The sequence below is a fragment of the Takifugu flavidus genome, chromosome 18, assembly GCF_003711565.1.
Source record: "Takifugu flavidus isolate HTHZ2018 chromosome 18, ASM371156v2, whole genome shotgun sequence".
Taxonomy (NCBI): Eukaryota; Metazoa; Chordata; class Actinopteri; order Tetraodontiformes; family Tetraodontidae; genus Takifugu; species Takifugu flavidus.
This window is the reverse complement of record NC_079537.1, coordinates 9,875,824-9,937,259: the sequence shown is the minus strand read 5'-3', so window position 1 is coordinate 9,937,259 and position 61,436 is coordinate 9,875,824. Positions and strand designations below refer to the sequence as shown.

Below are 61,436 nucleotides of genomic sequence, written 5' to 3'. Positions count from 1 at the left end.
CCACGGGGGGCTGTAGCCTAGGCAGAGGGGCCCAGACTTCCCCCTCTCCACACACTTCATCCAGCACTTCTGGGGCATCCTGAGGAGTTCCCAGTCCAGCTGAGAGACGTACTCGCTCCAGCATGTCCTTCCCTGGAGCCTCCTCCCAACAGGGCTCTACACTAAGCCCCTCCCTGATGACCCTACCCTTAAGGGGTAGGATAGAACCACAGGGAGCACCCCCTCATAGAGGCTTTGACAATCCAGGAGAGTTAAGCTATAGCAAGGAGAAACACAAAGAAAGAAACTTTAACCTTCAACGTCTACAGCCTTGGTCATGGAATCAGTCGACAGCTTCCACTTTCATGTCACAGATCTACTCAAGTACTTGTGCCACAGTAAGCTGCGTTCACAACCCGCCCCTCGTCACTCTCATACCCTGCAATTCCATGTCCCAGGCTTTTATTATAGTGGGTGTTAGATGATGGCACAAGAGCCATAATGGGGACGTGGGAAGTGCCCGCAAGGCAAAAATGAGTTACCAATCTGCTGAAAACGGGGATGGATCTCAGCCTCCAGTCGTCCACGCCTGTCGTAGAACAGCTGCACATCTTTACGTTCATCCGTGGGGGGAAATCATGTCAGTTCTCCACCATTTTCGATAGTTACCCTCAAACATCTTTTAGGTCAGTAACAGTGTGATTCCCCACAAGAGGAATATCGAGCGTTGGGGGTTTATTTTCCCCGCTTCTGTATGTTCCTAATGGCCTTTCATTATGAAAACATCAGCCCTTTGAACATCATGTCAGGCGACGTGCTGCGTCACATATTAAGCTCCGTCTCGTCTCTCTCTGGCTGGCAAACGACGTGATGCATCTTCACGTAATTATATTCCCATTTCCAGTTCGAATGAGGCTTTGCGATTGTTCTTTTTCTTCAGATGAGGTGTCAGCGTGCAAGACTTGCTGTCATTTGTTCCAGCGTCACAGCTTGGCCGACACACTGTCGTCGCTCATCTGGATATTTCATCACTTGCGCGTGCAGATTAAGTGGGGCTGTAAGTCTATTACAGCAAATTACTTCAATATTGCTTGAACCTGTGCCTCGGAACAGGGAATATTTCATCACCGCCGACCTATAGACGCGCAGATTATCTTGTGTTTTGTAACGTTCGCAGGTGCTTTTGTCGTCCCACAGGAAAGATCATTGTTCTGGCAGATCCTAGTTACTTCACTGACATGTAGCCGTTGTGATGGAACCACCTGATCAAAGCGCCGCGCCGTTATCTGAAATTAATCAGCACCCCTCGAGGCGGTTCGTAATTGAGTATTCGAGGCGCGCGTGCTACAGAAACGTAATGAACTTCATTAGATCTAAACCGGGATGTGACCCTGCCACAATAGCGCCGCCGTTATTGAATTTCATGCACGTTCCTGTGATTGAAACGCCGGACAGTTTTAAAAATTCAGCTCGCCGCTGCACCCGGGATTTTTAATGAGCCAGGTACAATTACGCCCTCCTGTTTAAACAATTCAGTGTATTGTTTCTCAGAAGGTTCTGCAAACGTTTCGAGGTGTGTGTGGATGAAGGCGGGAGGGGCCAGTGTTAGCAGAAATAGGCTGTGGATGAGTTTTTCGCCGCTGATTTTGGGCTGCGATTGAGAGTAAAATGCTTTCCCAAATGTCACTGATGTGTTAAATTGTATGGAGAGTGCCGAGTTTGGTGTGATTAATAAAAGGAAAGCGGCGCCACACGCTGCGTCTAAACTAGTTGGATGCACTTTTGAAGGAAGTTTGCAGAGCTCCACGTGAGGCCCTGGTGCTTTTCCATTCGCACCACTTCCCGTTCTCATCGCTCGTCTCGGTGACTTTCAAACATTCATTATAAGCTCCCACCAGAAGACAGTCAAATCCAGAAAAAGACACTGAGAACCAGGTCAGGAATCCAAACAATAGTTATCTGAACAGACAAGACATGAGGAGCCGGCTGGACGCTTTTAGCTGAGATGGTGCAGCCCAGGAGGACAGAAGGAGTGAGTTTAATGCACCAGGAGGAGGGGGGGGGGGGACCATTAGACACAGGTGAGACACATGAGGGTGACGAGACAGACAGAGGCAGGGAGCACAGGGCAGACAAATCTAGACTGATCTGACAAAAAACAGAAAACACTGCATGGAAGACCTGCATGAGGGAATTATGGTGCCCCTGGGACTATTTCAAACGGAAAAACCTTGCAGGACAACCTTATAAGCCCCAGGGTAAAATCGGGCATTTTAAGTCAGTCAAAAACAGCCCGATTATCTGTGTGCTCCGCTTTACAATGAACACAGGTCCTGGTGTTTGCTAGTACAACCTTCACAACACCTGTTGTTCCAGAAACTATCGATCGGCGTTCATAGAGGAGGTTTGTAGCTTCTCCACAGCTATTGCGGCTAAAACATCATCCTGGGGTTTCAGGAACTCCTCTGGGGAAGAAAAATGCTCCGTTCTTGTTTGATCCACCTCAGATTCACCCTCCTATTGTTGCTTCATTTACATCTCATTTCAACAACCACCCCCCCCCCCCCCCCCCCCCCCCCCCCACCCCTGGTGGCAGTGGAAGAGGAGCCATCGCTCCTCACCCTCTGAAGTACTTCCTGGATGTACCTGAGGAGACTCAGATCCTTCAACATCTGCAGGAAACTCCTCTGGATGTTCTACCAGTCTGTGGTCGCCAGCATCCTGTCCTACGCTGTGGTGTGCTGGGGGGGGAGTGCGACAAAAGCGGACCTCTCCAGGCTGGAGAAGCTGATCAGGCGGGCCAGCTCGGTGGTGGGGATGAAGCTGAAACCTCTGGCGACAGTGGCAGAGAGGAGAACTATTGACAAGCTGCGGAGCATCATGGACAATGACCGCCACCCTCTGCACACTGTCATCCACAGCCAGAGAAGCCTGATCAGCCAGAGGCTGCGCCTCCCCAAGTACAGGACCAACAGACTGGGGAACTCATTCATCCCCCGAGCCATCAGGCTGTTCAACTCCTCACAGGGGGGGAGGAGGGCCAACAGGAGAACTGGAACATTTTTATAGTTTTATATTTATATTCATATTCTATTTTTAATTTATTCTATTTTTGTTCTTATTTTATTATATTTTTATTATCTTTAATAGGTTTAATGGGGTGTAATGGTGGTGGGAAATTTTGTACAGTGCTGTACGTTTCTTTGGAGATGCTAATTTCCCTGATGGACACCCCCTACAGGGATCAATAAAGTACTCTTGAATCTTGAATCTTGAAGGTGACCCTCTGACCTTCTGCCTGACCTTCGGCTTTCACACATCTGCCCCTCATCGCCTGCACCAGCATCAACGTTTCCCGTTTTGGAGTTTTCCGTTGTGTCCTCAGTCCCTTTGCCGCATTCAAAGCGTTGCATCCCTTCAGAGCATGACTGTTACTATGGCAACTGCAGCAACAAAAATAAATACCCATTGGCGGACTTCGATTTGAGTCAAATTCACAAATTTATGAATAAGCGTCCAGACAAGTGAGTGAGTAAATCCTCTCGATCTGCGCCGCAGCATTTATTTGTAACTGTGCAGATAAGGAAAAGGAGTTGGGGGGGGGGGGGGGGGGGGGGTGATCTCAGGTTACATTTCCAATGCACTTAGGAAAATCCACAGGAAGTTGGCAGTTTGAAAACATCCTCTGGGTCTGTTTCAATGGAATAACGCAGACCCCCCCCCCCCCCACCCCTGGTGGCAGTGGAAGAGGAGCCATCGCTCCTCACCCTCTGAAGTACTTCCTGGATGTACCTGAGGAGACTCAGATCCTTCAACATCTGCAGGAAACTCCTCTGGATGTTCTACCAGTCTGTGGTCGCCAGCATCCTGTCCTACGCTGTGGTGTGCTGGGGGGGGAGTGCGACAAAAGCGGACCTCTCCAGGCTGGAGAAGCTGATCAGGCGGGCCAGCTCGGTGGTGGGGATGAAGCTGAAACCTCTGGCGACAGTGGCAGAGAGGAGAACTACTGACAAGCTGCGGAGCATCATGGACAATGTCCGCCACCCTCTGCACAGTCATCCACAGCCAGAGAAGCCTGATCAGCCAGAGGCTGCGCCTCCCCAAGTACAGGACCAACAGACTGGGGAACTCATTCATCCCCCGAGCCATCAGGCTGTTTAACTCCTCACAGGGGGGGAGGAGGGCCAACAGGAGAACTGGAACATTTTTATAGTTTTATATTTATATTCATATTCTATTTTTAATTTATTCTATTTTATTTCTTATTTTATTATATTTTTATTATCTTTAATAGGTTTAATGGGGTTTCTTTGGAGATGCTAATTTCCCTGATGGACACCCCCTAAAGGGATCAATAAAGTACTCTTGAATCTTGAATCTTGAAGGTGACCCTCTGACCTTCTGCCTGACCTTCGGCTTTCACACATCTGCCCCTCATCGCCTGCACCAGCATCAACGTTTCCCGTTTTGGAGTTTTCCGTTGTGTCCTCAGTCCCTTTGCCGCATTCAAAGCGTTGCATCCCTTCAGAGCATGACTGTTACTATGGCAACTGCAGCAACAAAAATAAATACCCATTGGCGGACTTCGATTTGAGTCAAATTCACAAATTTATGAATAAGCGTCCAGACAAGTGAGTGAGTAAATCCTCTCGATCTGCGCCGCAGCATTTATTTGTAACTGTGCAGATAAGGAAAAGGAGTTGGGGGGGGTGATCTCAGGTTACATTTCCAATGCACTTAGGAAAATCCACAGGAAGTTGGCAGTTTGAAAACATCCTCTGGGTCTGTTTCAATGGAATAACGCAGACCCCCCCCCCCCCCCCCCCCCCCCACCACGGAACCCTACCTGCAGCTCCCCCTCTGACAGGATTCCTGGCCTGTCCAGCTTTGTGGAACTGAAGCCAAATCAAGATCAATCAGTCCTCTCAGGCCCAGCATGCCGCTAGCGCTGCTCTGCCCCTCTTTGGGACGCTTGTTTTCCTGCTTTAACCTGACGTTTGAGCCGCTGCTCTATCTGCAGCAGAATGACCTGAGTCGCATCAGTCAGTCGGTCAGTGGGATTAACCTGGATTTGATCTGACATAAAGGTCTTATTCAAGGAAAATGCAATAAAAACAGCATCTCCGCCTTCACTGTGGTAAAACGGTTACTTTAAAAGTGGACTACAACCAATCTGTCTGTGGAATCAGTGGAAAACAGCAAATGAAGAAATGCTCTCCGGGCACTCGCCTGTCCCAGCATGCCTTTGGTGAGGGGGGAGGCGGGAGTCACCTGTCTGATGAGACTCTACAACACACATTAGAGCGCTTCTCCTGCCTCGTATGAAACGTACGAAAACACAAGGAAAAACAAACGGCGTGACACGCGTAGCCGTGGCTGAACTGGAGTTCTTCTGGTGGACAGAATCCAGATCGTCCACCCAAACTCGTTGGGGAGCTCCGATTGGGACTCTAACTGATTAAATATTTCATGCACAGGAGCAATAATGTGCTGTGTGAACCAAAAGAAAAAAAAACCCCACAAAACAAAGCTTACTTTGACATCACAGTGCATGCTAACAGACCAATCCCCGGTCTGGTGCATCTCATTCCCTATTCAGCTCTGGTGTGGGTATTAGGCTGAAGAGATTCTGTCCAAATTTATTGTCTTCACTCGTTAGAATTCAAAGCCAGCCTCGGTTGTGCTGGGAAACGTTTGCTTTTGTCCCGTAATAAATGAGATAGCTGCTGAAGATAACATGCAAACCAATTAGCCTCCTGTCTAACGGTTCCTTGGACCAGAGGAGGTGATAGTTCAACAGCCCTGCTCATGGCTCCTTATTAGCAGGAAAACACAGGAAGGCTGAGGCTCATCAAAATCATATTACTTTCTGCAATTTCTTCTGTTGTCGTTTGAATGCTTTTGCATTATTAGCTACATCTCCAATGTCGTGTCCTTGCCCGCTGTGCATTTTATGCCTGATGTGGAGTCCTTGATGGAGGCACTTTTGAATATTTACTTATGTTGTAGGTAAGAAAGAAGGTTTATTTTTCCCCTTCCTGGGGTCACTTTTCCATGCTTTAAAGCCATTTTCCCAAATGCGGCGCTCTCGTATCTGTCTGTAAACAACGGTCTGACGTGGGATTAAACCCGTCCCAGATCTCTGAGCCCTCTGTTGAGCGCGATGCGATGAAGACCCTGACTTCCATTTGATCACCGAATCACTGAAAATGTGAATTTCAATCCCAAACAACTGAGCATCTTATCAGATACGAGCTGTAAGTCGTCTTTTGAGTTCCGTGCAGATGTTCTATTCATGTTCATAAAGCTCCTTCCCTTCCTGGTGTCACCGTATTTGGTGCCGTCACACTGAGACTGAGGCTGTGAGTCAGGAAGAGAGCAAGATAAACAGGTCGCGGAGATTATGCTGGAATAGAAACCGTCGAGCTTCTTCCTTTCTAAAATGTGAAATACAAGAAAATAATGAAATAATGAAAAGTGTAACCTTTTCACCAAATTCCTTGGACACCTTGTTTCTTTCTTTTAGCTTTTCGAGCTATTTAAATGACTGAATTCTGAGGCTAATTTAGATCTCTGGAGTCAGATATTGCAGCATGTTAGAGGTGATGGTGATGGTGGTGATGGGGAGGAAAGATCCCAGACTGAGACGGTTAACAACAGCGTTCAGCTAATTGTGTTTACCAACACAGAAGGTGGCATAGAGCCTAACGTTGACGGCGGGTCTGCATCAAGTGTCTATCACTGACATGAAATATTGGGGGGGGGGTTATGCATCTCCTGAAGTGTGTCCTCATGAGGGCAATCAGTGGCAGCTTCTGGAGACTCTGTGATTGGTGGACAGATTACAGGGCTATCGTATGCATTAGAGCCTCTCCAAAGAAATAACAAGTGGCCCGGCAATCACAAACGCATCGGCCATGAAAGGGGGGAAGTAAAAAGAAAAAAAGGGCCCCCTGATTGCAGCATTTACAGAGATCACGCTGGCAACTATGTGGAATTCTCAGCCAGCACAAAAAGAAAGTTAAAGAATCAAATTGGATGGCATCAAAACATGTAAGAAGCTGGCTTTGTTTCATCATAAATTATTTATTACTGGCTAGAAAAGGATTTTATAGTCAAACTTTAAATAAAGGCCTGTCTCTATCACTAATATCGATACACAGCAGATGCTGGAGCTTTTCTGCATTTGTTTCTTCACACACGTTTCTCCTAGTAAAGTACACGCGAGCAAAGAAGGAATCAAATGAATCTTATCAGGAGTGTGTGCATATAGCCAAAAAAACAAGCCCAGCTTTTGGCTTTAATTCCTGCTCGCACAGGCTGTTGGATAAGCTCAGCGCCGCGTCGCCTCCAAGTTCCCACTTGGCCCGTAGAGGTTTGGATGAATGTGTTCAGTCACAACAAATATGATCGCATATGCACGTTGATTTACTTTGTCAGCATTTATCACCACACCTTCAGGTGGACGCTCCCCTGCTCAGGCTTTACAGCCCGATGCTTCAGCGCGAGCGTGTATTTTTTAATTACAACCACGACACATCGCGACGACAGATTGGAAGGACATAAAGGAAATGTAGAACACGCCTCCCCCCCACGGCGATGTTGAAGCGACACGTTCTTGATGTTCCAGTAAATTAGTAAATAGTCCCACCTCTTAATGAATGAATATAGCTGGTGGGCGTGGCCACTGGCGCGGAGGGGCGTGGTCAGCAGCCTGGCAGTAATAGCAGCCGATGTATGTTTTCTTTAATGTCTGCATGCTTGACTATGCTTCATGTATGGATCCTCTGTTCTGCAGGTCTGACCTTTACATAGCAACATCATAAAGTATTTAAACACTAGTCCACCACAAGCTGTGGGCGTAGACAAAGCTGGAAATGAGCGGTAAGCACCTTTATTCATGCGGCGGATGGGCACATAATTGAAGTCTATAAAGCTTTCATCTTCTTCCAGAATCCAACCATTGATTTTTTTTTTTTTTTTGTTGTTGTGTGTAACTCAGCCGTCTCTCATTTGTAGTCCACTATGATCAGAGGAGTCTTTGTTTTTGAGGATGGGGGGAAGTGAAGGGAACCAAAGATGTAGGGTAGAAAGAAGAAGGCTCATTATCTCTGGGAACAAAAGTTCTGGGAACAAAAGTCACATGACCTCTGTGGGCACACGTCTTTTATTTTCTAGTGTGAGGAGACTCTTTGATTTGCTTTGGCTTTCATATCATAATGAGCCTTTTCGGTCTCCCCGCTCCAACATGGAGTGTACTCAGCACTTCTTCTTCTACTCCTCCTTGTCAGAGCTGTTGACAGGTGGTCTCTGTGACCTGCCTGCTCGCGCTGTTCATTTGAAGGATTATTCATTCGCTTGTTCTGCTCGACGATCTCTGCCGCTTCTGCGCCCGCTATTAATGAGCCAGCCCGGGCTCTGCTTGGCTCTTTGGAATCATCCATCCACATAAATCTCCTGTAACACGAGTGAAGAGTTTCAACCAATCGGCTGCAGGGTGCTGCCAGATCACAGGCTTCAGCACCTACTGGCAAATCCATGAAATATTGAGCCGGAATACGTTTCTTTCAGAACAACCCGGAATAATGGGCGTGGAAATTGGTGCTAATTTGAAAGATTAACACTAATTTTTCCTATTCAATGCTGGAAGTTCCCTCATCGGCATCATTGGCCATCACTCCTACTGGATTCTGACGGTTCTACTCAACCACGCTGCAAATGATCATCAGAGCGGCTCCGTCTGTCAATAATTCTAAATTCCCTTTGTGTAATCTCAGTGCAGATCAGAGTTTAGAGTCCATAGTAGCGACTCTGCTCTTCACGGCCGATCACCCACATCCAATTAGAAGTGGACTTGGACAGGAGCTCTGGACCCTCTGATGGTTCCTCTCAAACACTCGCTGACAGCTGATTAATGCGCTCTGTAAAGTCTTTCCTGACTTTTAACTGCAGTTTAATTTTTCAGGTCGTCTTTTCATCATTCATCTGGTCTTGTTGGCTGTTCAGAGAAGAAAACCCCAAACGACATAAACCGGCTTAGTTGTTTTTTTGGGGGGGAGTTAGCTTGTAAAATATTTGTTTGGGCATTGGTGAAAACCCCTGTGCACGGTCCACTGTAATCTAGAATTCAGTCTGCTGAGCTTGAAATTATTTACTCGACATGAATAATAGCAGACATTATAAACATTGAGCAGTGTGAACTCCCAGAAGCTGCTTTTTGTGTCTTTTATAAATGAACCCTGCAAATAAGCTCCAAACCAATGGTCAGTGGTCAGCGTGGGTGCTGAACGAGGCCTTGCTCTGTCATTTACTGATTCATGAGTCAGGATCTTCCCTAAAACCTGGGACGTCTCAGTGGAAAACTGTCCAGTCTAGCAGACATGCAGCAGCCTCACATCACCTTCTTTTCACTCGTTCACAAATGCCCTCAAAAGAAAGAGAAATTGTTATAAATGTGCATGTGGTTGGAGTTTTGACCATGATAAACTTGCGTCTAAATGCAAAGAAATCATAAGGACGCTAAACAAAAAGCTTGTTTTCTTGATGGATGAAACCTGGAAGAGGAGCTGCCAGCTATTGCCTTCTTCGAAGGGTTTTCCGAGAGACAAAAGTCAGGATATGGAGTGCATGATGAATAAATTTACATACTCAACGTTTAGAATGGCAGGCGGCTAAAAGACTGCAGGGAGGGATCTTTCACACAACCTGTCTTTTTTCATCATCTTTAAAACGATCAATCTGTTTTCACAGAACAGCTCATTCCTTCTCCAACATATCAAAGGCGAATTTTCTTTTCTTGTTTTTCTTTGAACAAAATATTTAATCATCTACAAATTAAAACCCCTTTTCAGCCTTGGATGTCGGGCCAGGAGTGTGTGCGGCATCGGTAGATGAAGCGAGGGACTGAAGGTGAGTCTGGACATATTTTCTGCTGTATTTTTGAACCATTGTTGTTCACTGATGTGAATAATAACAACAAATCATAGTCGGCGGCTTCGGCTCCAGGCAGGGAAAATTCCAATGCAGCAAAGGCTCCAGCATAAACGCAGTATTGACGGCGACACTGAGTCAAACACAGGAAAGCAATATAGTAATTGCTTTGTGAAGTTCATTACATTTTAGGAAAATAAATAAAGCTAACAGGCTGCACCGAGTCTAATGATTGTTATTTTATACTTGGAGGATTCCAGGGGTTTGTTTGAAATGTGCAACACAAAGTCCGATCGATTATGTAAAATTAACAGACTCTTCGACTTTTGAATCAGACCGAGGGCAGCGCATGTTCCAGGAATTTTGATCGGTAGACCTTAAACACCTCACCTCATCGTGCTTTAAATGCAGTCTGCACAGGTCCTCTGGTTTGTTTACCCGCTTCCATTAATCAGCGGGCCCTGTGTCTGCTCACTGCCCATATGATGCCTCCAGAAAGCAGAAAAAGTGAAGGGGAGACCCACAGAATCGTCAATAGTTTCATTTGGATTCTGAGACTTATTCAGAGTTGGGAGGAAAAACAAACATTTGAACATTGTTCACGTGAACTAAAGGTCTCCTGTGGAGGTCATGTCAAATGTTAATATGTGGAAATCACCAAACAGACGGTGTCCTACTTCAAATTTGCAGAATCTCTTCATCATGTCACGAGCATTTCTTTCAGTATTCGCTGAAAAGAACGAGCAAGCTAACAACTGACTAGTTCACAGAGGTTTGTGTGGGACGTAACAAGATGTTTACTGCGAATAAACAACAGCCAGAGAAAGATGCTGAACTGTAGGTGCACCCTTAACTTTATTTCACAGTACTTTGTCTGAAAGCAGATAACATATTATTAAGAAATAAATTAGTTGAAATAAAAAAACACACATTTTTGTGCTCTTGTTTGTTTTGCACTTTGAACAACTGTTGATCCTTCTAAAGGTTTCATCAACACATTAAACTCTTATTAGTCACAGAAGTGCTACAATATGCAGTATAAAACCATCTCGCTAAACAGCTAAATGAACTAGAATCCTGATAGCTCTCAGAAGAAATGCTTATTTCTTATATATATATACAGTATATATATATATATAAGAACCGCAATTGGAACAGTATCAACAGTGAAATCAAAGAAAAAGGAAATTTACAGTTGTACACAGAGATCCCAAAATCTTAAGGCGGTTGAAATATTAAGTCAGATAACCAAGTGCTTACATAACACGTCAGGCTCATGAATGCTTCATTTCACATTAATGAATCATTACAGTGTCATGACACACTTACAGGAAATGGATGCTGTTTTTTGACACAGAAATATTAAAAATGGGCTAATCGGTGCCTGCAGTTATACCTAAATATCAATTTTGTGGAAAGAAAGAAAGAAAGAAAGAAAGAAAGAAAGAAAGAAAGAAAGAAAGAAAGAAAGAAAGATTCCCTCAGGTCCTCACCTCAACACACACCACTTTGCATGTGCGTCTACCATCTTTCTTGTTTTTTTATTCAGAGATACTAAAATAGTCATTATTAATTTGCTCTCAAGGGGTTCATGTTTTTGGAGTTTGAGAAAAATTCCATCAACCAAAAATGATGTTTTTGAAAAAAAAAAAAACCCAAAATCCCTGTGTTACTGAGAAAAAAAAATCATAAAATACTGAAGTTCCCAAAAGTAGACCACCAGTCATCCGGAGATATCAGGTTGATACTTCTGTGAGACTACCCGCAAAACCAAAACTGGAAGGAATTTTAGTCGTATAGAAGGTGCAAAAAAGGCCAAATTTAGTAAAACATGTTTTCAAATCACTTTTACGTAGCCATCAACAATCACAATATAACACATCGGTGTCGTAAATACTTAAAACAGGTTGAAACGCACATTTATTGCTTATTCATCAATTTGTAATGAATCACCATAAGCCCGTCAAAGAAGTTATATAAAAATTTTTTAGGAAAGAAAAGTGTAATTACCGAAGAAAAAAAACAAAAACTCCAAAACAACCGAAAGGTCCTGATACAAATTCACAGCCATTAAGTCTGAGGATTCAGTTTCACATTCTCAAATTTTACTCTAGCGTGTTGATATCATCTGGTAGCTAATTTCCATAAATATAGATATAAAAATGCAACAGCGTAGCAAATAAAAACCAACGGAAACCTCTCAGGAAGCAACGGGAATTCCCACCTGGGTTACACACTACACGCCTGCACTGATCAGGTCACGTGATGCAGTATAATACACACCAAGGAATACTGAAGCAACTGAAAAGAAAACAGTCATCAATAGCATGAAATAAACCTTTTTTTACATAAAAGCTGCCATAGACAGACCAGAACAGGTATCTGTTACATTCATCCATCGGGCTCCTCTCTAGGGAAGAACAACTGTCTCCGTCGCCACAACACATCTTAACCCGAATGTGAATATTTCTGCCACTCAAAACAAAAACACAAGAAAAGAAAACACGGAAAGTCACTGCGACATGTTCGTACAGTTTCCAGACAACGCAGAAATATTGTAAACATTTCAGTATTTTCTACTTTGGTACTAAAGTTACAAATGAGAGTCGATGAAACTGATGCCAGAAACCTAAAATACAGCAACCTTCCTGCAATGAGTCCAGGGAATACTGCATTGAGTGATCAAGGAGCGGGATATCAAAACTGAATCCCTCTGTGTTTTCGTAAATGCATTTAAACGTTTTGAAAAAGAGAAAAGGAGCAAACATCCGGCGGCTGAGGAGCTCAGCCAGGTTGAAAGTGGCGCCGGTCTTGTCCCTCGGCAACAGGTCGTACTGGATAAACAGCATGCTGTTTAAGAAAACCTGATTCATCCACTAACACTTTTCAATTGACACAGCAGACGTCGCAAATATAGAAACTCATATCTGTACATAGAGTTGTTGAATCAAATATATTCAGGAGGGGAAGAAAACAAAATGAATCCGCTTCGGAGGAAGGGTTCAGGTAGATCCTCAAACATTTTTCAGTAGACATAACTTCATAGTAGTAGTTTCATAGTACACAACAGCAAATCCACTGTTACAGGACTTGGCCATGCGATACCCAAAAACCTATAATCCGGTGTAACATATATATTATTAATTTGCAGTATATTTTCTCGTCAACACTCAAAGTTTTCCGGATGAATGTTTCACAGAATATGATGAATTGAATGTATATCTATCCCATCACAGTCAAAACAGGAGATGCACATGAGTAGCTGATTAGCCTATAGTATGGAAGTATCCGTTTCTTCAGCTGTCCGAGGAGGTGTGTCATTTCTGCGAGTGTGTGTGGTCCGTTTTAAAAACGCTTAAGGAGGTTATGATTTATGCTGGGCTGAAACACCTTTCCAGTAGTCTAAAATGTCGTGCAGATCCTCGTCCTTCGCAAACTGGACCTTCTTCCGCAGCGCGTGGCCGGCAGCCATGTACTCGTCGTCTTTGTGCCGCTTCCGGTGCAGTTTGAATCGCCCCCAGATGCTCTGTGGCGGTTTGCAGTAGTACTCGGGGCTGGAGGAGTAGCTCAGATTTTGATACTGGGAAGGCAGTTGGGAGTACGCTAAGTCTCTGGAACGGGAATGGGTGAGAGGCTCTAACAAGGATGACTTGTGGCCATCAGGTCCTTCAAGCTCCTCAATCTGAGCGTCGGGATACGAGTGTCGATGGTCGCTGTACTGGCGGATCTTGTCCGCCTCAGCCCTCAGGATGGCTGCAGTGGGCGTTACAGTGACGATGGTCTCTCCTGTTGGGGAGGTTTTCTCTATGTACTTGGATTCAGAGCGGTAAGGCCTGGGGCTTCGCATTGGACCTCCTGTGGCAGTGCTGGGCCTCTTTGGCGAGACGTCAGACGAGCGATGCCTCTGCAGAGAGTGGTGGTAGCTGTCCTGATATGCGGGGGACAGAAGGCCAGGTTTACCTTGTGGGTGCTCTGATATCAGCACCAGCTGAGGCTCTGCGGTGGACACCGCTCCAGATTTCATGCCCTGAAAAGAGGTGGATTCAGACTTCAGCGCATCTATGCAGTTGTTAATAATCTGATTTACTTTATCCACCTCTTTTGCTATGGTGGAAATCTCGGCCACCGACCCCTGGCTATTCCCCGCCATTCCCATTTCGCACTCCCTGCGGTCGTGGTGGTCCATGCTCCGCACCTCCATGTAGTTCCCTTTCATCATTTTAGGAGTGTCACCTATCTCTTGAAATTTGTACTGCTCCATCTCGGCAGCAGGTGGTAGGTACGGCATGCGTGCCATGCTGTCCCCAGCCAACAACTGCTTCTGTGACATGCGAGAAATATTCCCCCCTTCCAGTTCCTGTCCGTATTTCAGCTCCATTATGTTCTTCTTTAAGCTACCTGACTTTTTGTGCTTTTCATCTTGCTGCCGCTTTCTCCGCAAACAATAGTAGACAACTCCGAGGAAGATGACCATGCTGAAGAGGCAGCCTAAAATGGTCATGATGTAGTGGGTAGCAGTTGCATTGTTTACGCTTCTTTCCTTCCCATTCCGGGTGCCGGTGGTGATTGTCAGACAAGTGTGATTATGGCGAAGGGAGTTGCGTATGGAAGCCACACAGTACGTGTAGTTAGTGTGGGGATTGAGATTTTTCAGCTCAATGTCATCCTTTATTTTGTTCAGGTTTTGAATGTCCGTGAAAAAGCTGTTGTTGTACAGAACCAGGATGTACATCTTCTTGAAGGGATACGGAATCTGAACTGTAATAGTAGCGCCTGTATTTGTAACCTGTTTCAGCTTCAAGACAGGGTTTACCTCCACGTCGTTATATGTTGTACTGATGATGATCTCCTCCGGCTCTGTCCCCGAGGGACAATCCTCCAGACCGCACAGTGTTGAGTCTGGCGGGGGCGTGATGGACTCAGTGGGGATTGGCGTGTACGGTGTGACGTAGTCATCAGTACACACGGTGGTGAGCATATAAAGAGCATTTTTGTATGTTGGGTTGTTTGGATTCTGGCTGAGTAAACTATAACCAGAGACACCAGATGGGGAGTCGCACACCATCCGCTCGTTTGTTCTGTTGGGGAAGACCGACAGCCATTTGACAAATCCAAGTAGCTCGCAGGAGCAGTTAAAAGGATTGGTGTACAGCTCGCAGGTGGTCAGTTTGGCCAAACTGGTGAATGTGGACCCATCTAACTGCTGGATTCGGTTCATGGAGAGGTCAATGTTCTCAATGTTGGGGCATTCCCAAAAGGCATTAGGTGTCACAGTCTCAATCAAATTTGCCTGGAGGTAGAGGTACTGCAGCTTTCCCAAACCCCTGAGGATGCCTTCGGTCAAGTTTCTCAACTTGTTGAAGCCCATTTGAAGGACTTGTAGGTTAAACTGAGCAGAAAAGGCCCCGTCCTCGATGTAGGAGATTTCATTCTTCGTCAGGTTTAGGTAGGTTAAGTTGGCAAAGCGGCTAAGGGCAGAATAGTGAATACTTTTGATTTTGTTTTCATTCAGACGAAGGTCCACAATGGTGCTGTTGATATGCTGAGGGATGGCCTCGTAAGGTGGTTGGTTTTGGCTACAGATTGCAAGCCATACAAAGCCCTTTTCACCCTCGATTAACCAGCAGTCTGCACTCACTCTGCCAATCTGAGTCAAATAAACAATGGCTACTGACCAAAACAAGGCACTCATCACCGTGCCTGTGCTGCAGGCCATCGGTGCTTCTCTGAGAGTCATGTGCAGGGCCAAAAGGAGAAAAAGACAAAGGAAGGACTGGATTCTTCAGCTTCCTGTTGGAAAGTCAGCTGGATGTTTCAGGCTCAGAAGCAGAAGCCTTTTACTTCATTATCATGATCATGGACGGATGGTATTGTCCACATGTACCAATTAGAAAATAAAGGTTCTTCCTTTAACGTTCATTTGGGTTCAACAGGCTTCAGGTGATTCTTAAGAGAGTTCACCACTTTGGGCTGACTTGTGCTTTTCTTCTTAAAGGTTACCATCATTAAAGATTCTCATCTTATTGTGTCTGCCAGTGTCTTCCGCTCTGCTGCTCTCGGGCCGTTAAAGAATAATCTGCAATATAAACACAAGAACACACGTTTGACATTAATTACATTTAATCAGGACGGGAAATCATTGCATGCTGTTATAGATTATGTAAAGTCCAATCCTAATGGCAACTGCATGCCCCCCTTTAATTATCTGCGTGCAGTTTAGAAGGTGTTTGCAGTCCATGTAGCAGGGTGCAATTTATGGAAACTGTTGACCAATTACCACTTGACAGGCTGGGAAAAGCAAGGTCCCTGTTTTCACACTGTTAACCTGAGAACTGTCAGAGGCAGCTGAGAAAGGCCAGTGTTAAGAAGCAGCGTTAAATCAATTATCCAACACCACACGATTTTCCTTTTCATGCATAAATTAAACATCGTTGGAGGCTTGGGAATAGAGGAAACTTGCGCGTTGAGTGCGGATGCTGGATCTTCCCAAATTAAATTAGGGCGGTGAAGCAAGCTGGTTGTGTAAAAATGGGAGTAGGTAAAAAAAAATCTTGGAAATCTTTTTACATTTCCTTTTTTTCCTGCTATAACTCTGGTTTTATGGTTATATTTGCTCTTGCTTCTTAGCACTCTCACGCTCTTCCGACCCAAGTTGACACAAAACACAGGGGTTAATTTTATATTCAAGAGGTGTCCTAATCCTCCGATGCTGCTGGCGCCTCAGGCCCTCACCCCCTGCGTTCTTGGCACACAGTGGGATCCACATATCAGGTGCTTGCACGTACCTTCCATAATTCATGCCGTGTGTTTGATTCAACATGCACTAAGCAAAGCTACCTGCTGCAGTAGGAACATAATACTTTTTTTTGTTCTTGTTTTGGATCAGCCTCTTTGTCAGCTTTTTTTGATTTTAGTCAGAAAAAAGACGTGTTATTTCATAGTAATTGTCATCAAATCCCATACAAATATGATTACATTTAGAAGGAACTCTTAATTGAAAACCAACCACTGCCAAAACCACATTTAAGAAGAAAAATTACTTGATGTTAAAATTCCAAATGCTAACCTTTTGAGTATCTTGATATATATATGAGTCACCCAAATATGACTATAAGATTAATTTTCAGATTTAAAAAGCTCCATGAAAATGTTAGTTATGTTCTGCACGTTTCTCAGCTCTTTCAATTCCCGAATTAGCGCCCCTAGTGGCCACATGTGTTTTGTACCATGTGCAGGTGCAATGTAATCTGCATCAACTGCTCCTTCAATATGCTGATGACCTGGCAGCTGCATAACCAATACTTAAAGCCTGATTTCAGACAACCTTCAAGGAGTGGCCTACAGTTTGAAAACAGCCCTAAGCAACACTGTCTGGATAAACTTAAACAGATAACCATAAAAATGAGCAAAACAAAGTACTGCATCTAAAATGAGCTGGGCAACGTTGACACTTTAACGTCCCATTTGCTTAAGAGTTAATGAGCTGATGTGTTTTTCAAAAGTTAAATATGGATTTAAAGTGAAGGAATTTTACACGTCACAGTGGGTGGGTTTAATGCGCAACCTCCGTTAAAACTACATAACAAATGACTTATTATTACAGCCTTAATTATAGTTATTAATTATTTTTTCAGGAGTCAGACAGGATGAAAAAAAACATCCTGTTGGCTCCAGTCCAGGTATGCAGTCGTATTTGATATGCAAGAACAGTTCTTTATTCCACACACAGCAAATGTGTTTGTAGGTTTGCTTCAACAAATCTGAACATCCTGTTTTTCTGTCAAAAATCTGGGGAAATGTTTCTACTATACACCCTATATCTATCACAATGTCCTGAAAATTGGTGTTTTTCTTCTTAACGTTCTCCACTTGTTCCAGACACAAGGAAAAAAAGTGCTGTCTTTTATGGGAGAGTCGCATGAGGTGAGAAAGCACTTTCGCCTGCTTGAGAGAAAATGGTTTTACTCAACGGGGATAATCACTGCTCAAATAACTAGAATAAATGTGGCAGGTGCATGCCAGAAGGGATATTCTTCAAATGGAAGCCCCACCTGCCACCAGGGTAGTAAAGGCTCTCCATGCTTTTGTGAAATTTTGAATTACGTATCACGTCTTATAAAAATGGTTTATCTGCAAATGAATCCTCTTAAAAGGCATCACATCACTTCTAAAGACTGACTACTGGGCTTTTCAAAACAGATCCCCATTGGAAAACAGTTCAAAATAACCCAAAAATACTTAGCTTTGGTGCACCCGCATCATCAGCAACATCAGGCAGCAATATTAACAACTTATTTTGAAGGGAAAAGTTGAATTTTTTGCCGATTCTCCCAGAAATGATGCAATTGTCCATCGTCTAATAAAGGCATCGGTCTGCTGCTGCAGTGTGAAGCAGTAAATGTTCAGGTGGAGGCAGCAACAGAATGCCAAAGGCTGCCATTCCGGGCCCATCTTTCATGAAAAGAGCAACGCAACGAAACATCGGGGAAAACTCGCTGAAAGGAAGAAGCTACCGAGTCAAATGTTCCGTGAAATAAATATGGAAAACACAGCTCTGTGAAATATCTGACAAGGCTTTGGATCTCTCAAGGGGGAAAAAAATGTTGTTTTGTTATTATTCCCCAGTCTCTGACCTTTACCTCAGATATTGCCTGGCAGAGCCGGGGCTCATTTGACCCCAACTCCACAGTGTGACTCTGGAGCTGATCCTTTAGTGGCTAAATGCAGCTTTAACTTAATGCTGGGGCGTCTCTTGATTTTCAGAATGCAGCGGCTATATTGAGTTTCATTAGTGACTCCGGTGAGCTGATTTGCTGTCACATCACAGGAAACTCTGCATAAATTACAGGCGGCCTCGTTGCCGTTCTGCCGGTAAACTCAGATACAGCCTCATTCCAACTTTGATAAGTGACACATTCTTCAAAAACACAATGCACATTTTGCATTCAAACGCAGCGTTAGGTGTCCCGAAATAATCTCACGCCAACAAAAACAGAGCCCGCGGTGCTTAGTTGTCCTGGAATAAACAAAGCAATCGTCTACATGAAAAATGATTTTACTGTCTGCTGTTTGTATGCGAACCACATCGCACCGAACATGCGGATCTTAAGAGGGAGCCGTAGGCGAAAGTGTGTTTCCTCATGGACGCTTGTGCGTGTTTCTTCATGAACGCTTTGGTCTATTTGCCACCCCAGACCCACTTTCCATAATGACAGCAATCTGTGTGGTCCAGTGCTAGCCCTGAGTGCAGCAGGCCAGAACACCCAAGGCATCAGAGCCGAGTATATTCCCCTATCAGGCTCACGCAGCCATTCCACACTCTCTTTCCCATTTAGGTTTTATGCACTGGGTAATGAAGGCTTCTTTCTTTCCTGTTCTGTGGATAACCTATTGAAACCCTGCTGTTGAAGAATGATTCAAAAACAGTCTGTACATTTCTCTTCCACTTGCTCGAGGGCCTCTTCATAATCGTACTGATGCTCAGTGGATGCTTGGTTCGGTTTTCCTCAGAAACCCGCCAGCAAACAAAGCTGGAAAATGACTTTCTTTTGAGGCCACTTTCAATGTGAGGATCCTTGAGCGTTGCCCTGGTCCGACAAGGACTTGTGATACTGAAGTTGGCCTGAACTTTACCAAAGTCTCTTTTTGAATCAACATTCATTTTTTTAAAAAAGAAGCTTGTTTTCATATGATAGTTTGATTGGTAGAGGGGCCGTTTCCATAGCTTGACTGGTAATAAACCACAGCACAGCGAGGACATGTGGTTTCCTCACAGGACAACCTCCAAACTACCGCCGTCGTCGTGTGGTTTGCTTTGAATCGCTTTGTGTGTTGGTGTGTTTCCAAACAAGATGCAGAAGTGGCTCTGGAGGGCTGTTCTGGCCCCCTCGAGAGCCTTCCGTGCTTCGAGGCAGACGCCACAATGCCGCGCAGAGGTTAGAAAGTTTCTCAAAGAATCTCCCTCCATACAAACAATCACACGCTGTATAGGAACCAAAGTCATCCTCTCTATTCCTGGCTATCGCTGCCTCTCAGGCCCTCGTTGACACAGTGTCAGTGTGCATACTAAAACGGTATTTTCCTGCTCTATCTCTAAGTGTCTACAAAAGCAGAATGTCAAAGCATCTCTTTTTGTTCTTTCTGCCTGTGCTTCCTATCTTGTGCTTTGTAACATCGAAGGTGCCTCAATCTCTGAAGACTCTCCTCATCCATACCAACGACTGGCCTTTATTTGAGGCCATTGAAAATGCATGCACTTCCTGCTGGGAAGAAAGGGGGGAAAAGCAAAGATGGGAAAGCAGATGTGGCAAATCAATTGAGTTGAAATGGAACTACCTCTCCGTGGGGAAAGCAAACAGTGTGCTTATTGAGTCGCTGAATTGCTTTAGACGAGAGAGGGGAGAGGAGGACACATGTGCTTTAAATCAGGGATATTCAACTCATACATTAATTACTTGGGGAATGCGGCCAGTAAGGAATCGACAGTTCTGTTTTGCTGAAAGCTCTGCGGCAGTTTTTACAAACTTGGCGATATACTTGCTGGATTCGTTGCATCATTCGCATACAGCAGATGGGTTTTTATTTTGCACAACCTAATGTCTCTTATAAGTGGGGAGTATTGTGTTCCACCTCCGTGTACTGAATTCATTTGTTTTCTGGGCAAAGTCTATTATTCTCATTTGACAATCGAACTTGCTTGCTCAGATAAATTGGGGCCCGAGGAAGATTACAGCATCCTCCTGCAGCTGAAATAAAGTGATAACATACTACAGTTACAGCACTCATTGTATCATGTGAATATTAATTAATACACAGCGCGTATGTACGATTTTGAACCATTTGAAAATTACCTTCAAATAACAATAACCTGATCATCTTGATATCAGTTAGCACTGGTGCCTGCTAATTAGCTGTGAATTAGCAGCGGAATGATGAAGTGTTGCTAAAGTGTGAGATGATGCCAATTAGTTCTGATGATCCATTAGTGTTGAAACCAAATGACAGATTCGTTTTAGGTAATTAGGGGGCAAAGGTTGGGAGAGATGCACACAAACAGCCAAATTAGAGGCTGTTTTGCTGGCCTATTGGAAAGTTACTGTCCACGAAGCACACTGGCTACTTGTTATTCCCCTCATGGGTCAGGCTTGATAAAACTTTAAATGACTCACTGCCCTGCCACCTCTTGTAGATTCCCAATATCTTACTCTATTGTTCTACCATATATCAAGTGTCCTTCGGTAGACTCGACCAAGTATGCTTCCAGCTTAAGATGACTGCAAAACAACAACAACGTAAAAAAAAATCTCATTACAAAAGCTGTAGTTTAGTTGACAGAGAATCACACAGCACCGATGAAAACAGGTGATCCCCTGCAGGACAATTAAAGCAGCCCTGAAACAAAAACGTTCCTCCCCCTCCTCCTCAACTTTCCATACTGGGTTCTGCAGCGGCCCTCTGTCCCAAAACCAGAAGGGCTCAGCTCTGCGTGATGCATACTAACCAGAGAAGTGGACTACAGAGAGCATTTATCAAGTGGACAGGAGAAAAGTGGAGTTTAATTTAATCCTCTACATTCGGGGGGTTAAGACATCATTTGGCATAACACCTGAAGGTGTAAATGCAATTTTCCAGGCCATCGACTGACCATCATCACGCCACGTTGTATTAGCCTCCCCGCTGAAATATCTCACAGCAGCATCTCTTCAGGCGTAAACTTGCAGCTACTCGACGGCGTCTAAGAGGAAGTTTATAAAGATTCGCAATTACGGTGATCTGCGAGCACGGCTGAGAAAATAGAACTACAATAGAAATAGAAATAGAAAATTGACGAGTTTATGCTGACAAATGGTCTCAGCCTTGGTCAGGTACCCTCTGCTACCTGAGCCAAGGGTACTTCATCAACTGACCTTCACGTAGTGACTCCAGCTAATTTGCTTATGACAGGTGAGCCTGCTTCTCCCTTCTGATGGACACGCCGGGCCACCTTTGGCCTTCCCTCCCCAGTGTTGATACTGGGACTAATCCTGTCAACAGCCACATGACATAGGACGAGTGCATTATCACTTTGAGATTAGAGGGCGGTGAAACAAGATTAACTCTCTTGTCCGTCTCCTGAAGAGGCAGGTTGGTTTTCCAGGTAGTTATACAATTTCTTGTTAAGGCCTCGACCAACCTGGAGACTGTGGCCTCGTTCCCCCGGGAGAACATGTGAAATATGCACGTTTTAATGAACCCACGACAAACATTGAAGATTTCTGCCCTGTGGAATGTCAATGCAAGGCAACTAGGCAGGGAGGGAGAGGGAGTTCAGACGTTGATGGCAGACAGCAGCCGAGTGGGGAGGTGAGGGAGTGAGCAGCGAATGTTAATCTGGATGGCTTTTTGTTGGAGATACAGCAGGCTGTTGATGTGGAATGGAGGATGTAACTATAAAATGAATTGGATGCCTGAAGAAGTGAGGCTCCGGCTCGCTCGTGACTTTCCACGGTCGGCCTGTTTTGTTTATTTGTTTGCCGCAGACAGAAATAGAAAGCACGAAAGAAAATGACCTGAGAATAAAGAAGCCCGTCTTTCACCCAACAGGCCTCCGTTTCCACGCCGTTGTGTAATCGCCAATCCTTTTTTTTCAGGATACGTTTCCCCTCCGCCTTCATCCATTTGCATCTTCTCCACTCTCAAATGACAAAATTGTTGCGCCGTTGTGTAAGAACCCCGCGGAACTTTCACTGTGACTGTCAGGGTGTCAGCAACATTGGCCTTTTGTTTCATAATGCCTTTGAGTTTCTGCTGGAATATAGGCTGCCTTCTGCATTCTATTTTTAGAGTGGTTGAGTCACATATACTCAAAATCATGACTCATTTCAAACATTAGAAAAATACTTGTTTTGACTCTTTATCCGCGGCAGCTCAACAGCTTGTTTGGTTGGAGGAACTTAGAGCCAATACAGATTACACACATAATCAGGTTATCAGAACTCTATGGTGGCATTCGCTGTTACTCCAAAAGATTTATTGACTCCCCCCATTTAACCAGGAGGCCAGTAACATGAGAGGAAGTAGTAACCACGGATTTTATCGTCGCGTGAAGGGGCACGTGGGCGTGTGGCTGGAGTGAAAGGAGTATCCTCACCATAATCACCTTGCGTGCCGTCCCGAACCTTTGTCTTTTTCACCGATCCCAAAAGAAGCATTGAGGAAAGGAAATCAATGGACAAAAGCAAAGAAAGGTCTGACTGTTGCGGTTCTGATCAACGAATCTCTGAAGGAATGACAGGAAGCATAGGGGTGGTAAATGGAAGCAATAATGCAGCGACGGCGGACAAATCAAACTGTCTCTGGCTTGAAAGGAAAGTTATTGTGTCTGACAGGAGACATGCTCAGGATGCAGCGGGCAACTGGGGTTTGACTATGGCAGGAGCAGAAGGTCTACAGGTGCAAGACAGAAACCCGGGAGAGTCTGACTGGAAGGAGACCTGAACATGAGGTGACAGGGAGACCGCAGGGAGGACCTCCATCCCAGCCAGGCTGCAGGATGCAACACATAGCGTGCTTTAAACTGCAGTGGACATCAGGGCAGACAAAGGAACATAAAGACTTTGAAAATGTCCACATTTCCATTTTTATTGATGTCCATTCCAGTCTAACACACACGGGAGAGAACTTTGCTAATCTTTAACCAAAAAGGGAAAAACAAGGCAAATAGAAATAGTTCCGTTTACAAATGGCTTGTTTTTGTGCTCATTGCGGAAGAGATGCTGTACAACAACGTCGTACATATGCCGCTGAGCACTTGTAGAAAATAGAGCAATAAATCAATAAATGTCATCTGAGTCATAACCCCCCTAATTAGATGAGGCGGGGGTGATTTTCAAACAAGGTGGAAAGGTCAAACGACAACATTTGTTACAGAGTGAACACACGCGATCCGGTTAGTAATTGTACATGAAAACAAATAGATCCTTATGTCAAGTCTCATCGAGAGGAACACACAATCACCCACAAACGCGCACCATAAACAGAAAAAACGGAATTTTTGGCAAATCCGCCATTGTGCTGTTGGAAAATAGCAACCTAAAAGGAAGAAAACCCTCTTAACTCACACACAGAAGGCTTTCATTCATAAAAGTTGCGTGTTGTTGTCGATTTAATAATTTAATTGAATTATCTATCTTGTCGTTTCACAGTGGAGACAGCCTCTGTCGGTGATGTGGATAAATGCAGACACTCTTATTGACTAATGCGCTCAGCTTGATCCGTGATTTATTACATCTTCCAGTACGTTAGTAGAATAAATGAAGGCTTTGTTGTCAGGGCTGTGGCACCATCCTGACACGTTCCCGCCCAAGTTGGACAGCCAGAAACAAATCGAGGATCCATCTCGGATGCAATTTCCAGCTTTGGTGCTGGTTTTTTTTTGGAGGGAGAGAGGCACCAAAGAAGTAACAAAAAAAATGGACCGCTTTTCACAAGAGTAAACATAAAGGCGGATGGCTTAAAACCCCCAGGGTCTTTAAATGTGAGCAGCCTGTGGTTTTTAATCCACCTCTGTAGACGTTAAACCAAAGCCTCAATTATCTCCACTTTCCTCACACAAGAACACACGTGAATCCTTATTATCCGTTTTAAACAAGCTTCTCCATTAGCCTCAGCCATTCATTGTTTTATTGCACCCGTGCGATTGTAATGTCAACCGCAGCCTCCGTCTCCTGTTGTCGGACTGGCTGAGTGGCAGGTAATAAGAGGGAAGAATTGAGGTGTCACACTTTGTGAAAAATGTCCTGATGGGATAGAAAGATGCTGAGCACTTTATCGGCCGCGTTGAGGCGAAATCATTAAGGAGTCTCTAATGAATGGCTGACAGCTCTCAGTCAGGAATGTATAACTGCGGTTTGGCTGTCGTTCATTTACTCCATGAGTTCCGTACTTATTGGGAAGTCGTATGGTGAGATGTTCAGCTTTTCACCTTTCCTAAAAATTTTGGGTCAATTCAGAGACGATGAGGGAGACCACCAAGATAAAAGACTGAAGAGATTTGGCAGCTGAAAGCCTCATTATGGGTTAGTGATGAAGAGAAAATGTGCGTTATGAGGAAAATCACTTGTTTAGGGGCGTATCTGGGATGACACCTGTGTGATTTCCACATTTAGAAACAGTCCCATCATTGTGAGGTTTTCACCAGGGTCCAGGGGCTGGAAGAGCAGGAATACAGACTTGAGCTCCAGAAATGTGTTTCTTCCAGAGGCTGGCAGGGCTCAAAGATGGGGTGGGATGTTTCAGGCATGTCCACCTGGGAGGGGACCCCTGGACAGACCTAAATTATAGCTCTCAGCTGGTCCAGGAACACTGGGCTTCACCTGGGAAGGTCAGGTGGAAGGGGCTGGGTGGGGAAGCGTCTGGACCCCCCTGCTGAGGAGGCTACCTCCACAACCCAAACCCAGCTAAGCAGTTGGATAATGACGACAACAACGGCTCGATCTTACCAAATACCTCATTAAAGTACTCTCTAAAATACACTTGAAATGAGTGCTGCAGATACCGGCACATTTACATACTCAAAGATGTTGAGTTAAGGTTCATTATATAGATTTATATAGAAATCTATATATATGATAGCAGAGTTCTCAGCGAGTCAGTGGAGTGAGGTTCAGCAGGTTTGGACCAATAAAAGGTTGGAACAGGCTCAATTTTGGGGAAATGCGGCATCGCCAAACCACTGAGGAGTTAAGCACGTCTTCGGTTCTGGCAACTGTGTATTTAAAACATATCTTTTTTGAATGTACCCATATCAGGCTGCTTATGCAGCAAGCATCGTGACCAAAATAAGCGCTCGACACCCTGGCTGTCGAGCTTCGTCTTCTCTCTGCATTGCACCAATAAGGTGGCAAAATATTCATAACCATTTGCATCATTACTGAAGTGCATTGATCATTTGGACAGCAGCACACATTGCAGCCAACATGCAGCCTGCAGCCAGCGTGAGGGTCTCACTGCCAATGTGGCACTGATACCTTCAGTAATCTGCGAGGAAGGGCTAAATTCCTGTGATGAGGAGGGAGGCCAGTAATTGTTAACCATATGGATGGTTTACTATCACTTTATGTGACCAATTGAAGGCTCTCTTGGGATCAATGCCTCTCACAGGCTAATCCACGAGGCTCTTTACGGTAATCCATTCAAATAACTCTCCTCTAGTGCCATCAATTAGGAACTGGCATACAGAGCCGCAGCCAAGGCTAAAGCTAACGCTAAAAGGCAGGACTGGCTGTCAGGAGCCAAAGGATGAAGAAGTGAGTGAATAATTTACTGCCCTGTTTTGTAGATCTGATCATTTTTATTTTTGTGTTGTGGGACAGAAGCTCAGGTCGGCTCAGCCGTTACCTCGGGGCTTGTTTTGCAAGTTGCTGCCCAGCGTCGCCCCCTCGTGCGCCCAGCAGTGCATCATCACCAACGGCAGGCTATAAGATTCTCTGTGACTGTCACAGCCCTTTGACCATCTCTCTGTTTCTTTTTCTCTTCCAGCCATGTCTTTGAACATCTAACTTAATTTTCTTTTTGTTCCTCCCTTTTTCCCCCCACCTCTTTGCAGTGGGACCCCTCTGTGATGCCACTACTAACGGCGCCCCGCTCTCGTCATACCCTCTGACAGCCGGACCTGAAACTTTACCGAGCTTAATTCTCTTTGATGGCGTTTTTGTGAGAGAAACTTGCCCCGCGATGGAGGTAGCTTTGTGAGCTCGCCGCGACTTTCCCTTCATACAAATCACAGAGAAGCCTGTGAAATGATTTATCTCCACTGGGAAGCTACGGGAAACATGGGTTCCCTTAAAGAATATTGCTCTGGACAGTCTCTTTAAAAATAAAGTAATTAAACTGGGATTTTTCTGGTCCCCTTTCAGCTCTGGACTCACTGGCTTGTCACTTTAGCCTCACTAGCAGAAGCACTTCAATTTTAATGACAGCGCCTAAACCTGAGCTGCACCATCCTTTCATAAGATGCCAAAATCTGATTTAGAATAACAATGAATGGGATAACCGTACAATGGTTTGCCGTGCTGGTTGTGCAGCGCGGTGCTGTAATATCGACATTATGTTTCTGGACACCAGGAAAACCTTGGCGGCGTTTAAAAGGCAGCATGAATGAAAGTAAAAGCCCGATCCAGCACATGTGTCCAACGGAGATTTGAGGCTTGGAGTCCATCCAGACATATATACACACACGCCTGGCAGGAAATAATCCCTCAGATCACATGCACTATTTGTTTCTTAATAAAAAATACTCAGAGAGCCGAAACAGACGAATCATTATGCAGGAAAAACAAAGGCCCAAAGCAAATTAGGATCGCACACCGAAAGCTACGAGAACCGCAGTTTGCTTTCTGTAGCGTTGATCTTGAAGCGCAGGTTTGATGCCGCTCTTATTAAGTGTTCCTCACGTGGGACTCATCATGAGCCACTGATGCGTGCTCTTAAACAAGTTTTCTGCAGGATGGTGGTCTTTATCTGCACCCCTGTGTTTCCCCCGCTCTCCTTTTCAGCTTTGCATCTTCTTCTTCTGGTCGGAGGACACTCGCTCCTGCTCCAACCAAATGGCTCCACGGCTGAGGCGCGTTAGGAGGAAACGTTCTTACTCAAACCAAATTGAATTTCAGATTTCCTTTTTAACCCCTCGCGATCGGACGAGGTTGACGGCGACGACGAGGAATCTTTGTCAACTTTAAAGCACCTGTCTGAAGTGCCCCCCCCCCCCCCCCCCGTGGCAACAAGAACTTTAAGTGCACGTATTCTACAGCAATCATGCCATCAGTCACAAAGGTGGACGACATGGAATCATGATCCAGCCATCAGGTGAAAAGCAAGGAAGAGAAAAGTGTTATTTTCAGCTCTGCTGCCGCGGTCCTGTGTTTGACGGAGCCTTCGAGCGTCCCCCATCTGTCCTGTTTTCCATGACAGAGCAGCTGAGCAGCAAGTCTAGTCTCTTTGTACCAACGCAAAAGTATTATTACTACAATAAACATTGACTTATGGCAAGTAAATGTATGAAAAGGCAGCAGGAAGCCTGCCAGTGTCGTGTATACCCTCCATGCAGCTGACATGTCCTTTGAGTGTCTTCTCTTTGGCTCTGTACCTGTCTTGTATATTGACTAGAAGATTAGCAATGGATTCTCTCTGATCCTCTTAAGGGGCTTTTGCTCATGCAGACCTACAGTTGACTCAGTTGCATGCAGCTGCACTAAATAGCTCCACTTACCGCTGTAATCTAGGTTGCAGCTCTCGGTGGGAGAGACCATGCCTGGTGTCCTTCAGGTGAGCAGATCCTCAGTGATTTCCCATCTTGACCTCTGCGGAGAAGAAAAGGATACTATCGATTATCCATTCGTCCATTTTTCGGTAAAATCCGAAGAGGATAATGAGGTTGATATCTGCTATTTGCAGAGTTTGTAATGAATAGCAGAATATTCAGAGGAAAACCTTCTTTTGCTAATCCATGCTCCAAAATGAATTCACGGCCATCCCCCCTACCCCTCCTCGAATGGGACCCACTTCATTAACCTTATCTAAGTAGCGGGAGGTAATGAAATTCCCTGTTTCTGGTCGTGCAAAAGTTAGTTTTCCTAATTAATCAAACACCACCCCCGTTATTGTAACGACTCCCTGAAAATGAGAGGAGAATGAGCTGCGCACACCAGCAGCAGAAACCTGCGCGCTCACGCTTTCATGCATTTTTATTAAAAGCCAACATAAAGGGGAGGCTAGACTTTGAAATAAATTGAAATTGGTGTTTTGGAGGTTTTTTTTATTTATGTTCCCTACAAGAATTTCCATCCTAATCTTTTTTCCCATTCTTCATCCCTGCTTTTGTGATTGTTTACTGTGTCTCTTTATCAGTGCAGTGATGCACGGAGGCAATTTCCCTACCTACATACATATTAATATCCACACAAGACAAGCTCCAGATTAGGGAGCAATCGCTATTCATATTGCTCCGCATGCTTTAATGAAACAATTAAGTGTGTTCTCATCCCTTGTGATTCAGAATGTATGACATGCGGTATCAGATGGAACACAGGCAGAACTCAATCCCCAGCAATCAGTAATAGAATCGGCAAAATGGCTGATTTTCTGTAAATGAGAGGACAATAGATAAGGCGATCCAATTAGCTGCTGAAGCCACATTCTGCCGTATGGGCTGACCAATGTTGCCTTTCGCCGAAAGATTACCAAAACAAAGCAAATCAAAAATCAAAAATGAGGGAACCAAGACTAAAGGGGAGATTTCAGTGATATTCTTTTAATTACTTGTCATAATGAGTCCATTTAGCTCGTCAATGACCCATTTTATGGCATTGATCAGCCATAAGAAGCTCGCTGTCCTTGGCAGAGTCAGTCCTGCAGCTGGTCCCTGCACACACACACACACACACACACCACACACACACACACACGCACACACACACACACACACACACACACACACACACACACGTCCCTGCATTTCCATCTTTGTGGGCACTTTCATAGACATAACACATTACCCAGATAACTATCCTAACCCTAACTACCCAAACCTTAACCTAAACCCTTTAACCTCACGTCCCTCAAATTGGTGGGACAAGCCAAAGTGACCCCACTTTGCTAAAATGTCCCCACTTTGCCAGTAGAATGTAAACTTAAATACGCACACTAGCGGCTAATGTGGTGTTCAGCACTGTTGTGTTGGATCATTAAGTTTGGCATGTTACACTGGCTGCCCACCTTTAATTCACCCCACAGTAGCTTTGCTGGTAACTCCAGTTTAGTGTTATAAGCGTTCCCAGTAGGGCCTAAATCTGAATATGGATCGAGAAGAGCGTGTTAGAAGAAACACACCCGGGAAGCCCTCAAAATTCGGCAGCGCGTCACACACTCGAGATGCTAATTATATGGGGGGAAACGGGAGGATATTCTAATGTGTGTATCAAAGGACTCTGCGAGTATTATGCTGCTCTTTCTGATGGAGTAATTGATAGAGTCCATTCTCTTATGTTTCACGAGCTCATCACCGGCGTGTCCTCTTGTGGAATTGGGAGGTGCTGAGGGTGAATATCAACGAGCAGCAAATTCCATCTCTGGATGATATTGTCGGTGATATATGGAGAAGTGACGGAGCCTCCATCGCTCACGGCCTCGGCTCGCTGCCATCTCGCAGCCTTTGTATTGCTTTTCACAAGAGATGACGTTTGTGGGGGAGGGGGGGTCACGGTGCAGGGGTGGGGAGCTGAGGAGAATCACACCTCGTGTGGATCATATCAAAAGGCGCTGGAACTTCTCCAACATCTCCAGGATGCCGACTCAGAGCCGATCGGACTGGATCCGACCGACTGATCCGCTGCTGTGCACATGAATACGAAGCCCAAAATAGCTTTCAGTGGTCCATTTCAGGGTGACATCTTCTTTCCCGTGCCATCGTCCGTCAGGAGGGCTCGGTTTTGCTGCCGTCAGTAAGATGACCCAGAAATCAGAATTCAGAAATTGCATGGAAATTTCTGCAGACGAACCGTCTCGTGCTGACAGGAATAATCAGGCGCAGAACTTGAGTCGCTTATTTGTATTAACCCTCAGCATTTGGCTTTCACAGGACGACAGGAACTGTTACATCCATCTGCTGACACGCTCGTCTGGAGCTGCCAATCAAAGAGCCCCTCGCTCCGCGGCAGCCGGGTTGGAGGAGTGCTTGTGGAAACAGAAGTAATCACGCCGTCGTGCTGCACGGACGCCGCCGCCGAACGCAGGCTCCTCTACGTGGCCGGAGGAGAGAGCGTGGAGCGGGAGTGTGAGCTGACCAACTCCATGAATTGTGATGAATGGCGTTGAAGTGCAGGCGATCACAGGAGCCAGGTCAGAAAGGTGGTATCAGCGACATGATTGGCTGAGAGTTACATCAGAGCTGGAAGGAGGCGGAGGGACATTTTCCCATCATACATGCAGCCTGTTGAACCCCCAAACAGCACGCCCTCGCACACAAACAAGCCTGTGTACACGCGCGCGGCAAACTTTGAAATTGCCTTTCTAAAAATAGACGCGCCGCAATACTTACTGTACCCTCAACTGCGGCAAACGCCGTCGAGACTTAAACTAAATAAATAAAAGGCATCTCAAGACCGAGAGGTTTCCATGATGGTGGCGAGCCGGCTTCCAGGGAGCTGCGCCTTCGCTCATTCAATATTAAAGGAGCATAGCATGCTTTCTAGAGCACGTGTAATGGTGCTGTAATGACTCCACGGAAAAATAGAATACGCAAAAAAGTTTTCTACAAAGGGTGTGTGAGCGCGCGTGTTGATTTGGGAGAAATAAAGGAACTGCATTAATGCTTTGGCAAAACTCCCGGTATTATTATTTTCATAACAAATAGTCATTAACATAAAGCTCTGCGCTGAAGGGCTTGTTTGCAGCAGCATTCTCACTCCGCCATCCCAAAAAAAAAGACACCAGCACAAAAGTTGGCGATTACATTGTCTCCCCCTTTTATGCAGAAATCAAATTAGAGTAACTTTCCCCCCTCATGCCCCCAATCGTGTCCCCTTTGGATGACCAGAGCAGCCCAAAGTGGATTTCTTATCTAGCGTACAACTGAATTCAGCTTTAAATATTTATTAACTCTTTTTGTTCGGGCTGGAATCTGGGAGATCTTCATTTGAATGGTAGCAGATAAAGTAGCAATATTAGCAGCAGAGTGAAGTGAATGTGTGCGAGAACAATCCTGGGGAGGAACACAACCACACACTTGGCAGCATCGGACCGTAGCGGCTGCTGCTACGTGAGACAAAGTAGGCAGACAACAGGCGCGCTCTTGGACCGGCTCTCCTCGGCGGTGCCAGCGACAGGATCCCATCTTAGCACCTAACCTTCTGGAGAGTCCAACTTTGAGATTTTTTTCATGCAATATTTAACTTCGCCGCGCCGTAGTAACGACCCCTGAGCGCCGAGACGCCGCCGCAGTCAACATTCTCCTAAGCTGTGTGTGTCTTCGCCTCCGGTTCGCTGCCTCCTTTCAGGATCTTCTTATTTAATCTGGCCAAACACTTTGAAAGCCGCAGAGGTGGCGTTTTATTAACATGTAAATCTTGGGCATTTAACCTCTGCCCTGCCGCAGACCTACGCCGTTCGACACTCAATTTCAGAGGTGCCTTCTTGAGCTTTTGTACACACACACGACGGCTGCCGGGGCAGCGGGACACAAATCCTGAGCTGGTTTGGGTTTGGAATCATTTCTTATTCTTTGCTTTAATGCTGCATGTTTTTTTCCCCTCTGTTTTCCCGTGGTTATTCTTCAGGGGCATCTACTGAGGCACCGTAACGACGTTCAGTCACGGTGGCGGTCAGATCTCCTGAGTGACACGTGCAGCGATTTGCTATTATATTAAATAAGTGGGGTAGAATGATGACGACAAGTAAAACACGGGCTTTACTTCGCTGCTTTATTTAACAGGTCGTCTGCCAGGAGGAACCAGATGAAAGAGGGCTTTTGTGGGCTGCGCGGGAGAACAAGCGTTGAAAACATTAGTGCGTGCTGGCTCTTTTCAGGAACAGAATAGATTCATGCTTGATTGTGCGCTTTCATTGTGGAGATGAATCGAGTCATGTAGAGTACACTTGGCGCATTATTCATGCTGGAATTATAGTGTATGCCTATATTTGACTGGGAATGTACACTATATTTTAAAATGTTGATTCAAGTTCAGCTCAACTAGGATATTATGGATGCAAGAGCTGAGAAGAACCTCTTGAGAACCTCCCATCCCTCTACAACAACAATGCTGATCTAAATTTATTTCTTGGGTGGATTTGCAGTTGCATCCATCCAGATAAGCGGTGGATATGTGTTTGAGGAGACAACAACGGGCATTCTTAAAGCTACTGTACACGCTGAAGATGATCTTCACGGCACCCTCAGCCTAGATCATCAGAAGAATTCAGAGAATTCTGTCAAGGATTCTCCAGAGGAACAGAGGAATCCGTCTCCTAACAGATCAAAACGGGTCTGCCATCAGTGTCATTAGCAAGTTCAAACTGTGATGCGGAGGACGCCCATGCTGCCTCCCAACGTTCGCTCGGGGCTTTTAAGACTGAGTCGAATGTAAACAGACCACATCTCTTTAAAAAAGGGACAAAAGTGCACTGTAAATGACGGCATCCGAGGCGAGTCGGACCCCTGTGAGAGGGCCGCTGAGACGTTTCACCATTGCGCTGTAAAGGTTTATTAGAGTGGAGCCTGTGACCGGCTCAGATTGAAATTTCCAATATGCAGAACCATTCACTGCCTGCAGTATGTCAAAGATTTACTCGGTGATCCATATCGGGGACGTGAAAAATGACACAGGTTATTTCCTCCCCCCGCGCTTGGTGCACACGGTGGGGAGAGGGAGAACGCCAGACCCACGGGACCGCACAGAACACATGTTAACATTGAAACCGGGGAGGCCAGGGCAGCATTCAGAGTGCACTCACACCAAGAATGCACTCGCGCAGTTTACTGGAGCATGTCCCAGTCGCATCCGTGCACGAGCGGGACAGAGATACCGTACACATTTTCTTCAATATTTAAAGCAAGTGGGCAGCGCAGCACTAATGCACACTTGTCCCTTTATAGATTCAACACTGATAGATGCAAAAATCTATTTGGCCCTGCAGCCACATTCGCTTTAACCTCTCATTAATCCACTCATGAATATGGAACCGTTTGGCTCTTTTCGACGCCACTGTGAATGGCGAAACTTTGGCCGTCCCCGGCGAGCCTCTCTCTCCAGGTGAGAGCACTTTATCCCCCCAGCTTACCTCCGCAGCCACGACACACAATAAATCACAGTGTGATGCTCTGCAGCCTCTTGGACCCCAATGTTCGTGGCCGAGGATGACTTGTCATGACTCAGCAAAGTCAGGACAGGGGGGGGGGTCCCGCTTTCTGTTTGTACAACTCCAGGAAGAATATGTAAAACACAGGTTAAAATTAATTGAGACAAAGAGGCACAATTCCCCCTTTGAAACAGGAAGGTAGATTAATGATGAATGAGCTGGAAAATGCTCCATCCGTGCTTTGGAAAAGAAAAAGATCGGGTGAAAGACGATGATTTTATTAAGCATAAATGCACTTTAGACTAATACAGAAAGGAGAACAACCTGTGCACTGCAGCTATTTTCCCTGCTTACTCACTCAGCACTTCTAGAAGGGAGAGGGTAACGAGCCATGGACATTATTCAGTGTCTTCATATTGATGGTTGGTGCCAGAGCTGATTCATTAACGTGTTTGCATGGAGCTGCTAATGCACTCTAGAGCCTGATGAAGCTACGACGTGGGCCCAGGAGCCTTTGAATTGTGATTTCTGCACCATAGTGAAGAACGGCCGATTGTTTTCCTAGCGCGGCTGGCCTTTTTCCGAGAGGGTTTTTCCGAACATGACTGGGTTTCTTCGCCGAATTCCGACGCGAAACACGAACACGGGCGTGTTTACGTTTGGAAATGTTCAAGCTGTTTAAAGTCATCCTGCTGGAGTGTTTAAAAGTGTAATCTGGTGAAGTCCATGTCCCACCATCTGCCAGGCCTGAGCCTTTTCATGCTGGATATAGCCAAAGTGTTTCTTTGTCCCAAGAAACTGATCCATAATGTTTATATTTAATAAAATAAGACTCAGCATCTTTGAAATTGCTCCATTAAGTGATCCTAACTTGCTGCGACGGTTAAATCTCTCATTCAAAAGCTCATTTTGTATGCAGTAGCTGAGCGAATATCTCAGCTCTGATGAATTGTGATGAGGCCAGATATGGTGGCGCCGAGCACCATCCGAAAGTTTAAACGTCCCCGCATTGTAGCCAAAATGAGGCCGGAGTCGCTCCCGGCTGTGCGGAACCTTCCCATGATGGCTGCACAACTTCACATCAGCCCTCCTCCACCTTGGAAGCACCTCTCAAAGCGAACCTCCGAGGCTGCATGAATGGTGCCGGGGCTGATTACGGCTGCACGGCTGCATTAGCAAAGTATGATAACAAATGAAACATTCTCCTGAACAGCCCATTAGTAAACCTTATCTTCTCAGAGCCTCCTAGTCGGAAAAGTCTCTCTTCTTCTGAGCTCCTCACTAATCTCCCATGCCTCATTTTCACTTTTCCCCTCATTTATGTACATTCCTAACACCCTAAACCTCAGCGGGACAGTGCAATAGTCCACTTACACTGCATCAACCAGCCTCCGACATTAAGGAAAGTCAAATTCCGACATTAAGGAAAGTCAAATATAATGTCCGTATTTCTCAGTTAAACCCACACTGTATATTTGACACACTTTACTGCTCCTTAAAAGTGAACATTACTCTTATAGTAGCCATAAAATCAGCATAGACTAAATACTGTCTGGGATTATTAAAAAAGAAAAGAAAAATCAGCTGATGCGTAGATCCTGAAGTGGAACGCCTCAAAATAGATGTTGCCTTCCTTTCCTCTCCCGTTCCCTTTCTTTTTAAAGTAACGGTTGTACGGTGACGTAGAATTTCTAGCTTATTTTGCCTTTTAAAAAACAAAAAAAACCCAAACAGCTGCACTTGAAGTCACGCTAAAAGGTATTTGTCTTGGCTCCTGGGGAATCCAAATGTTTCCCGCTGCATTATTTATGAAACCCGAAAGTGGAGGCAGAGATTGTGTTCACCTAAGTGTGATTTGCTGTACGCCGCTCGCGCCCCTTTGCCATATGTCATTCTACCTGGCTGCACCCCAGCCACCTAAAAGCCCAGGCGCGTACATCATCGTCCTACTGAGAGCAGATGTTCGCCATTTTTCTCGCATCCATTTTATATGTGGTAACAAAAGCTCCTGATGGCTGCGTCCGCGTCCCGGAAAAAGGAACCCGCGACCTTATGTCAGCAAGAAAATCTGGGCAAAAATTCCCCAAGCATGGCCGGATGGTGAAAACGCTCCTGAGCGACCTCGATCTTAAAGCGTAAGCAGATTCGGCGTCGGGATGGGAGGGATTAGCAAATGTTTACTTTAGGTACCAAACGGAGACCCATCATAACAACTTTAATGTTGTTTTCATGTAATTTTCATTCTGCTCGGCTCAGCACAAGCCGTGCGCTCTGTTTCTGAACTACCCAAAGTGCTGGGCTCAACAAAACACACACACACACGTGCGTGTGTGCGGCGTGTGTGGAGCCCTCCCTCTTCACGTGGCGAGGGTTAAAACGGGAGAGCCGCGGCGGGATGGCCTCAGAGGTAATTACGTTTCTGTTGTTTCTGTGTCTGCGTCGGGGCGGGGACGTGCACTAATTGCACTTTGCATCAAGGATTACGTAGCGGCTCCTCGTGGGAAAGGCGGGACTCATTTAACGTGCGGGCGCCATTTAAGTTTCATGCTCAGAGGTAAATGACAGGACGGCCCATTAAATGAGCGGCGCTTGCCGTTTGTGCGCGTCATCACTCCGCCTCACTCTTAAAAAGTCTGGCCAATCTATGCGGCTGTACTTAATGGATACCTCAGAACATTAATTTGCCAGTCTAGAGCTATAAAAGCGAGCGCGCTGCACAGTTCTACAAATGGCCCGGCTCCCTAATGACTGTCAATTTGCTGGCTTTATTTATCATTGGCGCAATCAGTAAATAAACCTGAAATTTATCTACCGAGTTCAATATGAGCACTAATTCATCCAGTTGCAGCTTTAAATGGCGTCAACACACAAGCCTGCTGTGGATCTACGGGCTGGTTCACTTTATCAATACATTATTGATTCATAGTGATGAATCAGCAGTATGACTAACAGATGGCGTGCTTATTTCTTCAAGACAAAGCGTGGTGTGTAATATTAAACGCATATCTCACGTTGCTACAATGTCAGCAGCATCTTGCAGGCATCGCCGTGAGTGTCCCGTTTTCCGCATTTGTAGCTTTTCCATCCGTCTTTGCGAAGCCGCGCTGGTCTTCGGCGAGTCGCGCCTCTCGTCTGTCTGCCGAGCGAGGACCAAAGTGAAGCCGGCACTTGTGACGTGAGGGGCTAACGGATCGACACACCTTTCGGAGCGCAAACGGCTCATTTCGCGCGTTTACGTCGGCCTCCCGTTAACGTGGTCAACGCGGTAACTTGTGGGAAGAACTGCGTCACTGCCTGTCTTGTCCTTTGCATGGGCCCATCTGGCTGCCAAGAGGTGAGGCAGCAAACATCGACTCCATCCTTTCCCGTCCACGGATACGCATCCGTCACTGAAATCTATCAAAGGACGCACACACACTCCAGGGTGGTGATGGGCTCTAGCCTCAGTCCTCAGGACGGGAGGACAGATGGCTTCTGATGGCGGCCATTTTCCTCATCGCGGTCTCCGACTTGCCCAACGTCAAGTGTCCGTAGGTACGAGCAGGCTAACGTTATCTGCCATATTCTCGCTGCACACACCGTATAAATGCCGTGTCACGATCTGCTTCCCGCTCCCGTGGAAACGGCGGAACAGGAAAAACCTTAACGCATTGTCAAGATGCAGAAACAAACTTGACAAGATGGAGACAACTGTTTTCCTTTGGAGACTCCGGCTCGCTGCTTCTTACAGACTATTAAACATTCTCTCAGTCGGTGGTGGTCAGCGCTCCGGCTCAGTGCGGTGGGAATCCTCGGAGGCAGAGGGGATAAACAAACTGTGAGAGCCAACGTCTGTGTTGTAGGACTGAGGCTAGACAGCCCGAAGGCAGCAGCGCTGCAGAGATGGAGGCCTTAAACTCCATCTTCAGCAGCTCCCGTTGAGCTTTCAGGGAGCTCCATCCGCCTCTGGCTGCAGACCTCAGCGTGCTGCTGGAGCATCTCTGGGCTCTCGGCAACCGCTCCGACCACGACTTTAAACGCACTTTGGTTGATAAAGTTCTGCCTCTGCTGCTGCCGCCAAGATGGAGATTATGAAGACATAAAACAAAGATTGTTCTCTGCTTTGTTGTGGATTTTGTCTCTAATCCTCAACACGAGGCTGTAAGGCAAAGCGAAGCAGATCTGCCACAGAACTTTGGTGTTTGGCTCCTTTGAGGGTACAAATTCTTTTTGATAAAAACCAAAAAGCTGCAAAATCCCAAGATCCATGTTTTCAGGTAGGGTCAGGAATGGAAAGATCGATAGGATTGAAAGCAGGAAACTTTTCCCGGCTCTGTTTTTGTGCTACATGCTAAAGCCGCTCGATGAAATGAGTAATTAACCGGAGATGACAAGAGGATAAAGATTCAGAAAAAAATGCTCTGAAGAGTAGAGACGTTTCACCGAACACGTCAGTGATGGTTGCCGACGTTTCCTGCTGCTATGCTTCGCTCTCCCTGAGATCTGCGGAGCTGCGGCCTCGAGTATGTTGTTATGTTGGGCTCTTTAGCCTGGAGGATTTGCAACTGTGCCATAAAATCCTCTCTGAACACATGGCTGGTACGCCTGGCTCGCCGAGGGAGTCTGGGCACACTCGATCAGCGATAGCGGCATGGAAACGGTGTCAACCTCGGGGTGGGATGTGCCCAAGGCTGAGTCGACTGTCGGGCGATAGCGCCGCAGCTCCCCGTCCTTGAGCTCCCTTCACAACGTCCACAAACATGTTCTGTGGGTGGCGGGTAATAAATCAGGGGAGCGCTGACTAGCGCACGCGAGGCTAGCCGCGGCTCGGCGTGCACGCGACCCCGGGGAGGCAAAGGTGTGCTTTGAATGGTCTCGAAACAATTTACGCCCGCTAATTTCTCATTTCCGAGGGGCCCAATGAAAGCTTGCGTCCACATCATTGTACACAAATAGCAATAATGGAGACAATGATCATCCGCAAATGAATCCAATTAGGAGGCTGTTATTCTCACGCCTCATCAGGCTCTGTGGCGTCACAGGCACAATTATTCAGCCGGATAAAAGCCAATAAAATGTTGCTGACGGCGCCATAGCTCCCTATTAAACACACATCTCGCACAGGTAAATATGAGCAGATGACAGCTGCCCAGGAAAGTGCGGCGGGCGGGGATAATTCAGGGCGCTGTGGCGAAGTGGAGGGGGATTAGCTGCCGGATTAGGAACTGTAAGTACAATAACAAAATGCCATGGCGAGGGCACAATTACTACTGCCGCGTTGCAGCGAACACGATAAGGACTCCCATTATGAAGGCATCCACTCTCATCTTTTATTTCATTTATTACTGCGGATCAGGACGTGGTAACAAAACATACAGACCTGGGATCAGCGGTTGCGTTTTGGTTTTTAGTGTGTTTTTAATGCTCCTGGGTTCTCATTTCCAACATGCATTTGTTAGGCTCTAGCCGATTTTTTTTTTTTTTTTTTTAAATTGCCTTCTTTGCACCTGAAAATTGCATTAAGAGTTTAGGAGGATCACCGCAAAGTCACAGAGTTTTTTTTTTCTTTCCTCCTGCTGAAAAACCCATCACTATTTGTAATTGAAATCCCCGAGGAAAAAAAAAAAAAAAAGGCAGAAAATATATCTTCCCAGTATCTACTTAACCCAACATATTGAAAAGTCTGCACAGCATTTAGAGTGTAATCAGGCCTCTGACGGAATTACATTAGATTCCAGACTCGGAGCCACGAGACTCTCATCAACGGAACATCAGACGTGAAGCTGTGCAAATTATAGCAGCCACGGTCTAAGGACCCTCCCCGCCCCCCGATGAAGCAGATGGCTGAGAGAACGTGACAACGTTACCTACATCTGTTTTCGAGGTAAAACCTCCTCGCAGACGCAGCCCTGCTCTGCTGCGTGGAAGCGAGGAGAAGCCTCCAAACTGTGCCTCCGCTGGTCAATTAGCTTCAAGTTGTAATCAAAAAGCAGTCCATTAATACGACAACCCGCTCGACTCTGGTGCCGCAGTCACGTTTTCATGAGACCAGAGGTCAGGGAAAGCTATTATTCTAACATGAATAATTAATAATAATAACAGTGTAGTCAGGTCAAAGCTCTGAAGGGCTGAGGTTTCAAATGTCACCGGGCGTGTAAATATTATTGAAGTCAGAGAATTTTACAGCTATCAGCAGCTCACAAGGAGGAAGTTTAATGTAGACGTCGTGTCCCGCCAATGGTTGTCACTATATGTGGCTGTTGAGGACACATTTAAGTAAAAATACCCCCGAAAAAAGTGATTTGTGGAGCCATTGAATAGCTAAGTAATGGGATCATTACTGGGGAGTCAGTTCATATTTAAATTAGGCTTGTCAGAAGAAAACATTCATTTTGATTAATTAATCGCAGTCGTCCCCCCACTCAAAAAAAAATCTCCTCGAAATAAATACTGATTAATTATGGTCTGCGGTGATTGAGGGGAAACAATCATTCTGGTGGTAATGGAGAAGTGACACAACAGTGGGTGGGAAAAAACTCACCGCTAAGGTCACTCAGACGCGACCATCCATCACCGGTTCCTCAGTTTTAGCCCAGCAAAGACGTTACAACCATCAGTGCAGTTATTAGCTGAAATCTAGCTAAACATGGTGTTTCCATCGTATGCTAGCAAAACACCCTTTATTAGCTTCATTTATTCATGAAAAAATGGACAGCTTCAAAGTTAGAAATGACGTCAAATGTGTTTTTTCTTTGCGGATATTTAGCAACGTGACTAGCAACTCTGCACTCTTAACCATTTGGGGGAAACGGTTTATTCAAATGCATGTTTTCATTTTCACCAGCTAATTGAGCTGACTGCTTTACTTCTGCTTGGATAAGAGCAGAAACGGGACATTCTCTTCGGAAATATGCCGTCAGCGAGGTGTGGAACGAGCGAGCGAGCGACGAGGCTGAATGAAAGCAGGCGGATAGCTTAGCAATGGAGGTGAGCGGGAGCCAGATGAAAAACAAGAGCTGAAAACAAAGGTGAGCGAGTCCGCGGAATGGGGAGTCGATGGGGAGGAGTGAACAGATGAGGACAGTGGGTGCTGCATGCTCTGCATGCATGTCTCTCCGGAGGATAATACGGCCCGGGCGTTTGAACGCACACCTCGCATCGCTCCCAACAGGTGGGTCAATAAGGGGCATCTCGCACAGGCAGGCAGGAGCTTATCTTAATTCTGAGAGAGAATATCCAGGATCCTATCCCCACTCAGGCCCCGTAATCAATGCTGACAGGTAATTCAGAGAAGTCCACGAGGGAGCTTACAGCCACCCAGAGCCGCGGAGCGCCCGTGTGGCCCTGCTACACCCAATCAAAGCGCCTGACAGCTGTAATATTTAGCATGTTTTTGCGACGCAACGCGGTCCTGATGGTGACGAATGGATTCGAAAGGGAGGTGTGAAGTTGACAGAGTTGAGCTCCGGAGTGGTTGCTGAGCTTATACATCAGAGTTCGCAGGAGAGGCCGGAGTTATTAGAGAAGAACCCAGACAAAATCGACAGGATCTCACGTCGAAAGGCTTCTTTTTGGGACCTTTCTCAGGGATAAAGAAGTCTTTGTGTCGGGTCACAGCCCCTCTGTTCCACCTCTTGGATCATCAGGACTGATTAATCGAGAATATTGTTTTTTCTCTGTCTTTAATGAAGCGCAGCGGTTGGCCCGTTCTGACCCGCAGTTCTGGCTAAACTGCCTCCCGCGCTGTGTTTTACTGAGTCACTCGCTCGCTCCGTCAAACTGTCTGAGTCAATACCAGCGATATGAGAGGGCGAGTGGAACTCCAGCTACAGCACTTAAACCCGTCGCCGGGGCTTCAGACACTATAGGTGGGATCGGCGAGCCAACTCCAAAGGACATAAAACCAAAATAACGCGTGTCTGAGGGATGGCAGAGCCGTCCAGGACCAGCTGAGCCCTCCAGACAGGTGCTGGCATCTCTCAAGCTTTCTGAAAGCACTCGCTCTGTTCCTTTCCAGCTGTCGGCTCACGGAAACGCAGGTTCTGGTGGAAAAACAAGCGGAATGTGTGTGAAGAATGAAGTCACACGTACGTGCTGGATAAATATTGAGCGCTGCTCTGCAGTATTAAAACGACTGAGCTGAGATTGTGGAAACGGGCCATGAAATATTCATTCTCTAATGCTTTCCTGCTCACAAAATGGACACATCTCGCAGGACGAGGCTGCGGCCCGGGCTTTGGTTCCGTGAACTGGTTCACTTCGGCACTGGAGAGGTTTTATGGAGCACGTGCGGCGCTCAAAGCGCCCCACTGGTGACCGCTCCTGGTGCTACGTTTCAAGCTTAACTGGCCACAGACAACAGCAACACGCTGGCGGTCCATCCGTGACCGACCCAAAGTCCCTCTCCTGTTGCCTGTCGGAGCTTTAGAGCCGCGGCCAAGCGGAAGCCGGCCCGTATCTCTCAGATCTGGCTGTGTTCGGATTGAAACCCGGAAAAGCTTTGACACTTTGGGCTCGGTTGCATTTATTTTCCCACAACTGAAACGTCCTGTCGACAGTCCTGTCGTCCCTTTGAACGCTCCCTCAATGAAACATTCATGCCTGATTTTTTTTTTGTAATTTTTATTTAATCATTCCCATCAAGCGCACATCCCGGGGTCTGGAAGGGATTGATACAGTTTTCATCTGTTGGCACAAGCTGCAACTTTCTCCTCAACTTTCAGACAAAGAGATAAACAAAGAGCGGCGCCATTGTGGCTGCCGTTAACGTGCTTCTAATTTAGGGAGCTATGATTGTATCTGGGTAACGGGTGCAGGAATCGGTGTCTCCCCCGCCGTGCCTCGGCCATCAGATTAGAACAACCAAAGGGGAACATTGAAAAGCCCTTAAACAGTGAGAATAAATGAGGGAGCTAGCATTTTTAATTAAAGCTGCTGGGCCTGGCGCGCAGCAGCAGCAGCAGGCGTTTGCCTTTAACTGTGTAAATCACATTAGACAGAAAAGGATGCGTTTAGTCAAGCCCGAGCCTCCATTAACCGGCCGTGCAACCAGCCGCTCTGCACTCCTACGCAGATATATCCGCTCCGTCTGATGTGGATTTCCACGCTGGTCAAGACGCATTAAACCTTTAGATCTGGCTCACTTCACACGACTCTGGCGAGAAAAAAAAAAAAAAAAAAGCCTAATTGAAATGTGTCCCTCTTGTATGTGCTGTGTTAAATTAATCAGATTTCCACTGCGTGGAACTTCCTGTCGAGAAAACGAGCCTATAGATTTTTAATAGATTCATTTATGTAGGTGGCAGATTAAAGAGGATTCTTCTCATATGCTGGGATAAAAGACAGAACGATGATATCGTGAGGGGGATGATTCTGAGCAGGTGTAACTCTTGGACATCCTCCCTGGAGGTGGGACTCCGATGGGAGTGTAGCCTGCGCGGGCTCATGGGCACTTCGGGCCACCGGTCAAAACCGGTCCTGCCATAAACTGCACAGCAGGAAAGAAAGTTTTCATACAAAAACTACTTCTGAACAGTCTGAAGGTGCTGAAGGACGTGAGCGGGGAACGCCTCCTTTAATGGAACAGCAAAGGTTGGCGTCCCTGATCGTTTGTGGACAACATGAGCAGATTTCCAGCTGCGTCCGACCGCACGAGCTCTGCAGCCAGGTGAGCAGAGAGCCGGATAAATCCCAGCCCTTATTTCAGCTTTACTTCCTGTCTCGACACCACGAGGCTTCAGTATTTATCACTTCTCCCAGCAGCAGCAGCAGCTCGGGAAGGCAATCTCCACAATTTCTACTTTGTGGGGGGAAAAACGGTTTGAACGGCACAAAATGGAGTCTAGAAGTCTCCAAAAAGTTTGTTGATTTACAGTTGAAGCGAGACCCTCAGCTGCCCGACAGTCATAAATGTTGGGATGTCCGTCAAGCCCCAAAGATTTATTCTCGCCATAATTATCGATGTCTTGAGAGGCTTCGGTGTGGGTCCGTTTGCCCGGTGGGTGAAGTTTGCTCCTGACTCGCAGATGCACTTTGTTTCAGAGAGACACAAAGCTCAGAGTTAACCAATGAAGAGTTCATCATCACACATCAAAGCTCCGTCCAGGAGCATCAATGGCTGTGCTGGCGTTGCACATAATCTTCATATTTATTTGAGGAACACTTCACAAGGCTGACAATCTGGCACCCAGATCCTTTTTTCTCACGGCGCTCTGGTGTCACAGCGGGCGACCGCCAGGCTGAGATGATTCGGCCTGAAAGCCGGCGCTGTTTAATGAGCAGCGCAGGGCGCGAGTTCAGAGACGACAGGTGGGGCGACAGATTAATGCTCTGCAGCCGGGGACGGACCACGTTCCAGCCGTCTGGGTGATGGTCACTAAAAAATAAAGGGTGTTTGCGTCGAGGTTTACGTGGCGGCTGCTGCTCAGACGCATCGGTTCAGGTGAAGTGGCGGAAATTCAGGTAAATATCGGTGTTCCCCTGTTTGCTGCTGTAAGCAGCCAGAATGCTGCCAAGAAAAGTCCAGCAAACTGATCTGAGTCATGATCCGCAGCCCTCTGGAAGCTTGGCGCAGCCCTCCGCTCGCTCTGAACATTACTTTTCGGCTGATGTGGCTGGCTCCGTTTCTTTGTGCAATTGATTGTATCCCGAAAGGACACTTCTCTCTCTCTCTCTCTCTCTGACTCTCTCTCGCCCTTCTAACAACTGCATTGTTTAGTCACTCACAAAGATCCAGAATTGACTCAGAAGGACTGTTCACAAACACCGTGTGGATTCATTAATTCATCACGGCGGCCTCTTCGGCCCCCTTCGTGCAGGTCATCGTGTGAAGCACTTACAGTTCAGCGTGGCGTGCACGCCACCGCGGGGAGGCCAGGCTCTTTGAGCCATTTGCATCACATTAAGGTGCCCGATAACGCCGAAGAACAATAAGTCAAGTGTGCAGCCACGCTCTCCGGCGGGAGTGTTATGGTACACTGCGGCCTGCTAATGGTGTGAATGCTGGCACATTTTTATAAGTAGACGCTAGCACGTTCGGTCCAAGTTTGGAACCAGTTTCTATGGCAACGCTATCACATCTCCACTGTCTCGGTGACAAACTGATTTAGTGGAAAAATTAAAAAAACGATGGAACCCAGCGGAAGCCTCATAACTCAGCCTCTGAGTGCCGTTGTGGGCTGAGGTAAGCGTTCAAATGCGTTCAAGCTAGCAGCCTGTCGACTTTAGGAGTCAACACACATCAAAGGAGGTTTTCCTTAATTATTTCCACACAAGGCTGACCTTTGTTCCCCACAGCAGAGCAAACCGGGTCAGCTGGAGGTTAGGGCGGCTCGGCATATGGCGGTCCAAATAATTGATGAGTCAGTCACCCGATTACTTACAACCTGGCTCGGTGTGTGAAGCAGGCTCCCGCTCCCTAAAACTGGCAAAGGTGGAGGATGAGAAGCGCGTTAGGAGATGCGGGAACGGCGGCGCTGAAACAGATGTGGGGATTTTGGGGAGTGAAAAGCCTTCTGTTGCAACAGCTGCACGCTGACTCGAGAGGCGGTTGGAAATGAGCGCCTATTTCCTCGCTCGTGAGGGGATCGTGAATCGGAGTCAACTGTACAACATGCCCGAGTGCAAATATCATGGCCGAACATATATGAGATCACTAAATATGTGTTTACCAGAGCTATTTTGCCCGAGGACCTAAGAAAAGTGGTAATAATAAGCGCCAGAACATTGTTTCGCTCATAAATCTAATGGCAGAGGCCGCTCTACTCTGCTGACCCAACTAACCTTGTTATTTAGGCCTGCTATTTATAGAAGCCGCCCATCAGCCATCAGGCTCTTCTATGGATCTGCCTCAATAGGAAGCAATCGGCTCTCTTTCACCGATCCACCGGACATTTGTGGAACTGTGACTGTCAGGCCTCAACAGGCCGATTAAAGAACGACCTTCCCACAGCAGCGAATCGAAGCGAAGCGTGGATGAACCCTCCAACGGCTGATTGTGCTGCTTTCACTTGGGCCGATTGTACACTTAAGGAAATGTTTGTTGGGCCCAGGTGATCGGATGCACGGAGCTAACCATCAATCTCCATGGCTAGATGTGTTATTTTACCAAAACAAAAGGGTGGATGTCATTCTGAGCATCTCCAGGTCACTTGATTCAGCTCTAAATGGAATGAGGCCAGTAAAAAATAAAATAAAACAAAAAATAAGGAGGAATCAGTTTAATGATTGGAAAACATGCATGTAACTAAGGACAGAACCCTGTGGGATGCCGCTATGCTGAGCTGCTGCCACAGTCTAGTTAATTTAATAAGATTCTGATAACAAATACGCACAATTCCTCAATTATCAACAGGTTTCATCGAGGTTTATTCACTAATTTAGTCTAATCAATCAATAGCATCATCCAAGTCTCTTCTGCTGATGCTGATTGGCAGGACGTCCTTCGACAGGCTGGAGATCTGAGGCTGAACGTCTTTTATTAGGTCGCGTGTAAACGGCTGCTTTTTAATTCCGATCTGCCTCGTGAATTAGCATTTTGATCATCATCGTCAGATCTGCGGTCCACCAACGGCACTGAGCTAATGGGAGATCAACTCTTTGATTTGTCTCTTTTCTCTTTGGGGGGTTCTTAGAGCACCTGACTGATTAGCCAATTACCGTTGGTATGCTAACACAACGGTGCTGTCATGAGGACTGAGTCTAGCAGCTCTCAGCCTTGCTGATGGACAACAGGAGGGGACGCAGACATCTGGAGACATTTAAAGCTACAGGCGAATATTGCTTGAGTTGCAGGACGCAGGCTTATTATTCAGTGGGACGAAGGCCGCATATTGATTATTATGATGCGCCCTTGCAGTGCTTAATGAAACACGCACGCTGCGCTATTAAAGTGAAATAGTGGTTTGGGGCTTTATCTGTGGAGAATGTCCACTTTAAAGGCCGCAGCTTTAAATTTCCTAGCGGGTTTGAGGAGGCGAATCGTCCTGTCATGCTGAGATTCTCCGATAATCTGCAGCCCCACTAAAACCTGATAGAAGCATCTGCGCAAAAGAGGAGGGGAAATAAGAAAAAAAAATGGTGTCTGTTTAAATTGTCTTTAATTTGAAAGAGTGACAGGATCCAATTTTAAATGCATTTTCTTATTTTGTGGACTTTGACTGCCTCGGACTTTACAGACATACTCTCTGAGCTTTGTATTTCCCCAAGGATCCAATTAATGTGATTGGTGTCCTATCTTTTCAGTGAGATGCGTGTGTGTGTGTGTGTGTGTGTGTGTGTGTGTGTGTGTGTGTGTGTGTATCTGAGGGAGAGAGAGAGAGTATATGTCATCACTCAGACTTTCTTAAAGGAGTAGTTGTCACTTTCCACATTTATATCCACAGCGATGCTCAGATATTAACCCAAATAGCCTCGTATGCTAATCTTGCTCTCTATAAAGGCCTAAACACGTTTAGAAATGTGGAAGAGTCAGATATTACCGCCTGGTAACGCCTTAATCACACAATGGAATCCCTCAATGGAGCCTGACTGTTGGAGAATGGTGATAAATAACAACAGCGCTGATATATGATGTTCTATATCAGGACCCTTCGAGTCTGTAAATACAGAAAATGTTGAATGGTTAAGCGAGCTGACATTGATACAGTGGAAATGGGCGGCCAGCGCGCTCTTTCTGATCATTAAGGCGACTGTCACGGATCAGCTTTAATGGCCTCTCTCATACAGGAGATTCATCATGAAGAGCAGGTGCCTGCATGTTTCCGCCACGCTTTGCATCCCAGCATGTAATTACTGTGCGGAGGAGTTGGCGAGGAAGAGGAAGAGGAAGAGGCAGAGCGGCGCTCGCTGCCACTCCGTGATGCTTGTTTACTGAAGGGATTCATCTATCATAAGGCAGTCGGCAGGTAACTGGGGAAACGACGCAGAAATGTTGCTAGCAGCCCCGGGTGGGTTCAGTTTTGTTTATTTCTTTATTAATTATGCCAGCGCTTGAATCCCCAGATCTCTTTTTTGATCCCCGCAATCTGTCAACTGTACCCTGGCTGCGCGTGCGAGTGAGCGCGTGCACGGACAGGAGCTACAATACTCCTGTGGTCTAATCAGTTGGTGGGGAATATGAAAAGAATCCCCCAAAAGTCATCTGGCAACGTTCCTCTGAAATGTAGCAAAGATGCTAGCAGGCAAAAACAAAGATGTTGGCTTATTCTCCAAGTGTGCCCTGGAATCCACCACTGCCAGTTAGGCTAACCGCTAAGCACAAATGTATCGTTCTTGGTCATCAGAGTGGCCCCCGGCGCCAGGTAGAAGCACGGCAACGGCTCCGACGGGTCGGCGGGTTCTGCATTGTAAGTCTTATCTGGTAGCTACAGCCTTCATTGGCGATTGGAAATACTCAGCGACTTCCTCCCCCGCTCAAACCCTTTAAGTTGATAGCGTTTCCTTTCCCCGGTTGCGGCGTTGATGACCCTGACTTTTACAACACAGAGAGAACATCACAGGTTCGGCCTCTGCGGCTTTGCTCTGTGAAGATTAGACGGTTTATTAAATACATGAGCAACGAGTGACAGCGCGTGTGAATCCAAGCTCCGACCATGCAGCACCAGAAGCTGCCGTTGGACTTTTACAGCTCTGCTGTGGCGATGTGGAGCGGGGCGCCGCCACGCTGCTGTGCCATATGTCCCCCGCTTCTTTCTATCATCATTAACGACTGGCTTTGATTACACTTCACACACAGTTAACTACGCAACCAGTGTGTTTAGGTGCAACTTTTCAAACAACAGGACATCACAAACAGGGGCCGTGCTTCTAATGAATCTCTTTTTTCCTCTACGGCGTCTGTACGACCACGACGTGCGCGCATAAAAATGCAAACAGTGGGTGCAGCAAGCATCACACCAGCCACATAACGCATAACAGATGGAGATCCAGGTCTGTCGGAGAAGAATTTTTGATGCTCTAATGTATCAAATGCAACGTGAGCTTCCATTTCCATTTAGAAAGGGTTGGTCACATTTCCAAAACTGCTGTCCCCCGGGGGTATCCGTCTCTCTCAAACAGCAATTTATTGAACCGGGCAGCCTCATCTTTCCCACCCCTCACCGTCATGAGAAGCTGTAATTCTCTCTCAGTATCCTTGGCACGATCTCCCTCCCTCTCTTCCCCACAAAGAAGCGAGCTAAGGCAACTTGCATACAAAATAGCTGACTCAAACATCCAGCTGCATAATCAAGATAAGGGAGACGGGGACAGGAAGAGGAAGACGGGGAGGCTAATGTGAAAGACAGCCTCAGCAACAGCGCCCAGGTTTACGAACGCTCGGAACTTTTGCAGTTAAAAAAAAAGAGAAAAAAGAAAGAAAAGTTGTGGAATAATTCAAGCTGATTGGAAAAGCTGCTCTGAGGCCGAGCTGCTGAGGCAAATGGCCGGAACAATTAATACGGTGGCAAAAGTTCAGTGGGGTAAATCAGGCTGCTCAGGCTGCCTCGATTATTGTCCCCTTCTTATTTTTTTGTATGAGCTGGAGAGTAAAATTCAGCCAAACCCAGATGATGCAGCAGAACCGCGATTCAAATATTCATCTGATCAAGAAAAATCACACTACCCAGCTAGTGTGTGTGTGTCTCTGTGTGTCTCTGTGTGTGTCTGTGTGTGTGTGTGTGTGTGTTTCCCAGACAGATGGCACAGACACGCTAAAATCCTCCTAATCTGAATGAGGCAGGACAAGGCTACTCCACTATGAGCAGGCTACCGCACCAGCCTGTGCATGTGCACGATAAAACACCCTCCATGCTGCAAATTCTCACACTTCTGGGCAGAGAATCCTCCCAACGTCCCTCCGAGGAAGGTCTTGGGTGTCCTTACATCAGACTGTGAGGAGATGGGATGAGATCAACTTGGCTTTGGACTAAAAGGTGCGTGTGGAGCTGTCCGCGGTGCTGAAGCGGCTCCTGCGGCTCAGCCCTCCTCGAGCTTCACAATGTCCAAAGTGTCCCCTCGGTCCTCTGCTGAGGAAGTTAAAGGCAAAAGCAAACACGCAGTGGGAGGAAGTGGACCTCCGGGGTGGGAAAAACTTCAAATCCGTGCGTGCGTCACACGATAAAGCGCAGTCAAAGCAAAGAAAAGTGGCCCCCGCGTCCCGCGCGCGCCGCACTCCGCGCCGATTCCCAAAGACTTCGCACCTTTTCCGAGTTTCTTCTCCTCTGATATATTCAGCTCATGTTCGCCAGCGCGTTTTTGCAAAGGTGCGCAGGCACCGGCGTGACGGGGGACGCGAGAGTTGGAATTTTCTCTTCCCCGTCCCGACAACCCAAATGTCATTTCAAGAGATTAGAAGCAGACGCTGCTCCACGTAACTGCAAATGTAAAGAAAGTCCCCCCCATGTGAACATGTAAGATGGAGCAGAAGCCGCTTACCTGCCTGGAGCTCGCGGAGCAGGAGCCTCGTCCTGGTGCGACGCTGGCTGCTCACTGTAGGTCGCGAACACGGGTCATTTTCACATGAATCATTGCTGCTAGATTAAAGCAAGCGGGGAGGGGGGGGGGGGGGGGGGGCAAACAAAAGAATTCCAGATTTCTGGTTCCGTGCGAGAGGCGCGCGGAACTGCGTCGGGCTGCGTCAGGAGAGTCTCAAAGATCCACGGAGCGCTGAGTGATTCGGTTCAGGGCTGAGCTCCTTTCACCGCCCTGCCTGGCTTCTCCTCTTCCACTGAGATCTGACAGCGGAGTTGAACCACAGTCGCGTTGGGGGGGGGGGGGGGGGGGGGGCGGACGCGCTCAACACCGAGTGCGAGAGGAGCGTGCGCTGATCCTCCTGCAGCCGAGGCAAAGTTTAAATCTCATAATAAGATTGTTTGTCACCGTGAGGCTATAAATGGTGACGGGTTCATCGCGGATCCTCTAAAGGGTTATTGGCAACTTGTATAGTCGCTGCTGAAAAGTGAAGTTAATTAAGACTCGGCGACGTCACCCGGTTAGTGTCGAGTCATTAATTCTACGGCAAACTTTTCTTGTTTCCCCTCCCGTGCGTGCGTGCGTGCGCGCTGCCCGCACCGCGGCGCCGGGGCGTGGATTTGTATCGCTCAATTTCACAACCTAGCTGGGGCTGTGTCTCATTTCTTCCCGCATGAAAGGGCGCTGTATTTCCAGGAGAAAGCCCCCCCGCTCCCACCGGCAGGGGGCCCTTTCATAACCGTCTCTCATTTAACTCACCGCGTGGTGAGTTTGACTTAAAACCGGAGGAAAGGTTCCCAATCGCCTCCGGCATTTTGCACCCGCGGACCCGTGTGTTATATTTATGATGATTAAACCTGCTTGATTTGACCAATAGCCCGAATAATAGGATGGAGCTTTTAAAAGTTTGGTTTTTAATGTTTCATGGGGCCATGTGGAAGCAACGCGACCCAGGGACGAATAAACACGCTTTTTACCGTATAACTAATATTTGTGTCCCATCTGGACTCCCTGCAGCCTCGTATGCGCGGCACATAGCAGCCATTGTCCTTGGACCCTCGATTAGCCACAGGCTGCTGTGTTATGACACGTGCATGGGCGTGCTGATGGAGGATGAAGCCATTAAGGAATCCCCTCAGACAAGTGAAGGATGGGCACATTCAGATGGCACCGGTCTGTAAATTCCAGGGTTAAATGGAAGGAAGGAGCCAGGGCAGCTTTTGAAAGAAGCCATACTTCACTGAAGAGGTTAAGCTTCGGCCCCAGCGACAGCAAATCAATATGTATATATACCGCTGATAAATGGTCGGATGCAGGAAGTTGCAGAGGCCGGAGTCGGTCCCACCTGCCGGCATGTTTGGGAAACAAATGGTGATATTAATAAAGATGTATGGATCATGGTTGAGATGATCCCAGTGTCATTTTTCATGGGATTAATGACCTCGGTGGGGGTTAACAGATGTTCCCTGCTTCCACGTAGCTACGGCGGGTATGGAAAGGTGGGTCCGAGCGCTTCTGGAGCGGGGCTGCTGGGCCCTCGTCTCAGGGAGGAAGGGCGTGAGGACTCGGCACAGACGCTGGACAAGCCGTCCTGTCTGGTGCAGCAGCCGCTCTGGAGCTCAGAGATGTGGCCCTGCCCAGGAAGCCACAGCAGTGGGAATGACAGTCGCACTATATCACGCTGCCTAATATCCTCTCAACCCCCTCCAGGCAGGAGTCACATGACCCCGCACACACGTGCTGTGGCGCCTGGCGCTGCTACCACGCGCCACCTTGTATGGAAAATAATGATAACAACATTAAAAACAGGCCTTTTGAAGCGATATCAGGACCCCCAGGCGCAGAATGAAGGAAGACGGGTCAATGTCACATTTGTGCTGAGCATCACCTTCGCTGCTCCACGTTTGCGCCGACATTCGAATGTTTTTCCAGTCTGTGCATTTGTCTCACCTTTGTTAATGGAGCAGATGTGACGGGCTTCCATAATGAGGCCTTTCAGATGAAATGGCCTCGAGGGCTTCGCCGCTTTATTATCACCTGGGTGTGCGTGTGTTCCACAATAACCCTGATTACTTTAACAAACATGAGAAACAGCACAGAGAAAAGCTCCCACCACCCATGTGACAGGTCCTATACGGTCCTATATGTACAGGAACACATGGAGTTTATACTCTCAATCATGAATGAACGCGGCAGCTGAGGGTGCTGGCTATGCCTCGTGTAAATTATGAGTAAATGTTACAAATGAAAAGATTATGGTGTCATTAAATAAAGTGCAGGTCGTCTGGGCGGAGCCAGGAAGCAGGCAGATAGATGTTAGCATTATTCAAATCCTTCATTTAGTGGCTAAGCCAATTTGGTGCTGAAGCAGGTACCAGGGCTGGCAATAATCTGCTGTCAGGGAGGTGCAGATCTGTCTTTACTCACCAATGATAATCAAAGTTCAACTGCTGGAAGCTTCCTGATGATTAACAACAACCACTAAAAAAAAGAAAATGGCTGCCAGGATGCTCTGGAGGTATCTGTGCTGTTCTGTCCGTGTTCTGCATCAGGTTATGGAGAGGTCCTGAGTTCAGTTCCGAGCCGGTTTTTATGTTCCTTTCATGCCGTCTGCGCTCCCTGCGAGCGCTCCTCCTCCCACCCACGGCCCGTAGGTGTGAGTGCGAGTATTCATGGCGGGCCGTCGTTCTATTTCAGCACCTGGCACCTGGCTCCCGCTAGTATCTACACCCGTCTACACCCTGAACGCCTGCGCGGCCATTTAACAAGACCTGGTTTGATTTCTGAACTGCAGATCTGATAGAAGCCCGACCGAGCGGGCACGTCTGCATCCGCCGCTGCGGACCAGGTCACCGCGGGGGCCGCGGGGGCCGCGTGGCGCCGCGAGAGCGCCATCGACAGATCTCAGTCGTTCTGCCTCCCACAAAAATCAAACCCCACTTCAACTAATGCGCGTTGGGATTTTATCATCATGAGGATAAAACCATCAGGCAGAGGGGAGGAAACGACCTCCTGAGCTGAGGTTTTACCCCCGCTGAAGTCCTCCCGCCTGCTCATAATTTGCACATGCAAGAGCCAGAATGGAATTGGTGGGCGGGTCATCGCTGCCTCTGCAATTAGGTGAAAATTATCTCCGCTCTGAACCCCCTCCCCCTCCTGTCCGCGTGTTTCCAGTGAAGATATCAGACCGCTCAGATAGCGGGAGAGACAGACAGCAGTGGAGAGCGGAGCGGAGCGTGGGCAAACCCAGCCAACACTCGGGGAGGAGGGCCGGGGCCTCATGGTGGCTGCCTCAGCATGACCGCTGGGATAAACACACCACCTACACTAAAAGCCTTACAAAAGAGAGATGCTTCTTCCATCAGCTGCGACATGTGCCCAGCACCCCGTGACTCGCAAATGATGGATGTCTATTTATGGTTTCCATGGACACCGGCTGAAAATACCCGATGTGGGTACTCTCAGCTGTCCCCGCTGAGATCCCAGTCGAAGCTGGTCCGACCTCCCCCGACCACCGAGGACGGCGCTTGCTTATGTTGCATTTATGTCCATTAGCTCGTAAGGGCGAGGGGACGCCGGCTAACTGTTACATCTCACAGATCTGAGATGATTTCTCCTCCGCAGCGGACTCACAGGTTTGATGGGCCATGTTCTCTACCAGCGCTAGCATAAATCTAAACGCCGTCTTGCCCGTTCTTTGCCAACAATCTCGATACCGCAGCGATTCCCTTCGCATTTCTTCTTCATAGCATAAACTGGACTGTACGTCTCCATTTAAATGATCCCATTGTGAATTCCAAGCACGCGCCTGCTAGGTCATTTATTAACAAGCTTGGCTGCGGTCCTGTGAAACCATGAGATCCTCTCGCTGGGCGCCATTGTTTATAGAGTCAGCAATCCTCTCACCTGCCTGCACGCTCCCCGACAGCCGTTACAGGCCCCAGAGGGGGTAAGAACTGCAAGTTAATTATTCATCTTCTGGAAATTATGCTGTCTTTCATCATCTGAAATGTCTCAGGGAACATCTCAACCATATATTAGCCCAGTATAGCACCAGCACACCAGCGGAAATAACGTTAATGAAATCGCAGCATCCCGAAAAACTGAGCGCTCAAGTTTTCAGCATTTAATGAACAAACGTAACACATCGACGCCCTCAAGTACCGAATGTTTATTAGTCGCTGTTCTGGTTATTTTCTGCTGTCGCCAGTGTGCGGAGACATTAAAAGTTTGATTACATGTTTACGTGATTACATGTTTGGATGTAGCCGTGTTTCTTTTGGAGCGAACGTGCGTCCACATCCGTAAACCACCGAGGCAGTAATGTATTCACGCAGGCTAATGAAACCTCCCCCGTCCCACCGCATCATTATTTTGTTCATTCACAACACCTGACGCACGGAATGAGATGTAAACAGACACACTGGGGAAGGGGGGGGGGGGGGGTCAGAGGTCAGGGAAGTGGACTGAGGCGCACCGGAGGCGCGCATCGCCAAAGAGTGATTTCCAGACGCCGTTTTTTTTTTTGAGTTGATGTAACGCGCTTGTCTGCGGGCAGTTTGCAACCAGGCGCCCACCAGTCTGCATCTGTTTGACTGCATCCGGGGAGCCCGGGCCCTCCTGGTGCCCTGTTCATAAGAGAGCTGAGCCCACACAGATGCCGCGCACACTGACATGAGGACGCCCGCCTACACTGTGTTGTGTAAATGATTCCCCGCCGCACATAACGGCCAAAAAAGAACGAAAAAAAAAAAAAAAGAACAGCGAGCAGATTGTGACGGCGTGATTAGTGGAGATTGTGCGGCGCTGAAAGAAAGTTTCAATTTCAAACCTTTCATCGGCGCTCAGGAGACACGAGGGGTCAGAGGTGGCGGGCCGATCGTCTCCAAAATCCCCCCCCGCGAGCGTTATTATCGTAGCAGGAAAACAATCAAACGTGGAATGCTGGGGTGGCTCCGGTGCCGCTCGCACAGCGTCGACTTGGAAGAAACGCGGGAGAAAAAATAGTTCCCGTCGACCCCAAACTCATCCGCATTCCGCCGAGCGTCTTGCATAACTCGGACCGGCAAAGTCCTCCAAAATATTGATGACAACCACTCGCTGCAGCTCCCACCTGAGCTGCCAAGCTTTACACCAGGGAAAAGGAGGCTTCAATATAATGAGCAGGCAATATTGCTTGAAACAAAGCTTTAAATTGAGCTTGTAGGTGCCTTCTGGCCTGTGTGGCAGCTTAATTAGGCTCTACGAATACAGCTCACACACCTTCCTCTCTAAAACAGCGATCTATTAACACAGAATTAGCGACAAGCACATCTTTTTATTGCTAATCTATGCCTCATTACTGATGCGGTCGTTCTTCATCGCGTCTCTCCTCTGATCTCATCCATCTCAGCCAAAGACGCGACTCTGCTAGCTTGATTCCTTCCGCCGCGGCCATCTGTGCTAGCTTCATAATGTTTGCGCGGCAGAATCTCTCAGTGTTCCATCTTGAATATGATTGTGACAAGTGGGGATAATCACGCATCTCTTCCTGAAAGGGCGACATTCAGCGGGGAAAACACTTTGAATTAAGTGACTACACCGTTGGGGTGGGGTGGGGGGGGGGGTCCCTTAAAGGAGACTTTACAAAAGTCAAACGGAAGGAAAAAAAAAAAATTCCCCAAATCTTTTTTGGCTGTCTGAAAAGCTTAATGTGGAAGTCTGAAAAACCAGCCACCGCGTTGCGCAAAAGCAATTTGTAATGACTGTTTTACATGTAAAGACCTCAGCGGCTCTCCTGCATTATTGAGGGTGGCAGGAAGAAGCTTGAATACTTCCATGAAGTGCACGCACAAAGGTGCCAAGCGCACAAATCAGTGCAGCAGCTGGTGCGCAAACCATTCAGCCAAGGAGGCGCTGCTGGCAACGCTTGTGACATCACGGTGAGATGCGTCCATGCTTCCCCCGCGCGCCCCAAGAAGGGAGGGGTTTCAAAAGTCACTATTACGGGAGGTAATTAAGACACATTCCGGGTAAAATGGGAATCTGCGAAGAGGAGAGCGGGTTTTAATGGTGCGCCGGTTCGGAGCCTCGGAGGCAGCGGCGGCGGGTGGAAAGGACCAGTGAGAACAGCTCCTTCCTTGTTTCTGGCCTGCAGCTCTCATGGGTGAAGCATATGGAAGCATTCAGCCGAGAGATGACTGGCTTTCAGGTGAAATGGGGGGTGGGGGGGTAAAGCTCGTGTGTGCAAAACATGACATAGAGGGTTGTAAATCAAAGGAGTTGAGCAATTATTTCTTTTAGATCTGAAACATATGAAAATCTCGCTGGGAAGTTGATAGCATAGAACAGCAGGAAGATTAGCCTTAACTGGGAAGGAGGGTAAACAGCTGCCACCTACTGGCCCCTCCAACGGCGGCGGAATCATTAAACAGCAGAAGTTGGAACAGCACCACAGCGCAGCAATAAAGTCTCTGAGCAAAAACCATCTAACCTCTAATTCCTAATATCAGAAAGATAAACGAGTCATTTGTAATTCCTCCTCTAATCCACGGCAAAAACTCTCTCTCGCTGATGATCGGGAAATTTACACCCTCTCCCCCTCACACCGGTAAAATGCCTGGATGTACTTTTCTATCCCTGTGAGGACCTCAGTGTGGGACCCTCCCCCTTCCCTCCACACACACACACACACACACACACAGGGGACGAAGAAGCCCTTCTCACGTGTCCGAGGCCTCATATCATGAACATGTGGGAATTTTACTGGGATTCCTTTGAAACGTTTGTAAAGTAGTTTCCGCACATGTGACCTTACACCCGAGACGGGTCAAAGGTCGCTGCTAACAGCTGGTCTGGGAACAGGCACCCTGGGTTTTAGCTAACAGATGAGGCGTATGCAGGGGCTCCAACATTTCGACACACACAGAGTTTGGCGTCCTCGCCGCTCTGGTATCGGTGGACTGGGTTCGTAAATAAGGCCATTTCGTTTCGGAAAGAAACTGTGGCTGATGGGTAATGTCAGCCATTTGTGCGCTTCCCTGTTAGCGACAGTCGCGCCCACGTGTTTCAGAACTGCATCACTTGACGACACTCCAGGGGAACAGATGTGTTCAAATGAATCCATCCTGAACTCTGATGTGAGAGAGGCTTTTGGGTTTTTTTTTCCTGTTATTCTGCTCAGTATGCACTCATCAGAAGCAGAGCGAGACGTTCAAGGCTCAGGAACAAACCATTTCTTTGGCAGAGAGATAAAATGCACAAGTATTCATTACTGTGGAAAATAAAATTGCTTTTTTTGGGGAGGGGGCACCTTGTTTCTTTTTCAATGACACTTTTATCCTTATCATTATACGTGTTCCCTTTTTTGTTGTTTCTACCCCTCAAGAATGTGTAATAATGTTTCATTTCACATTTCTGCTTTACTGTGGTTACTGAGTCATTCCTGGTATTATTTTCTTCCTAATGAACCAGGAGCAACAGAAGGGCCATAAATTCCTGACCGACCGGCTGGGGCGATGGGTGTGTAGACGTGTCCAATGTTAGCATCATTCAATCATGTCACCAACATTAGCATACCTCGCGGTTCTGTGCGGGGTTGAATCCGCAAATGGCCGTCAAACCCGTGAGATAAGAGTTACGCCACGTTGCATATTGGCTTTGCTCTTGAATACAAAGACGGGATGATGAAGTAATGAAGCGCGCACGCTGTGTCGCTGGAGCGTGCGTTGACGGGGGCTCCTGCCTGGAGCGTCGACATGCTCCGCCTAAAATATTGATTCAAACACATCAAAACGTGCTGGCGTTAAATCAAACGGGGGGGCCGCTGAGGTGACTATCGACTTTCGCTGAATGAATGAATTTTTGAAGCGAGCGGCGTCATGGCGACGTCCAGGGCGCCTTTTTGTTGAGACCTAGCAGAGCCTCAAACACGTTTACTTTACGCGTTTTCTCCACGGCGCTCGCCAAACCACCCTACGATTGGGCCGTTCACGTCACCTAGATAGAAACGCGGCTCCCTGGTCAGGACTTGATGAAGTGGAGGTCAGAGGTCAAGAAGACGGGCTGGTGAAGAGCCATACAGCATGACTTCAGGTATACAGCAAGTACCATTTAACATTTAAGGGGTCGCCTGTTTGGCTATATTAGGTATGACACTATTAAAACACGCATCAAAAACCCCATCAGATAACAACTTCTCGACATTTCTACGCACATGAACAAAAAAAGGAAAAACTAATGAGTGGATGCAGATCTGCGACGGCTTTTTAATGTTTAGAATCAAGCGCAGACTTAATTAGAACCTGAATATCTTTACATTCGTTTGCTTTCCACCCTCATTCAGCGACCCAGCAGCTATTCATTAATGTTACCGAGCGGCCCGACGCCGGGAGACACTTTCATCTAATACCCAGCAAGAACTGCAATCTGATCACCGGCGACCGCCTTCCTTTAGACAGAGGGAATAAAATACCTATTAACCTTTTCTGTTGCTCAGTGAGGCAGCGAGCGAGAGGCGCAGTTAGAGAAATCATTAATAAGTCTCTCTCAGGTAGCAGAAGTGAGCCCCCGCGGTGATGCCGGCGCCCCCAACCTGTTTTGATCAGGTTCCCTCATCTGCATACAATCAAACTGTGCAGCGGGCCATTAAGGAGGATGATGACAGGCTGGGGGACGTCTGAAGGCCTCGCCGTTGCCTTGACACGCAAAGGCGGGAAATGAATCAGGCTGCCGTCAGACGGCCGCCTGTTGCTGGTGCCAACCTGCCCCCCACCCCAACCCCCCCCGGCGACCAGCATGTGCTAGCCGGGTTCGGAGGGGATCGGGAGACCTCGGGCTTCCCCAGCGCGCCCTCGCTTCGGAGCGCGCCGCGACTTGAATGGTGGAAATGAGTTTGGGCGTCCAAAGAAGACTGATAATGTTCCTTGAAGAGCGAAACACTCATTATTCTGATGGGAAACAGCTGGCGTGCTGCCAATTAGCGGCTGGATTTACATTATTAGTGTGAAAGGCCGACGGCGGTCTTTCCGTCTGAGGGTTATGCAAGAAATTCCCCCTTTGTGGAGGGATTTTGTTGAACAAGACATTTATTGGGAGACGTTCAGGAACGTCAGACGTACGCGGACTAAACCATGAATGGAAAATTGGTTTAAACCTGACACTTGGGTTGGAAAACCTGACATTTGCAACTCAATAAACTCAATAAATGCTTCAGAAAATGGCCGTTCTATCAAAGGAAACCCCCAAAATTTCAATGAATGGATCAGAAAGTTCCATCGAACCCACGCTGGGACCTTCAGAGCGAAGTTAGTCTGCTAATAATAACATCGGTGTCAGCCTCCAGGGGTTAAATGAAGAATGAAACCTGCGACCTTTCCGGGTTAAGGATCTTCATCGTGCCCATTTAAAATTCAGAGGACATTTTTATTCTTTGGGGGAGGTCAGGAAGGTGAAAGCGGCGCTGAATAGGAAGGCATTTGGAATGATAATTTTATCTGCAGAAAACATTGTCATTTAAATTCATCATTGTGATAAACGGAGCTGAATTTACACCCCCCCCCCCCTCCCCCCATCCCCCGTGTGGCTGCTGGATAAGCCCGTTTTTCTGTGTTTCTGGGTTCAGAACACTCTTTCATGGCGTCGATATCTAATCAGATCTTCCGTGGGGGGAATAAACAAGTTGCGTGAGCTTCTGGAGGCCCTCAACCTGACTTTTGAAGCGGAGGTGTGACAAAGAAACATCCCAAAATACTCCCTGTTCTGTTTACTGCTAATCAGATGAATAAAAGATTCTTGCGAGGGGTTAAAGCTGACAACCTTTGCGTTTTGACCACCTGAGCTGCAACCTTTCGTTACAAACTTCTGGTCCGTTGTCCTTTTTTTTCTCTTGTGAGGAAAATTTACACCTTTAATTCTCAGAATGTGACTCGGCACGATCGATACTCCCGACGCTTCCGCTCGCTGGCTGCAAATAATCAAATCTAATAATTTCCCTCATGGCTAAAAAGAGCAAAGGAACACGGATGCGTCGATACTGAAACTGTTCTGTCGCCACCCATAATGAGAGAAGTCCATTCCCGCCGTCGTAGCGACAAGCACAACCAATCTCCTACAACCTCTTGGAGTGTTTCTGGTTGCTGCAGCTGCTCGACCTTCCTGAAGGAAAACGTTCCCTCAAACGCTCCTGACACGGACTCCCGTTGCACCGTGCCAACATGTCGACATGTTTCCGCTCCTTTCTGCATCCTAACAACAAAAAAACTCCTAGATTGAAATGTGTTTTCAATGATGTGGCCAATGAAATGGCCAAATCCTTCCATGCTTCCATCCTGTTCGCGAGACGTTGACGCTGTTTCTGAAGCGGTGACAAGCTGGAGTGCAAAGGTAAGACTAAACATAGCTCCACGCCGCATTAATTATCGCTCCGTTCTGAAGGAGGATCCAGTCGCGCGATCATCAACCCGTCAAACGTCCAAATGTCACATCCCTTTTTTCCGTCTTTATTTAGCCGGACACACGCCAGCGCGGCCCAGCGCTTATTAAAATAAACGCTAATGATCACAGTGGAAGCGAGGCGAGCGCAGGTCAATACCGGCTCAACACTAACACGTCCAAACGGAAGAGCCGCGATCTCAAATCCTGATAACGGGGGCGGCGAACGACGACTCCAGTCAGCACAGAACAACAACAGGGAGACGACATCACATGCTGATACCAGAATTTAAGGCCCCGCTGTGGTGCCGTGGAGACAAACTAAGCAATCTAAGCACCTGGAACTCTCAGGCGGAGGCTGCAATGGTGCGCTTGCCTTCATCAGGCCTCGTGAGGATGAATTGGACATCGCCCTATTGCGACTCAGCGGTTAATTGCGGATATCCGTACAGCAAATCAGGGAAGCCTACACGTGTGGGAGGAATCTCTCTCCGCCGCCACAATGTTTCTTTAGAGTTTCATTGACCGAATGGATATCGTGACAACTTAATGTGCCTCCGGTAATTCTCTGAAATTGCTTTTTTGGATTGGAGCCTAAAACAGAAGCCAAGAAAAGTCTGAACTACATTAAAACTGGGCCTTACCCCTTTGGCACCGTGGCCAGGTTACGCAATAACTAATCATTCTGAGTGCTTAAGAGTTTATTAGGACGCTTCTGTCCCTAACACCGATGCAGATTTACCAAGGCGACATCATGTAAACATTTGTGTAAAGCAAATAAATGCTACTGGATTACAGGTGGCGAAGAACATTGATTTTTACTTTAAAGTTCGACGTAATAGCGAAACCATGTCGGCTCA

At 47.0% G+C, this 61,436-nt stretch overlaps 1 protein-coding gene across 3 annotated transcripts; it reads right to left on the bottom strand.

Moving 5' to 3' along the window:
- Positions 1 to 10,745: 10,745 nt before the first annotated feature.
- elfn1a (extracellular leucine-rich repeat and fibronectin type III domain containing 1a) lies at positions 10,746 to 50,435 on the bottom strand. 3 transcript variants are annotated; one of them, XM_057014924.1, is made up of 4 exons: positions 50,131 to 50,435; positions 28,157 to 28,247; positions 14,006 to 15,985; positions 10,746 to 13,936 (listed from the first exon to the last, which is right to left on the bottom strand). In XM_057014924.1, the coding sequence occupies exons 3-4, from the start codon at positions 15,644 to 15,646 to the stop codon at positions 13,274 to 13,276; spliced, it is 2,304 nt and encodes a 767-aa protein (XP_056870904.1). In that variant the 5' UTR covers positions 15,647 to 15,985; positions 28,157 to 28,247; positions 50,131 to 50,435; the 3' UTR covers positions 10,746 to 13,273. The 3 variants fall into 3 exon arrangements, with proteins under 3 accessions (XP_056870904.1, XP_056870901.1, XP_056870903.1); XM_057014921.1 differs by having other exon boundaries at positions 10,746 to 15,985; XM_057014923.1 differs by lacking the exon at positions 50,131 to 50,435 and adding an exon at positions 49,521 to 50,024 and having other exon boundaries at positions 10,746 to 15,985.
- Positions 50,436 to 61,436: the final 11,001 nt, after the last annotated feature.

Bases quoted from the DNA above. Each gene is read 5' to 3' on its own strand.
- elfn1a (XM_057014921.1), bottom strand. From the start codon at position 15,646: ATGACTCTCAGAGAAGCACCGATGGCCTGCAGCACAGGCACGGTGATG.